A 72089-nucleotide genomic window follows, 5' to 3' on the forward strand; every position below is an offset into this window, starting at 1 on the left:
GATGAATGCGTGCACTGACTTGTAGCTCAAATTGTACGATGTCATTAAAAGGGAGCTAAGTTTAATTCCGGTCTCTATCAAATTGCGCTCTACTGTCTCCTTCCACTCATTACATACAAAAAGGTTTTGTATGAATGATCCTAAGCAGATAATACGAAATAATGACTTTGGCTACCAATGTACCTTACACTGGCTGTTTAAGTCTTATGTTAACCAATAGAGTATTACTTTGAGACTATGCGTAAATTTATCACGAGATTTTATTAATTTGTTCTTAAATTTAATAACGATTGTATCTATTTAAATCAAGACACGTTCATATATAAAGCATATCAAGATGCTCAGAAATTATTTAGAAAGCGATTCCAAGAAGCTGCAATTATTAACAATAGATGTTATAAAAGATTTATCCGTCAAATCATAAAACAAAATAACTGTTCAAAACAACATTAATAATTCAACAGTACTAGTAAAAGAACGTTGTTCACAAAAATAAGTCAGGTAAGACTAGCACAATTGCTAATTTATTTCTTCAACTTTACTTAATTCGGTGAAGTAATAGATAATAAAAACTGCCACATATATACAAAAAAGAATGGTTTTCAAATATTATAACATTATTTAAGTATAAATATAATTATGCCTTACATTCTAAGATGTTTCTGAACTGTTCAGAGTTTTTAAAATATGAATACAGTATAAATAGGTAATCAATGAGATAATTCTTTCATCATTTTTTTACTTGAGCATTGCTGTACATTTTAATCATTGACGTATTAATTTTTTTGTAGTGCACTTTTAATATCGCCATCAAACGATTATTAAACTTTTATTTTCCTTTGTTGTCGGAGAAATAAAAAGAGCTATAGACAAAACTAAATCCAGAATTTGATTTTAAAAAATTTACAATTTGTTATATAACCCGTTTTTAATTCCTTGTTGCATATTAAAACCTGAATTTCACTTATAGTGTTACATTAACATTTTTGTGATCTTGAGAACTGCGTACATCCCTATAAAACGTACTGGTTAAAAAAATATTCTCTTTAGTGTATAGCATTTTAAACCTAAATGCAGGAAATTTACTTCGACGGACACCACAAACAATAGAAACGTTTAAAAATATTGTTTCGGAACTTTCAAATCTTCCGTGTTATGTTACAATCCAAACAACACAAGGCGATATATATAATTTATTAAATATCATGTAATTGTTGGAAATAATAAAAATACAAAAAAAACTTATCAAGAACAAGGTAACTCCAAATTTTTGTCTTAAATTGTTATTTCATTTTTACAATTTATGTCGAATAATGCCGTTATAATCCTGAACTCTAGGCAGCGAACGTAATATATTTATTGCAGCGTTTCTATTATGATCATTATTATTATTATTTTAGACGTAGGATGTCCTGTGCTGAACATGCGCCTTCCACATAGATTTCTAATAAGAACGTATGAAAGCGGCCTGCATCGAGCGTCCTGCGACTACCTTTACTCGATCGTTTATCAACTTTGTGAGTCCTGTGCTACGCCTGTCGTACCGTAATGACCACTTCAGAGTTTTAATGCTCCAGTCTCATCTACAATATTAACAATAATACATATGAACTCCTAAAAAGACTGGTTAAAATTTTGAGTCATTGAACCCCGAGATGGAACTCAACGGAAGATTACTAACCATTAGGTTATAGTGTAATAGTAAGTTGCACTATGAACACTTTTCTCAGGTACAAGAATAAATCTACCTTTTGAACGCAGTTTTTGTATAGTTGTCCGTAGCGTATCTTTACTGGTTTCTAAGGGAAACCACTGTCTCCCTTATCAGTCGCGGCCTAACATAGTCTTTCTGCAAATGCAAAATAAGCAGGGATGAATTCATTCTGTGAACAATTTATTGCCTGCTACTTGAAGTTTAAGCCCCGGACCTTCAAGTAAAAGATTCGGAATAGACGTACTCCTTTTGGAATATAAAGGATTGGTGACCTTGTGACAAGTTACTAAAGTTTTAGGATAGGGAAAGAGAGGAAGATTTAGGTATTTGAGAAAGCTCTCTTATCATTATGTATACCGTATGCTGGCAAAGACATGTTCTAGAAATAAACGAAAATGATATATTTACATTTCGTTGTATCACTCGAAAACGGGATTACGATCCAAAACCAAAAATGCAGCTGCTCCGAGTTTTCGCAGTGAGAATTATAATTTAACATCAGAGCTCCGAAACAAAAACAGGTAAAAATCCTAGTAAACCATATGGGTTTGAAAGTAATTATAAAGCTTAGGAATGAACTGCGTTACTATATTAAAATTATTTGTGAAAGTTATCACGTTTTAAATCCACGCAGCTTTAAGCATTATAAGAAGACTTCAATTTGATTCTAGCTTCTGTCATATTACTTACCCGGATCTTTTGTTATTATACTTATGTCTTAATTAAATGATAAATAAATTAAAATAGACAGAAAATTTAATTAATCGTCAATGATTATCTCACATAACAGTAGAGTATTGTAAAATTTACGTTTATCCAAAGGCTGACCCAGCCATTTATATTGATAGAGCTGCAATTAGTTCTCAAGGGGTCTAACCACACACACTATATTTATTTATAGGAGTTTACTTGACGGATTTCTATTAGGATGGGATTAAACCATTCTATTAATAAAGAAAAGGTAATCTGGTAGACTAAATTTGTTAAGATTATGTACTATATAAGTTGGAGTATCTAAATGCTTAAATCTCTTTACCTCTTTTGTCTACGCCTACTTAATGATAAAAATACTTAAGTAATTCTTTTCACTGATGTTCCAGAGTCTACAACAACATAGGATTTAATTGGTATTTTTATTTATATAAAGCTTTTTTAAATATATAGTTAGTTTATTTTCCAAAGGAAATGTTGGTACTGGTTACATTATAGTATAAAAAGTATTATTTAGATACTAGATATAATTCTTTTTCGCTTGTTTTAATTTCTTTTCACGAACAGGTGTGTAAGAGAATTCCATAACCTTCATATCGAAATAAGCAATGGTAGTCTAGCGGTAGAGGACTGAGACTTGCGTTCGTAGAAAATCGCGGGTTCGCGATCTTATTTAATTCACATTGTGAGAGTCGTATATACACTGATGTGATGTCTGAATGAATAATAGGTGTAAGATTTTGTGGGCGAGCGTAGCCGACGGGCGAACTTAGTGTGCCGAATTAGTGCAGCGGGCACATACACGCACCGGTGACGCGGGCGCAGACCTTTTGTTTCTTTTGCGCCTTTGTTCTATTGCCCGCTTTCACTCGGTCGCAGAGCACATTGCGCCCCAGAGTCCTACGACGAATGCACGTCCTTTTTGCTCGCACTCAAGCGCTAATAAAAATTTGTTCGTGTGTTATATAAATTGATAAAGTGTTACAAACGTCTTTTAATAAGTCGCCAACTCCTTACTGGTGACCCGGAAACGAACGCAGCAAGTATTAAGATGGAATCCAGAAGCGGTAGTCGAGAGCGCAATGCAGACCGAGCGGATCAGCAATATGCCGCAGAGGAGAAGTCAACATAGTGCTGACCGGAGGCAATCGTAACCGCAACCGCAACCGCAACCGCAACCGCAACCGCAACCGCAACCGCAACCGCAACCGCAACCGCAACCGCAACCGCAACCGAAACCGAAACCGCAACCGCAACCGAAACCGCAACCGCAACCGCAACCACAACCGCAACCGCAACCACAACCGCAACCGCAACCGCAACCGCAACCGCAACCACAACTGCAACCGCAATCGCAACCGCAACCACAACCGCAACCACAGCCGCAGCCGCCAGCGCAACTACGCACACCTATCTACAAGATTCAGAGTCTGGCCAATCCAACAGACGTTAGTGTTAGCTCATATGATGAAGCGTACATGGACATGTATGGTGCTGCGGACCGGCCGCAGTACGGCGAAACACTACGACTACGAAGAGAGTCCACCGTTACCATAAATCGACTGAAACCAGTATATATAACCAGAGATGACAACACGACACCACAAACCAGAACCGAGCAGACTCCGACTTTAGCCAATTCCGTTCGTGAAAATATCAACCCCACTTTGACAGAAGAAACCGTTCCAGTAAGGAAAACCAGATCGGGACGTACTGTCCGCTTTCCAGACCACTATCGACCTCAGTGACCTTCGGTCTCAGCGGGGGAGTACTGTGGGAGTCGTATATACACTGATGTGATGTCTGAATGAATAATAGGTGTAAGATTTTGTGGGCGAGTGTAGCCGACGGGCGAACTTAGTGTGCCGAATTAGTGCAGCGGGCACATGCACGCACCGGTGACGCGGGCGCAGACCTTTTGTTTCTTTTGTTTCTTTTGCGCCTTTGTTCTATTGCCCGCTTTCACTCGGTCGCAGAGCACATTGCGCCCCAGAGTCCTACGACGAATGCACGTCCTTTTTGCTCGCACTCAAGCGCTAATAAAAATTTGTTCGTGTGTTAAATAAATTGATAAAGTGTTACAAACGTCTTTTAATAAGACGCTAACTCTTTAACATTATGTGTATTAATTGCATAGCATTGCCACTGTTCATAAACAAATTTCCAAAGGATGGGTAGCAGGATCCTCTGAGTAATATACTATTATACCACTTTGCGATTGCCAACCCGCCTGCCAAGAGTAGTGATTATATAGTAAATCCATAGTCATATTTGGGGAAGGTCTATGGTTACGTCCATGCTTTTATAGGCTAAAACGACTTGTTGAAATAACCTAATTATTATTTATTATCACTTAGTTATATCTATTTTGTTTCTGGTAAGGCATATACTCTGATTATAAGTACAATTTTGAATTGATAAATGATAAAATATATCACCTATCCATACTTTGCTTAAATACTTGGCCTATAACGAATATCGGCTTAGTAGTGTGTACCTCATATTAATTAATGCAGCTTCGTTTCTGCATTAATTAATACGTCAGATGTTTTAAGAGATAAAAATGTTAGAAACTAATATAACTAACAATTAAATAAAATCACTACATTGTAAAACATATGAGTATTTTGATTCATACGTTTTATTAATTAAATCAACTTATTAAACTGTTTCTCGTATATAAGTATGTATATATACATTAAATGCTTACCTAAAATTTAAAATTAGTATTATATTAATATGAACCAAAAATATTATAGTTTTAATACATTATTAACGTAACAAAATGTTCCTTCATATTAAACTTATTTAATTTAAAGTAAAATTGATTAAGATATGATGAATAATTTAATAAAGGTATGAAATAAGAACGGAGAACTTTAGAATATTCCTTATCGTCATCATTTTTTCAGCTGTTGAATCTCTAGTACTGGCCATAGGCCATATGATTGTAGTATCTCATTCTTCGTCGCTTCCTCATGAATGAGGGTCATGCCTAAACGAGTTAGTTTTTGCTATTATCTTTTTCCATATAGCATAATTCATATGATTTCCAAAACAATCAGTTGGAAATGACCTGTATATTATTTAAACTATAATAAAAACGGATAAGTCATGAGTTTTTATATAAATCACTGAAAATAATCCTATGGTCGTTTTAGATATTCACGCTGGTCTTCTTGCAATATTCCTGCGTTTAACTAATAGACTCGGTCAGATCATTGATAGTTTATTTAGTGCAAGTCGAACCCACGACAGGAGTTGAGACACAAGGCTACCGCCGTTGAAACTACGTTTGCGAAGGCGTTCCCGTAGTTTTAATAAACGACGACGAAGAATACCGTGGGATTTTATCCGGCACAACCCTATCGTAGCCTCCGCATTGGAGAGGTAACCAATGCAGGAGTTAACTTCGAGAGAAAAAAATCGAATCCACAACGAATGCACCACAAATTGCAACATCAGAGCTACCCTTTCGTTAAGATATAAGACTATTTTATTATAATTATTATTGAAAACTGATAGCTAATACTTTGTCATTTTAGCCCATAAAGCCCACTTCAAGGCCTCCTTATAAAATATCTATTGGATTTTACACCGTAACCGCCGCACTTGTCAGGCATATTGGCGATCACAGTGTCGCATTATGGTACACACAGATTGCTGCTGCCCATCCCCTAGAAAGTTGTTTGGGAGAAGTAGAAATTCTGTATAATACATATTAACATAATAAGAATTAGTTAAATATATAATACTACATCTAAGGTTTATTAAAAAATAAGGCAGGATTATACCAATAATCATATAAATAACATTTTGGATTATGTAAACCGAAGTACAGATCGAACATTAAATACATAAATAATAAAAATATTCACTCTTTAACTTAAAGGATGAATGCGTCACTGGCGTATCTTTTTTACTTTCGGATTACTTTTGTAAAATAGGTCTAAGTCCATGTAATGCATTACATTGTTGAACTATACTTCAGATAACATGCCATTGAGGTTCAAATCAATAGTAGAACAAATGAATTAACTACCGTTATCTCAAAAATGAACATACAAATTCTGAAATATTAAAATTTGACACTTTTTAATGACTGCCAGTAAATTTAATCGTTTTTATGTTTTTGATCAGAATCACCATAAAATTCATGCGTTTATCCTAATGTCAACAAACGGAATTGAAATAACTTGTGAAGGATTTGGAGATGGATTTCTTTTGCAAAAGGCTGTCTATGTTATATACACTGAGCCGAAATCATACCAGAAAATTCATAACTTGCAAGGATCTATTACATACATAAAGGATCTATTACAAACAAGCTGCTACATTGACCCTATTTGGCTGTTTCAACAGCACTTTTTTGATAATAATGTACCATATAAATGATTGTACTTGGCATCAACAATTGGATGTAAATTTAAAGATGCGTTTACCATTTACGAATAATTATTAAAAATGTTTACGTCATTTTTTCGCTATATGAAAATTGCTGTCCTATTTGTTGTTGTATTTATAATATATGCACTTCCTATCTTTGTCCAAGAAAATATCAAGTCACTGATTAAAGAAGAATCAATAAAATAACTCAAGAAGTTACTGGTTAATTACTTAAAAGTTATTCACGATGTTGCATAGATTTTTTGTCAATTTCTTGTTTAATAAACATCATAAATCTAATACATGATAGTTGAAAAAAATAAATTGGATAATGAATCGTCATACGATTTTCATCAAAAAAAGAATTAAAGATCGCACGATAGATCTTTTTGTAAGTCGTAAAATCGTAAACTTTACTAGAAATAAGTAACATGATGAAATGCTCCCAAGAACAAAAACAGTCACGGCCTTGTAGTGAATTCTGATAAAGGCTATAAATTTTGTTCCAGTAATCTTTATGTCGATTTTGAGCAGAGCTTGAAATTATATTTCAAAGCCCATGTTTTATTATCGAAAGTTAAAATAAGAAACACGTTTCCCAACTTTCGTTAATAAACAGTTTTTGTTTGTTTATTTATTTACATAGTTTATTAAAGAAAACGTATAACCGAATCGAGGTCACTCCAATTTTGGATTGCTTCTGTGGCACGCTGTGGTCGAGCTCTAGCTTTCGGGTGAAGTTTTGACGCCGTGTCAGCGTGTCAGTAATTGAATCTTGTGGGTCCCGTGCCCTCGAAGTCGTTTTTGTTCAACGATTGCTTTTGGAAACTGCTCGCTTTGACTTTATTCGAGAAATGAATATGGTTACAGACAAATTTTCCTTGTCATTTGAATATGTTGAAGACGTTGCTCCCAAGGGTAGCAAACGGCAACCTTTTCTTGATTCGAATTCACAACATTGAGATTTTCTTTATAATAATATTTGGCCATAAAAAAATAAACGAATTTTAACTATACGACAATGACAATATTTTATTTTCATTAATAATCGGACCCCAGTTAACATCTTACTCTTTTGTTTCAGAGTTAATTCATCGGTGAACACATGTTCGCACTGTCGACAAAGGCGGCCTGGTGGCTGGCAATATTTTTAGCCGTTTTTGCTACAGGTATTATACTATTTAACAACTTTGATGGCCTTAATAATAATGCCAATATAACATTCTAAATTTACTGAACGATTCTTTGGTGAAAATATTCTGATTTCTAGTTTATACTAACTTGTTGGCAATTAAACGATAATAATAACTGTATCGGCGTTACCATGGACTTTAAATAAATAGTAACCTACCTTGCCCATGAGTGACAAAATTTTTAATAACTTGATGTGATTAAAACAAAATATTATTTCAATAGGTGAAATGCCAATCCAGGCTGCAAACGAGCCGGAGTTTCTGCAGGAGTTGGAGAATCATACCGTGACACAGGGGCGTGACGTCCATTTCACCTGCGTCGTTAATCACCTCTCCAATTATAGGGTATAATTCAATCATTATTAAAAAAACTATTCGATCTACTTGTCCGATTTTAATCAACGGAATATTAATATAACGAGTGTTTATCCAAGTCGAATTTAACATAAATGTAATTCCCTTTCCTTTACTGATTTATACACTAGTTATTACGAAACGTTATTTAATATTAATTTTTTTTAAATATAAATTTCAAATAAAAAATCAGACTTTACGAATTTATTTAACATCTCATTTTTATCAACACCGACGCGTTAAAAAGAGAAGTCTTAATGCCTAGAGGCATACTTTACCTATAGAACCCTAGGGGACAGACAAATTGTTGGAAAGTGAAAAAAATTTTAGTAAAAATATATTGTTATAAATAAAAACTGTATTTAAAAAAGAACGCAACTCTATTTATTTTTAATGTTAAATATCTATTGTGCTACCTTTTAAGTTAACGAGCTCGAACGCAGTAAATTTTGTTCAAACTCTTGTAAATCCTTATATTTCTTTTAATGCAATATTTACAGATAATCTTGGATATTTATATTTAAAAATCAGTAATTTTACAGAGTTGAAATGATTTTCTATTTATTTCAGCGTAATAATAATAATAGCATAGAGAAGTAAATAGTTAATAATGACTCACTTAAAGCGCCGGACATTTTTGCCTATGTAAATGTATGTATCTCTGCCGACGCCCCGACATTACGACAGCAATGATTTTTCATGGTAACCCGTCTTGTAAGATAAGTGAAAATGTACAAAATTGCGAATAAACGTTATACCTCCATTTGAATATTGCTCATTAGATTTATTTTAAATGAATGATAACAAAGTTATCTGGATCTATTGCGAAATCATACTCGACTTTCATTTACTTAGACTTAAACTTGTCTGAATACTCTTTAAATACTAAAGATCAGAAGGGTGCAGGTCACGTCTTGGATACACACGTTTTCGTCCTATTCTTATAAAAGTTATCGAGTAAATCGTACTGCTGAGTAATCTATACACAATAAGTCACGCGACGGCTCCTTTTTTTTCTTTCAAAATTAATCTATTTACAAAAATATAAAACCTTGGTTTAGTACAAATACCAATATATCTTAATTATATCGGTTGATTTAAATTTAGCAATACTCTTTGAGGTTTTCTTTCATATATCGATTCTTATACCATGCATGCACATAGTAACATTTTTATTTTAGTATGAAGTTAAAAAAGTTCTGTCTTTTGCAAAAGTTAAGCTATGAAGGTACCTCAGCGTTCACATATAAGCATACGTGTTTTCGTTATACTCTATTTCACGCTGTAGCGTTAAAGAGAATTTTACATGCAAATAAATGTATAACAAAAAACCCTCGCGTAAAGTATCTAACATCAAAATAGGTAGCTATACATTAAAAAATATTTATAACTAAATAACGTTTAATTTCCATGACAGACGTCTGCGTTTGAAAATAGAAGTGGAACGTTCGATCCGTAACTAGTTTCTGCATATTTTTGTTATTCAATTAAAAAAAAATAGTGTCATAGCACAGATAGTTACTCCGTTTAAGTTAATGTTGTTTTTATCTATCAGTCGTTAAACCATAAACAGATGTAGTCTGTAGACATGTGTTTAATAAAGCAGAAGATCAACACCTGTCTTATCAAAGCAAATGAAATCTCTTTGAACTTTCTTCACCACATTGACATCGTAAGTAGTTCAGAAAGGTGGGAACTGGGATTATGAATTAGACGTGTAATATGCTGGAGTTTTTAGTTCTGGATATCTTCAGGAATTTTATTTGTGTTTAAATACTTAATTATTTCTTTGTTCTTCATTCAATATAATTGTAAAAAATAATTTGAAACAAAAAATAAGTACAACTGATCCTCGAATAAAAGTTAGGCATATCGCGCGTAAAAATGGATATCGTTTGTATATAATTACAAGGCAATGCTATTCAAAGCGAGGAAGTACAAGTTAATTAGTCAGATTCTACAAAACAGCTCTGCGTTTTCCGGGAACATTTCGCTCATTGCGTAATTAGAAGCGGTAGCGTGGTGGCATTTACACTTTACATAATATTGAAATTCCCCAATGACTGCTATCTCATTTACATCGCTATCAAATGTTTTTTTTTCCGTAATTATAATAAAATACTTGTATGTGTATTAGAATATGTTTCAAACAAAGTTTAAACTTTGAAAAATTTTCTAATAAGTAAGCAAAAAATTACGCCATCTAATTATTATCATTCGTATAAAATGGCCTTTGACTAGTTTCGATTGATTTGTAATAATAGCCTCTTTTTTATTCATGTACTAATAATACTAACTAATGTGCGAACTTCGCGTTGTGAAATCAATACACTTCCCATTTAAAGCTCGAGAAAGCAAATTACTTCTTAAAGTATGGAAATGAGAGCGAGTTCGAATATTAGTTACACGGTACGCTCGGCCGAGCAAGCTATCTGAACAGTATGAATTGTTTCGCGCAAACACGTACAATTTTAACGAGCGCCCCGGGCTCCGAGTCCGAAGCCTGCTTCATATAACTCAAGCCTAAAAGAATGATGGACCAAAAATTCTGATAACTAACGTCGCTAATTCATCACCAGGCCCTTTGTTTGAATAATAAATTCGCTTTAATCGGCCTTTATAAATTTACGCCTTTAAAATAATTAGAACAGGACGAAACAATTTCATTCCGAAGCTCACAATTTCCTTTGTTGTATTTTCTCCTAAGGAATCGTTTGAAATTTAGTTTTTATATGCTTACTTTGATAAATAGTTCTGTTATTAATTAAACTGTTATTAATTAATTAAATTAGTAGAGTTACATCTTTCTTTAAAAAAAAGTTCAAGCTATAGAAGCCCAGAATCGACGCTGAGTTTCTAAATTTCTAAAAATTACATTTCACCTGTTCCACAATGGTTACTTAGTCTCAGAATTTTGTATTGAATAAGCCCAGAACCCTCCTTGTTGGTACTAAACTTTTTTTTAAACTGAATCTTTTAAACTCTTCTAAATATTTTTCATCCCCCATTTGAATTTATTTTCCTCTTCAAAACAAGTTTTACGTTCGATTATAATAATCGATGAAGAGAATTTCTACTCATTACGTTTGAAGAATCGTCAGTAAAGTCGATCACCTATATCTAGTAGATCATGATGTAATCGATTAAAAGAAGATAGCGCATACTTTAACTAACTAGGAAGAATATATTACATTTAACACGCAAAACAATATTGTTTAATCCAGTTGTTCGTGGACTAAGTATAAACTGCACTAATAATTTTCTGTGGTTGAAAATGTTGACAATGAGTAAAGCAGAAATAGCCACATCTTTCATTCCAGAAATTGCAGCAAAAGAGACAATTTATTTTTGCAGAGTCGCTAGATAATCTCTCCGTGAATTCAACAGATTTCTTGTTGGAATTTCTCTTAAGATATAGGTATATAATTTATTTTACTTTATTTTAATAGCTGAAGTTAAATAAATTTTATCGGAGTCGTTAACATAAAATTTTCCTGAACACCAAAATGTCACACGCAGTATTTAATAGATTTAAAGTGGCCAATATTTTAGTAAGCTAAAAAGAACATGTTTGACAATGCAAACCAGATTATTTAGTGTACTAAGTATACACTTCCCAATAATTTTACGTGGTTGAAAATGTTGTAAGCGAAGTGTAGGATGTCCAACGACAACGTGGGTAAACCTTGTTAAGACATTGGATAGAAACCGCTTCCAACAAGTTCAAAATACAAATGGAGGCATGTGATCAACATGGGATGTCCTATGAATGAAATGATGATGACGATGAACTTAAAAACGTCGTCAACGGATCCTCATTTTTGAGGTGTTGACGCCTGTAGCTTAGATCTAAAGATTAGATTAGATTATCCGAGTCATTAAATAAACGAACAAATAATAAAAAATTATAAATAAAGGAAACAAATAAATATAGGCTGAGAAATATGTACAAAAGATGATAATAACGTGAAGAATGAAAGATTTTGTGGGGCATGAGAAAAAGAGAGAAAGAATTTGGGAGGAAAGAAAGGAGAAAGAACAATAAAAAAAAATCTAAAATTATTTACACCCGCATTTTGACATTCCCGCCCCAAACAAAACAAGGGAATGAATAAAAAAATATAGAATAAAAAGTATAATTCATCAGTTTCTACTTTTTCATGTTTTTCATATTAATTTACTTAAAACTGGTATTATAACCTGTATGCCTTCGATTCAATTACCCGTATTAATGAGATAGCACACTAAAAATTAAATGTTCAATTGTAATAACAATAAAAACATGTTTTGGAGGTTTCACAACCTATCACTTATTACTTTTTAATTGGTAAAGGACAACTATACGGAACCGTAGAACTATTCCCTTAAAGTATTAATTAGAACAATTACCTGTCAATACGTATATAGAAAAACTGTACTGAAAATATTTATTACATTCTTTTTAATTGTTTTGAGTTTTGTGGTTCTTGGAATAAAAAGAATAATACTAGTTTTAAAAACTAATAACTTTACGTCTTGGGTACGATGGTTACGATACATGAAGCTTTAATTCATTTTAACAAACTTTTCGTAGTTATATTTATAGTTTAAAAATTATATCAATGTAAGTTTTATTTAGGCCAAAATAACGCAATTACTGAAGACGAAGGTCTTTGACTAATGCGTGTTGCCAGTCATAACATACAGATCGGAGACGTGGTGGAGCGATTGGGCTCCAAAAATAGTTCAATGTCATCCAGAAAGCAATGGCAGCTATGCTCAGAGTTTCACTGGGAGATCTAATCATAATAGTGGATATCCGCAGAAGAGCCAAGATTACTCACGTAGTTCGAAGAATTGATTGTCTGAAGTAGCAATCGAAATGACACATTGCTCATGCTACCAGTTACGTGCAAAAAGTTCTCAAATGATCACAAACTAGTAGACATGGCGTAGGTAGGTCCCCAGGTATGTGGATCGACGACTTAGTTAAGTTGCATTAATTCGTTGGATGTAGGCAGCACGAATTCAGTCATTGAACCTTGTAGTTGCCGTCAATCGGCTGAAAAAAAAAGAAGTTTTATTAATACAATTAATTCTTAAGTAAAGCAGTCGCTATACGGAAAAAAATTATATCGCATTTCCTCACCCATTGTAACTTTCACGATTTCGTCTTCGTTTATCTGCAGATTGCAAACACCTTAACTCAAACGCTTAAGTCCGACGGAGGTTTAATAACCGCTCTGTTATCGCAATATTACAGATTGCAAAAATACAGCAAAGTTTAAAGTAATTTTTTGTACTTTTCATTTTTTATTTATCATAACAGAGACTATCTTATAATTTTTTGCCTTTCTTTAAGAAAAATAAATAATTACTTATTATTTTAATACAACAAAAGTGAAGGTGCTGCATTTTGATACAAGAGTTTTTGGACCTTTGAACGCTCTTTTAAAAAAACATGCAATGTTGAATTTGTAAACAACAGACTATATTTAAAACAAAAAACCAACGAATGTAATCTGAATACACAACGTTAATAATGGGTTGCAGCGCTTCAGCGCTGTAGTGTCTAGAGAATGTTAGCTCACGTGCAGGAGCTCGTCGGAAATAATTCTCACAAACAATGAAATTGTTAGTAATTTATTTTCCAACCGCAACAAAGCGAGATGTCACGTGAAAAATTGCGCGAAAGCGTCCGGGATGAGACTTCGCACATTCCTCGGTTGAAACTCTACAATTTCACGTGTCGCATCCCCACTTTTACGTACATTTGCCACAATTACAACGTTTAAGTCACGTTTAGCTTCGTTGCTAAAATAAAAGAATTATTCCTTGATGTTAAAGTTGCACAAGCGCACGCTTTGTGATACATTTTTGTTACTTAGCACTTTAATCCTATTTCATAAATGATTTACGAACCTATTCTTGGGCAATCTTTGAAAGAGGCGTTCTTTAGAAGTGGTCCTTTTATCGGATGAATTTTTTATCTTCTTTTTATTGACTTTCACAGTACATTCAAGAAAAGAGTTAAGTTACAATGTAGTAGCGGCATTTACTACCTTATCGCAAAAGGTAGTGAAGGTAACCAAGAGATTTTTTCTTTGTTTACATGGTAAAAACAAATTGTAAATAAATATTTTTTACTACCCAATGTTCCTAATTTTTTTAAACCGACATTATTTACGGTATGTGATGGTGACGAACAAAAGTTAAAAATATTTATATATTATAAAATTAATAATATATGTATATTATTATTAATAGCTTTGTTAAACTTTTAGTTTGTGGACCAGATAAGTTATAGATATTCGTGAGTATTCATAATATTTTACATTACCTTATTGAGATTATTACTCTAGCTAAAGTATTTGTATTTTTGTGTTTTTATTCATGATTTTTAGTTAGTAGACATTACAAATTGGCAAAAAAAAATTGAATGTGTACTTGAACTTCTTTAATTATTTTTATTAAAGAAAATAAAAAAAAAAACTTAATACAGAGTTTCACAAAGTTAAATATGCTACGCCGTAAACACGTCTATGGTGCTTAGTCAAGCTAAGTTTGTACTTTGAATTCATTCTATTTTCAACTTTAGAATATTTTTACGTATTTTTATGTATAGTTATATATACGTATTCACACTACATTTATGCATTAAATGTAAATAAAGTTGTGCAGACAGCCGTTTTAGGTTTTCTGCAGCTTCATCTAAATTGAGCTCACGAAAACTGGGATCCGTGGCCTAAAAAATTACTGTGGACTATCGAATCCCAGTAACTTCGATGATGTTCGCACCATGAGGGACTATACCCGTGTAGAGGTATAGTGTAGTGAATGGAGTGTAACTTAGGTTTGCGAAGTGAGGGCTACTTGGTGATCGGGGTAGACACGGGCCTCTCCTAGCCCTAGCTTGAACTCGGACGAGGTGGACGCGGTTGCCGATGTCATGAGTACAGGAGTATTCATACAATTTTCAACTTTACATTATTTATACATAGTATGTAGACATCTTTTAGTAGACCAAGGAATCAATAAAGATCGCGAGAATTTGTTTAATGCGCGCAGGGCAGGATCAGTCATAGTTGCTACCTTTGGGGAAGACCTATGCCTTGCAGTGGGCATCTATTGGCTAAGAACAAGATTGAAAAGTGATGCAATACCCTCTAGTTGTTCAATAATAGATTATTTCGGCTATACTAACAACTTTGACCAATTGTAAATAAAATTGAAAAAGGAATAAAATTACTTTATTTCGCTTTAATATGGTTCAACATTTTTCATAGCTGTCCTCGGAACGACTCGAATGCAACATTGCAAATTCGATACCGTCGTCGTAGTATTACTATATTAGATATGTTTTCCATTTATTAGTATATTTACAATTAGTTAAAAACACTATATCTGTGGAGAACGCTACTAATAATTATCACTTATGTACTTTAAGAGAAGCACACAATACGAGGCCAGTTTTATAAAAACTAGAACCAATTTAACCTCACCATAATACCATTCTTTAACGTGAAATAAGGTTAGAACGATTAAAAAAACGTTTTAGAACATAAAACAGTTAACTCAGTAGAAACTTGTATTAAAAATACAAAAATGTACAGGCATAATTTTTTTTATGACAAATAACGTCATTCCAAAGTTTTTATAAGGCCGACTCAACAAAAGTTCACAAATATTAAATTTTTTGACTCACTTGTCTCGACGACGTGTGTAACGCTTAACAAACGATAAAACTTTTTAACGAGTGTTTGAGAGGTAAAGTGTGATAGTAAGGCAGTCTGCCTTTGCACATACTATAAGTAAAGTTATTCGTCTTTAGAGAAGAAACTTTAGTAATTTACCATTTACGATTGTGTTCTGTTAAATGTATACGAGAAACAGACTAAAGTTCGTTCTACAGTAGTTATATGTTTCAAATAAGCGTTTTTAAATAACTCTACGTGTTCAAGCATTCTGATATACTAACATACAAAATATTTCAAACTGCAATAGTATTTTCACCTCAAAAACCTTCTGAATACTATACATATCCGGGCTTTGAAAATTGTATCTCGTTGAGCAGGTTTCTAACTTTCATCAATAATTATTTCAGCTGGAGAAGGTCTTTGCAGGATACAAGCCTCCACCAAAAATTTAGGAAGCGGTATGCATGTAGTGTATACCGACTTTCACTAGATCGTATTTCCAACGTGTGGCTGGAAGTCCTACGGCGCACTTGCCGATTCGTGGTCTCCCTTCCAGAACCTCCACGCCCCAGCGGCTATCAGATCTGTGAGCTATGTGGCTTGCCACTACCCAATCCGCTGGGCTACGTCAGTTCCATTCGATATATATAACAAGGAGTCACACGATTCCAGATCAGGTTTTTCATTTTATTTTATTCCCTAATAAAGGGAATGACAAGTTTTACCGACGCAATGTCTAGAATGTGGGAGAAATTCTAGATAACGCGTTGGTAAAACTTGTCTTGATCATAGAATGTACTTTCGCGTCGAGGTCGTCTAGCCAGAAACAATCCCATGTATACAGAGATAATTGCGCAGGATATCATGTACGCTTCCAAATTCAATTTGCAGATTTTGTTAAATTACATCGTTTGACTTTCGTGGCTATTACTGAATCAATTTTGTCACTTGTAGTATCTATCATTTGCTCCGTAACAGCAATCAAAGGATGACTATTTCTTTCTTATATTTTTTTTCTTTCTTATATTTCGGATGTAAGCGACTGCATTTATTATAGCAGGGTACTGCTACAGTTTCTTTAGAAGGCGCCTTTTACAGAAAAGGTTGATTATTGAAGTAGATTAACGATTCAAGTTTGAAACCGTGATATAATATAACCGTGAAATATTTCTGTGTATATATTTTTACGATACAGATAGTACTATGTTAAATAAATATTAAACGTTTATTTCAATAACATAATTTTTTTTTTGAAAAATAGGTTCAAAATAAAATTAAATTTTATTTTCATTAACCTTCATGTATGTTTTTTTAAGAATTTTATACGTATATTTTTATAGGTGGCCTGGATAAAATCAGACTCCAAAGCTATACTGGCAATACACACCAACATGGTAGCCTTAAACCCTCGACTGTCTGTAACTTACAATAACCACAACACATGGAAGTTGCATGTTAGTAACGTTCAAGCAAACGATTCCGGTACGTACATGTGCCAAGTAAATACGGACCCTATGAAAAGCCAGGTAAGATGGAAATTTGTTCTATTTGACCTTTCTTTGATCTATTTTAACACCGATGTATTCTCGAATGGTTACCGTTAACTTATAACATCAGTATAATCCAGCATTTTGTCCATGCATGTATGACTATGTATTTGCCCATGCGTCTATGTGTGTGCCATAATATAATATTACACAGTACAGAATAATGTACAAAATTTACAAGAATTGTATATGACAACGCGGAAGACTTTCAGAGCGTTTTTATGCCCACTTATATAGTGTGTCTACAGTAGCACCTTTAAGCCATATATTTTAAGAGATAGTCATAAATAAATGCACAATTATTCTTAATGTATTATATCTTTGGTGAAATCAATAATACAGCAAACTTATTAATAATTTATATTTTCAAACAGATGGGTCACTTGTCCGTAGTGATCCCGCCAGATATAGTCGATACAGTGACTGAAGGTAGCTCAGCGCGAGAAGGCGGTAGCATCAGACTCACCTGCAGTGCGACCGGTGTTCCTCCGCCAACGGTTTTGTGGAGGCGGGAACATAGCCGACCCATTGTATTCAGACAAGAAGGCGGCCGGGAGAAAAAAGGTTTGTTAAAAATATAACTAAAATGTAAAATGTCTTTAATGTTAATAAGTTTTTAATTTGTTTTTCTTTTATCTCATATGAAGTGTCAGGTTGACGAGTATAATTTTTTTTTGTTTTAAATATGTTCAGAAAATACTGTGGCAGCATCACCATCGTAATTTTTTTTTGAGGCTCAAAGTTGATTGCAGATTAGATCTATGCTATATTAAATGAATAGGTTACCTTGTTAAGGTTGTCGGAAAATGTTGGATGCAGACCGTTTCCAGCCGGTCTATTAGGAAATTTATGTGAAAGCCTATTACAAGCTGTAAATGTCCCACTACTAAAATAATGGTGGTGAAATTATTTTTTATTCACTTTTGTTAAGTTATATAAATTACTTCAGTCTAGTACTGATGAGCATACGACTAGCTCATAAATCCTAATAATTGTCACTCATGTCCTAGATATAATTCGATCAAGCTTAGCTTAACCTAATTATTTCTGCGTGACTATCTAGATTAAGTGCATCTATGATTACATATCTCGAGTGATAGTCTAAATTGAGATCTTGGGGCTCTTTACTTAACTAACGTCTATCTTAAAATTCAGAGCGCTTCGCTACCCTAGCAAAGCACTTGTCAACTTCAAAGAGAATGGAATAAAATGAATATCGCAATTACTCGAGCCTAGATACGCCATTTAGTCTTTAAGCTAACCTACCTTAAAGATACTAGACGTCTTTAACGTTGTACAAAGGAACTAGGTGAAGATCAATTATCAACAAAAAAAATTGTCAAGAACAAAAAAATGATAATAGATTAACATGCATTCACTAAATTACAATGTAAAAAATTCAAATTCGATTTCAATTCTCGGTGTAATAAGAGGCGATAACAATACTTGTGATTGTGACCAAGAATAACAATCTCGTCTGAGTTTGTTATGAATTCTCAGACCAGGGAGCGTTGGAACCCTTATTGCATTATTTTTTTTTGGTTCAAAGATGTCATTTTAGCTATACCTCTATTGATTTTAGTTTCGAACCAAACTGGGCTCTTGTAGAATACTTCTCACGGCGTACATAAGCGGTGACTGAAGATGGTCGTTAACGGATAACAATACGGCTAAATTATTGCATAAATGCTAAAAAGATGTTAATTTATAACTAATAATGTTTCCACAGTTGGGAAACTTGTTTTCTTTTACAGTGAGAGAAAACGAGTCATAATTTAGTACACGTAGCTGATACGGATTGATGCAAGTCATATATCTTCCGTGTTTTTGTTTCAAAGTTACATAACGATATTTTCCATCACCGTTAGTGAGCAGTTTCACTGCTGTTATATCTTGTATGCAAATACTTGTAACATACACGAAGTATAGGCCATCGCTATTCTAGAAACATTTAATAATCTGGTAAATTGTAACTATTTTCAACTTTGTATAATATATGTTTGTAGTTTTGTTTACATAAGCGGAAGGAATCTATACACATCCGAATGAGGCTTCGGTTAGGGGATTGTTAGACGTTATATGAGCCGTTTAGATCATGTTACGATGTATCTATGTGCGAGTATTCCGATAACGGCTCTTGTGTGTACATTTTGGAATCATTAATAAAATTTCTGCAAGCACACATAGAATTGAAGTTATGCTTACAATAAAGTCTTCCTAGCTTATGAAGCATCGAGATTCAGTTTTTCAGTTGCTAATTAATTAAAATTCGCTAGTAATTTAAGACGAAGTAGAAAAATGTCTTTGCGCTAATTCGAGTTTCATCACTGTTTTTAAAGCACATATGCAAATGAGGTCTTGTACTGTAAAATGACTGTTTTGAAACTGAAACAATTAATTAAAAAACAGAATGGCAAAATTACTTCTTATCTAAGACAATACGAAACGGAATTTTAAGAATACATTTCACAAGAACGGTACAAAAGAGCGTTGTTGCCACTGATATATTTTGCACCGATCTTCCTATATTCCACGACTAAATGGAAGATCGTACCGCGGATGCAGGGGCGGTAGTGTTGATGGTAGAACTTCGAGGGGTTTTAGTCAGTGTAAGTCCGAGTCCTCTCCTTGTTTCACAAGGGTGAATATTCGAAGATATTTTATTCACGTTAAAAATTGTATATAAATATGGATATGCTGATTTGAAATCCCACAAAATAAAATTTATACTATTTTAGAAATTTTTAAACGACTTTTAATTTACTTTTTTACAGTTTACATGCGTTCAATACAATTTTTATTCCTCTAAAAGTAATAAAAACACTTCAAGACCTTTTTTAAATTCTAACGAGGACATGTTTATCGCAGGTATCTAAAATCTGATAATAAATGTTTCACTAAATGTTAAATTCAATTGTTCAGGAGATTCAGCTTTATTTATATTCATCCCTTTATTTAGGTGCTAAAATAAATGTAATAGAGTGTATTAAATTGAAATAGCTAACCAATATCATGGAATATAAAGCAGTAAATATTTCAATACTGAAAGGCTTTTGTTCTCTTTATCGATACCATGCCGCTATATTATTTTCGACATATATTATATAATAATTAAAATTATGTCATTAAGTGTAATTTTAATTATTAAAATAATTTATTATTAATCATTATTAGTGTAAATCTACTACATATTATTGCACCAATAATATTTTAAATTTTTAGTTAAAGTTAAATATAACCTAAAAATTGTTAAACATTGTATTGCACTAATATTGACATCCTGCAATTGAATTAATGAAGACGATGATTGTATGCGTTTCTGTTTGTTCAAATAATTACATTGATTCTAAGAGTATGTATGTCTATGCGTATGTTGTATATAACTTTTTCGATTACTTATGTAATTCAAAATTCGATGAAAACTTCTCAATAATTTTGATGGAACGGGAAGAACAATACCATAGGTATTTATAAGTAAAAAGTGCTACTGCGTTTTCATAAAACATGAGAAACTTTCGTTGAACTCTCACAGCTAGAAGCTACGAAACTAGTTCTAATTACATCGATGATTTTTCAAAAGTTGCGATAGACGTTGAAGTGGAAGCAAACTTTTATTTTTTCCAAAGAGGTTATGATGCCTTATAAATGTTGTTTCATTAATGTCATTAATGGCGTAAATTCATTCAGCGAGGCTTTCTATTTTTTGTCTCGTGTCCCTGTCCGTTGCGAGTTAAACAAAAAGATAAGACTAGGATTTTACTAGTTAAAGTCCCACGGTCATCTTTGACAGCTCTTATTAAAACTACAAAAATGCTTTTGCATTATATCGTAGACTGTAATAGTATTAATTGCGTTGGCAAAGGGCTTCAATGTCTTAGGATGGAGATGGAGGTACTCATCCATAAAGATATATAATACTCATTGCATAAAGATGCGAGCAGAATTGGCTCAAAACGAATATACTTGCAAAACCTGGAATCAGCAACCAAAATCTTGTTGTGAGGCTTGGTGAAGAACGTGGTATGTCTTCCCTCGATGTCCAAGTCTCTCGCTGTAGATGAAGAGCTTTAATGTTTTTGAAAGAAAGGTTAACTTTAAAATGACGTCCAAATACGATTTCGCCGATGATTTTAATTTTTAAAACCAAGAATGAAAATTAACCAAAACAAGGCTAAACAAAAAAAATGATTTATTTCTATAACGAATTTTAAATTAAACAGAATTTTTTTTAGTCTAGAGTCTAAACAGTTTCTTTCCTGAGTTAAAAATATTCCCTATTTTGACAAAATTATAAAAATGAAACTGCGCGGTTTGATTGAAAGTAGTACACAAACAGCAATCGTTGGAACTACCGAAAAGTTTGTATTTTTCCTGTAACTTTTAACGATAGCTAACTGCAATTAATATGAAGTTACCAAAAAGTTTAAGCTTTCATTGTTTGGAAACACAACTAAAACAATAGTTTTCGTTTAAATCAAATGCGTCATAGCGCAAATGTTTGCCCGCAAAATGAATCAAATCAGTATAACTGAATATAAAGAGTGTTATACGATCACATAAAAGTTTCTTACCGCTTACTTTCTGCGTGTAATTATTTAAAAATTATGTTATTGTTTCGTAATACCATATATTAAATCGATGTTATTTCTATACACACTGTATAAATATTATTATTTTCGTATTAGTATTGTATCATATTTTCACAAATTTCTCTGCATTACAGAAATACTTCAACTGGTGAATTATTCGTGACATTATTCATTTCAGTAGATCTTTTAATCTTGTATTTAATTACTATTAATGAGTATTACAACACACACAAGTTTTCATGATTATGCCTCTGAGAAAATGTAAAACAAATAAAAACCATACAAAGTACCCAAGCTAAGAAAGAATTAACAATATCAATAAATTCGCGATTTACTTTATTTTAACGGCATGTCAGTGGCAAATAAAAAATGAAAACTTACGCGGTAGGTAGTGTAAGTTGATAAGGTAGTAACAGCTATTGAGGCTGCTCTTATTGTTAACCCTTTATAGAGTTTCCCTTTTCCCCTGGGTGCCGAAAGACGGCATTATACTGAAGAGACTTTTTTCCAATTCAATCTACTTTGCATTGTCCCCGTCCCCGAGCCTCACATGAAGCATTACACCTAGACCCGTCGCCACCCATATCCCCCTTGCACTTGCTTCCAAGCATTTAGGTACTTCTCTTTCCAATGAATTTTATTTACGCAAGAGAAAGCAAGCTTTAATACATATATCGCTGGAGACAATAAGGCGTCCCGCTACGCGATATAAAAGCTTTGAGTTACTCTCTCGTTTCTTTTAGTTGGATTCCTTTTGAAATGAATCGAATAATTTGTGGATTTTATGCTCATAGCAAGATTCTTATTCGCAAACACTTTGACATAAGTGTGAGAATAACGAACGGATTTCGCCCCAATTTCATAAAATTCTTTCGCTTTGTCATTACAACGGAGCATGGATTCTTAACATTTATTAAATTTTAATTTTACTGCGCATTTAGTACCTCTGTACTGGAGGAAAAATACTTATTTTGATGTCATAGAAGTGCCACTCTCCTCTTGGTAACTTAAATCGACTTGCTTAAACAAGTTTCTGTCGGACTGCTTCACATAGTCCCGTTCGTAAAGCTGCGACAAAAAAGAATGCTCGCTCGCCTCCACTGAATTTTTATAAATTTTTTGTTTGCCTGCTTAAGATGTTACATAAAGTTCTAGTTTTGAGCAAGGAGTTTAGCAAGAAAGTCCTTGTAAAGATTTTAAGACTAAAATGCGTGGTAGAGAAAAGTTCGTAATGATATTTGTGGTTTTGTTATCATGTCATTTTATTCGGAACCGTATTTGCTATCGCCGCACGATCTCATTGTGAACTTTGCCGATTGCCGTCACCCGTCGAATGTTACAAATTGTATAGGAAACTCGTTATCTTGTCAATACACATAACAACGTTGTTGAAACAATAGCACGCTAACCAAACAATCGACTAATAATTTCACTCGGCAAACTGCCACATACCAAATGGAAATTTCGCGTTCCGTTAGTAGCTTTGCCATTGGCCTTCTTAGTGTTTGTACACCTGTTAAACTATTTTTTAAACGCTAATCGTTAATATTTAAAACTGTTTTCAAGAATGGACAACATTTACTAAGATTTAATAAAAAATAAATTTATAATTATTGATCAACAAAAATATTGAGATGAAACTGGTTATAAAGCTAATTTTTTTGGTGCTATCTAGTTTGTGCTAACAATTATATTTTATAAACGTACTGATACACCTTAATATGAGTATCAACAGGAATCGTCGTCGTATGACGACCACTAATGAACTATAGAGGCCTATCCTCTCCATAGATTTCTATTAGAACCGTTTGGATGTAGCCTACATCCAGAGCCTTCCGACGACCTTAATAAGTTTTTAACAACCTCAGTTTGCTCAGTAAAGCATAATAAAAGAAGTCACTGAAGCTGAACATATTGCAATAAATTTTAAGTTACCAATTTATTAATGAAAAATATGCGTAGAATTCATTTTTGAATTAGCTCATGTTAAACAATAAAAATGGATTTATTTAACAAGAAATATAAAAACGGGAGCACACTAAAAAGTTATGTTGCTTAATGCTATAAAATATTTGAGTAGGGCCAAGTGCGTAATGGAAGATTTGTCCGTATAAACGTAATATCACTTCATAATAGTAGTACGTAGATAATTTATCGGGTATCCACGAAGGGCGATCATTGCGTGGCGTATTACCAATTTTATAAGTTAGGTATCCGTGCGAATGTCACCGCAGTAACCATAACGTTTTAGTGCTCGTTTACCCCTCGTTGGAACACTTCGTATTTTTAATAAAAAACGCAATATAGTTTTCCTCGAGCGGAAAGCGAGCGGAGAAAGCCTTGGAATTTTCAATTTTAAAAATTAAATTTCTTTAAACAATTGAACCTAACGAAGTTGGAATCTCAAACCTTTTAGCTGTAACTTTTTTAAAAGACAAAACTTTTCATAAAATATAAAACATAAATTTATTATAATGATACTTTTTAATGAACGTCATCATAGTTTGTGTAAATTTTTTAAAGTAATGTTATGGTCGAAAAGGACCTAGTTTAAAATAGGTCGTCATTTAGCGGAAACGTAACTAGCACGTGTGGGTGGGTTTTATTCATTACTACGTGATCATTAGCGTGATTAATAATAATTTGGAAGTAAATTTTTCTTATTTCATGGCACGAATAACTGCGAATAACATTTTTTGTAGAAAATATATCTCTAGGATTACTCTACGTACAAGAACTTCCGCTTTAGGGAGAAATAGCAATCGATGAAGTATCCATTGAATTTATAACTAAAAATTGCTTTAGATGATTTTATGTTTAATTTATTATCACATATTCATAACTTGCTATCAAAAAATAAAACGAAAACGATGTAAAATATACCATGTGTTTACATACGATATTGTTGTTCTAAATAAAAATAAATTGCGACCGTAACGATGATGGATCAAAAAGAAATGACTGAATAACAAATTCAATTGTGTAAACATATGTTTATGGGAAATTAATTTAAATTTAGAATATTAAACCAAATTCTGAAATATTTTACTTCATACTTGTTTAAGTTGACAAATTTAAAAGTCAGATTTTCTTGTAATAAACCATTTATATTCCTTTCAATGAAATTTATTAGAATTAGACATCTTATGAAGATATAGTAGTAAAGTAATTTGAGATAGAAATACAAACGCATTAAACTTTCATAACACTTAAAAATATTTCTGAGCTAAATCGGAATTGCATTCCCTCGTGAAGCGCGAAGGCTGTCAGAAATACGTGATAGAGTGGAGAGCAATCACATACTGCGCAACTCTGAGTGATACGACACTGTAAGACGTGTATTGCCATGTGTAAACACAGAACATGTTATACACCGCACCTTTTATTGTAGCATGTTGTATATATGATGTTATAATAGTCATTAAACGCTTTATATGACTACAAAATTTATAAGAATACATCTCGAAATGAAACTTTATCTGTTACAGCTTTAAGTAAATAATTCTTTAAATACGTCCAATTCGATCGTTTGAAAAAAATCTCCGTTATAATTTTATATTACTTACGTTTTTGTTTTCGTTATTTGTACGCGTTTATTTGTATTCGTTTTTTGCCACAAATTTGTTAAAAGCTATGGTTAACGTAGTATTTACTTTCTTTTAAAGAAGAATCATGATCGAAGATGTAAGAAATAAATATTTAATACAGATTTCGTATAAATGGTTACTAATCAATCGCCGATAATTATTTATTTACCTTATCTAAAGTATTTAAAATTATATTTATAAAGTTGTATAAAAATATCCAAAACATCTCTTCATCCAAAATACTGCCTTAAGACGAGACAATTTGCGCGTTTGAAACGTGGTCGCTTACGATTTTCCTTGTAAGTAGGCTCATGATCACCTAGAAGTGAATGGAAAGAGCTACGCTCAATCAAATATATCATAAATAAATAGATCCGCAGAAGAATCAAGATCACGAACGTAGCTGAATTGCTCATCTGAAGTGGCAGTGGAAGGGGTACAACACTGGAGTACCGTATGTAGTATGTAGTAAGAAAAGGACCAATATTTAGCCACTTCCGCACATGCAGTCGTAGTCGTGCAACAAAGTGCACCGCCCGCCAGCCCGCTGTTAAATGCGCATGCGGCAAACAATGCGAATTACACAACAACCACCGTTTAATCACTTAACACGTGTTTCACCCCTCCACACGGCATCTTCGGGAGTTATGCTACACCGATTAGTGCCAAACACAGTCACAGAGTACACGATTGTTGGTCTACTAAATATTGGTTCTTTTCTTACTTTGGAATGACTTCCGCAAAATAACGCCTGATTCTATTAAATAGTATGAAATGACCACCAGTAGACGTGGCATGGGTAGGTCTTCCACTAGATGAACCGACGTACATAGTTAAGGTTGCGGGTACTCGCTGGAGTGCATGACAGGTCATCGTTGTGATCTTGTTACTTATGCCTTGCAGAAAGCACCTATCTCCTAGCATACTTAAAATTTAAGATGTACTCAAAATAGTTAATTAATTAAGGTACATATTAAAAACAACGGAAGACAGTTTCTAGATCTTATGCAGAAGAAGGGTTCGTTAGAAATGCTCAAATTGTAAACCTGTTTATTATAAGCCATGTATGCACGGGAGGTAATATTTTCAGTTTTTTATAGAAGCCTTTCTTAACTTATTTGTTTTATTACCAAGCAGTGTAATATGGAGTCATAGAAAGTTTTTTTTTTCTTTAAAGTTTTCAATTAATTTAGATATAAAAAATAAGTAAAAAATTCAGTAACACCGTGTAATCCATCTCGCCTCTCTTAGAGAAAAGTTTCTGGTAAAAGAAACTATGAAAAATCGATAATAACAAGGTCTCTATAGATAATAACATACTTTTACTTTTACGTTTATTCTTTCTGTTTTGTAGTGAATTGTGTACGATTTTAAAAAAATAAAAATCCTTTTGCTGTAGAAGGATTTTTACATCTAAAGTATGATAATGAATTGCTCTAGCACCGTGTTAAGGCTATTATAAAAGTGACCACAAAAAACTCGTCAGAGTTTGCTAAGGGATTTTCTCAAATTAGTACGTTTTTGGAGCCATCGCAGCTTTAAGTTGCAGTGTGCTGATATCGGAGAGGTCGATATGATCGTAGTTTCTATCAAACTGGTACCTTCAGGATTTTTTTCGTGACTTATACAAATAGTGAAAACATGATCTGGAGTAAATAATATTAAAAATAATAAATAAATATACAAAAAAAAAATGTCGATGTTCCTATAATTAATTGTAGATTATATTTATTATTGACATATTTTGTGCGATGTAGTTCATTAAAATTCAACGTAAGTAAGCACATTATTTTGGTCAAGCGATGATAAGCCAAAAAACCGAGACTTGCGATAGTCGATCGTGGCTTCGATTCCCCAGAAAAATCGCAAATAATTCGCACTTTATGCATTAATTATACGGGATTACCACTGTTAAAAACGAGTTTCTAGGCGATGGTCAGCGGCGTCTTCTTTGTACAATAATACGACAATGTAGTGGCCAACCCGCCTGCCAACTGTGCCTATTATTGTATATTCCCCCACAGACATTTTTGGGCAGGCCTATGCCTTGTGTATAAACCTAAAATACATTGCCAAAAAAAAACAAATTAAACACTTTATACAATACGTTATACTTTCTGTTTAAACTTAAAGAACAAATATAACATAATTAACAGACAGTACAAACTAAACTATGGCAATGGAATAATAACATAAGTAGACGAATAAAATTATAAAATTAACCTACAAATAAATATTCGTGAAGAAATACAATTTCGCATTAAGTTGAACAACGTTACAAAAATTTAAAACAACTAAGCTAATTGTTCGTAAAAATGAATTCTTTAATTAGAATGTGGTTTCGCAAACCGCAAAAATTTAAATTGTAAATAATATTCGACCATTACTGGAACTCGTCCGTTGCAAGTAGAGCAGGGAGAGACCGTGCTACGCGTTTCTCGGGGAAACAGGATGTTTCAAAATTACCGCAATAACGGTAATTGCAATTTGCTCCTGAAAATACCGACAGTTTTAATTCACTTCTCTGTTAATTATGTCTAGGTTTCCCGGCAAAGAATTTATCAATACTCTTTATGAAAGCTACACTAAAAGGGAAAAGTTCCAATCATTCATTAATATTTGAAATAGACTTTAAGAAGACCGCCATTTATGTAGGCCGCTTGCTATCGGTCATATTGGAAATATATTGTTTAATGAAACTAAGATTAAATTAAAAATAATTGCTTAATGCAATGCCAAAACTCAAGAACGGATCGACCGATTCTGTATTTTTCTTAAAATTCCCTTTTCCCGTCTTGCTTTCAGGACAGGGACATACACCTTTCTACTTTCACCTACCCTCTCTGGTCCTTAACAATTTCTCTCTTTATTCTCTCTTTCATCCTTCATATTTTTATATCATTCAGCATTCATTCAACATATAGCATTAACCCACATTATATTTACGCATCGCCTCCCATTCCTTACCGCAATTCCTGTTACACGGTTTTGTTATGCCTAATTACGTCACCCACCACCCTGCAACAAAACCGCAAGAAAGTGTGGGCGCTCTCCTCCTCTTTCAAAAGGGAAACGACGTTGCCGCAAGCAATGCTCCTACCCATTTCCACTTCGCTTGCCACTCTAAGCCCTCCATATATGGGACAGCAAGTAATTGCGTGTACCACGGTCTGTCCACCGCTGGGTCACAGATGCTCGAGGGACTCCCTTTGAGTTTAACCCTGAATAGGTACTCTAAGAATCCTCCATATAATTTTTGCTTGTATGTTAAGTTTAAGAGAAGATTCTTATGGAAAAGTAAATGGAAAAATTTCTAGAACACTATCAAATACTTTGGTAGAAATACTATTTCTCTTTTCCCGTACAAATGACAGAGTAAATTAAAAATCCACAACTGTTACACATATGAAGCTCAACAAAACTAACTAGGACTAAAACTAATAAGGGCGTTTTAAATCGATAACTAACAAATGTCATGTATTATAAAGTATTAAAACGAAAATACAATCATATTCTTTGTAGTCTCGCAGAGCGTGAAACATAAAACTTATTTTTGGACGTAATCGTTGTTTATGATTAAAATATTAAAACGATAAATAAGGTGATCACTCCAAAAAACGATTTTATTGTTTTAGGTCAACAACTTTTGATTGCACAAAGTCTATCAGAGAGACTCATTCGTAGATGTATTATATTAAACTTATTAATGCACAAATTATCTTTAATGTATATGTGCAAAAAAACATGTTTTTTATAGTAGAATTCTATGTCTTCTATTATGTCTTTTTCAACCCTTATACAGCCATAGGCCTCCCCCAAAAATCTCAATGTAAGATATACAATAATCGTCACGCTCGGCAGCCTCACAGTGTGGTTATTATGGTACAAAGAGGTCGCTGTGGCCCATCCTCCGGAAACCTGTTTGTAAGCGGTGGCAATCTCATAGTGTTAATGCAAAAAGTGTGAATTATATAAGATTGAACCGGGAATTGAATCCTCGACCTACAATCGCAAGTGTTAGTCCTCTACCGTTAGTTAAAAGCTTTAAAAAATATTTTGTTGTAATTTTGAAGATAACGTGCCTAGTGTAACTGACGTTTCGAGCATTTTACATTTACGTTGGATGGGAATCATCGAATCTTTTATAAGTAGATTATATATAGGTAATTCTTCTAGTGCCGTTAGTCTGTCTGATTGGAAGAAGTTTAGGTAGATATGACCAAAGCACACACCACCTGTAAACAATAGATGTTAAAGGGGCTAAAGAATCTACTGAATAAACTTGATTTGAAATATTTTTGGTACCTCTTATAATTAATTACATGGTAAAATTCTCGAGAGACGAATCGAATTTTTCATAAATTCTTAATAACCTAATGTATTACACTGTTAAAATAAAAAATCCGTACATATTCATTAAGAAAGCAACGATAAATTCTGCGCAATAATTATTAAACTAATGTAGAAGTCCACGTTTGCTTCTATTGCGCTTAACAGAAAAATATCGCTGTTTATTAAAGAGAACCGAAGCGTATAACACGTAGTGTGGTGCAGATTTCATTATATCACGCATGGTACATTACGCAAAGATCTCTATATATTATTTATTGCCAAGTACAGAATATTAATTATTGATAATTATCAGATTTAATTAATTATTAATCACGAATATACGTTATAATAGGTGATTTAAAAAAAAAGTTTAATAATATTCAACCTTCACTTAAGAACGTTTCATATTGCTGGCCACTACATTCTTTCGCGTTCGGATTTCAATTCGAACGTCGATTTGAATTCGGATTCCGTCAGTAATGTGACCGATGTCATTGCATTTGGGTTGGTTTTCAGAAACAAATACATGCTTTTCGCTAAACCCTAAACGCTTACAAATATTTACCATAATTTTTTAAGAAAATGCGTCTTGAATTGTTTAAAAGAATTTTAGGTTTGAATAGTATATCGATAATTCTCACATAAGTCTCAAGCCCATCCCTCAACTTGACCGGCTTTATAAGGTTCAACTACTACAAATAGAGAATAGTGGTTGCAGTAATAATGGGCGGCCGTATAGTTACTGCTCGCAGAGCGTTAAATTTATATTAAAAACGACAGCTATAAAACTGCAAATATGTGTACACAGTTTGTATTTGATAAAACTAACTGACCGCATCTTTCAGTTTGAAAACAGCTTTGTGTATTTATTTTATTCTTTATTTGCTGTATTCTTGAATAATACCTTCTTATAATAAATATGTACAAACTACTGGAATTTATATATTTTTTTATATATTCTTATCCACATATAATTATTTAGAGTCGCTACTTGTGTATTATATTGCCAAAAGAGCTCAATTTGTTAGAAAATAGAATCTTAATCGCACTCCCCTACAAGGGCATCGATAATTAAAAGCTCAGTGGTTTGCAAATGCGCTCTAATCTGTAAAGATCCCAAACAAGTTAGGTTTTATTTTTGTGGTTTCTTTTACAATATATATAATAGAGTGGTATATAAATTCTCTCTCTAACTCTATTATTATTTAAAGAATCCTTTACACAATAAAAGGATTTTTTATAAATAATTATGTCATAAATTTCTTAAACTGTTCAGAGACATTACATAGGAATGCAGTTTAGACCAGATAAACATTACAATACATAATTACTCAAATTTGAGACTCTAATGTATCAATAAAGAAAAATTAATAAAAGATTTGACTTTAATAAAGTTTGACAATTATGCAATGTTTTATATGGTAAGGGTTGTTTTGATCTTTGATTGAGCTATTAAGATGATTGCCGTACTTCAGAAATTCTGTACTAAAAGTTAGCAAAGTGTTTTAATTAACGTCTTAACTCGTTGCCAGCGAGGAAAATACTATGAAGTTTACGAATTAACTAAAGTATCCGCCCCCGACCTTACATTGTAGAATTTTAAAACGCCTATTTTAACGCAGTGAAATTGTACTAATTTCCATTTATATATCCCTTGAAGAAATTTTTACAGAAATTTTTGAACGAAGCACACGATAGGCGTGTATATATATTAAATAACTCTGCCAGCTTTCAAAAAGGTAGTTATTATATAGGTATATTTCGTAAATTACAATGGCAAGTAGATTTTTAAGAGCCTTTTGCTTGTCACTGTATGTGTATAATATGTCATTTATAAAATGTATTTACACCAATTTCTAACCCCTTCTATCATTTGATGACCATCCGCTCTTTATTTACTTGGTAACCAAGGAAATCCAATGGTTGTCTGGCAGAAATCACCGTTAGTAATAATCCTGCGCTTTGTACTTCATCTTTTGACGATTTTATCCGATTTCTTTTCATATCTTATGAACAATAAAAAGTAAATAAATAAATTAATATTATAATACCCTTTAAACTCTAATAATAAATCATTTTCGTATTTATAAAATACGAAGTGTATATCAGTATACAAGCATTGCACAGATAATTTTTTATAGATGTAAAAGTTTTTAAGGGGTACGTATGTCCTTGATTAGTCACCAAAGTGCTTTTGGACAGTTATTTCTAACCAACCTGTATAAATCGATTATTCTAAAATATGTTACATTAATTTGTTTTTTCTTTTGAAATGCGATAGGACAATATCTTCTACAAAAAGTCGGCACGGTCAAATAATAAAAATGATTAATTTTTATATGCAGTAACCCGAATTTTCAAAAAGCTATGTTACTAACGTTATTTTTGATGCGTAGATTTTTGAATAGGGGTATGGTACACGTTAATCAATAAATTTTTCTTAGTCATCATTGTCATTTTAGGCGTAAGACATAACATTAAAATTGGCTTTACTATAAATTTCGAACAGGACGGGAAGGAAGTGATCTGCATTCACTTTCTACCTTCTGGGTGAACGGCCTTCACTGGGCTTGCCGGTTCATATTATCTATCCCCCAATTAAGGCCCCCAGTGGCCTACTAGTATACCCGCCATTTGATCTGCCCAGACACTTCAAATTGCCAATCCGATTTAACTATATAAGTGATCCCGAATATATCACATTTTATTTTATTTAAACGGAAAAGTAGCGAATTCAGTTTGGTGGTGTTTATCTAATAGTAGATCTTCTCTATTATATTCAAAGTCCACTACCGAGACATTTTCAAATATAAATCAAAATATCTTTACTACAGCCTTCAATTATTTCAAACATTATAAAAAATTCAGTAATGTTAGTCCGTGCAAAAGCTACCACCGGTTCGTAATGCTAGCCGGATAAAAACTCAACAGTTGCACTTTTTAACATCAACTCTGCAAATGAGTCAACTAAGGAAGTTCCACACATATCGACCAGCTAAAAACTCTTGTATTCTTTAGTGCTACTGCCAATATGTTTTTAATTTTAGTTTTAAAACTAAGAAAATGAAAGCCTAAAGAATCTTATTGAACTTTCTTATATTTATATTCTCACAAAGTTTTCGTAAATAATTTTGATGACTAAATTTATTCGTAACAAAACCGTACCGTACGTTACGTAAGTATTTAAATTTGAGCTTATAAATAATATGCCAATAAATGGAGCAGAATAGTTTTTTGCTTTTGAGCTATAAATATTCTGCATAGCTCATTTTGGTAAAATGAATATACAATTAATTTTAACGGCCCAAGCCCATAATAAATTTCCGTAAGACAAAATGCTATGAAAATAAGTTAAATAATCCCAAAAAAACTCAAGAATATCCACCCCATTTACATCTATTTTCTTACCTATTCATTTGAAGCTCTAGTTTTTTCCAATAAAACTAAAGTCTCCTATCATATTCCCTTCTCTAAGGCGCTCGAATTCGTGGACACAGACGATTCCATGATGATCCTGCAGGTTTTTCCATAGCGTCAACCGTTTCATACATAACAAGATCAAAGTATTCCATAATTTTGTGCGTGAACTTTTACTCAGAAGCGCTATCCAGTATAACATAGGATACTATATATTCTTACTAGGTCGCACTAATATTAATCATTAATAAAATTTAATAATGATGTCGATATCAAATCGGTATCGATACCGCTCATTTTGCGTTGATCATTATATAATGAGATATATACGCTCAAAACGTTATTCCTAGCCAAAGTCCTATAAAGCGCTTGAACCTCGAAAAAAAAAAAATTCAACTTCGTTATAATTCATGAAAAAAACATTTAATTGAGTTAGCATTTATCACTTTATATCCGAAGATAAAAATTTTGTTCAAGTGTTTCTATAAGATTAAGACATCATAGATATAAGTTAAACACCTTATCGCACATGAAAATTATAGCTGGAATAACAAAATGTGAGTTCCATATCTCCTCGGATATGAATTGAAATAAAAAACATAAACAATGCAAATCCTCGTCAAACCTGTATTAAGCGCGGCACATAAACTTGTAAATGTAAGGTAGACGTATCATTTGATAAAAGCGAACGTATACTCACGACGTGACAGGAATGTAATAATGTACATGTAACGTTGCTGTGTGTCACTTACGGCCACACGTTTAATAATATGAGAGCGCGGAATGCGAGATGTCTGTCTCACTGATTCGCATTAACACCACTGTGACAACGTTTACGTTCTATGGATAACAATTCCGACACAAACATTCGGGGAATGAGCTCTTTATTAGAACTAATTAAACGTAATGCGAATAACCTTTCCACCGCTTGGCTTCTTTTTATAATTGACGACTATATTTATCTCTGCTGATATGAATAATGAATTAAAAGGGACTTTTCCTTGCACTTCATCTTTTTTGATGTTAAATAAAATTGCGAAGATGTGAAACCCTCCGCCCTAAGAAATAAATTAAGAAGTAAAATGTAATATCATTTCCTCTGGTCCATTAAAATTACATATTAATTAAAGATTGAGTAACATAGAAAAGTAGTCTCAAACTAAAGTGTTATTAAAATTAATAACGTAGTCAATACTAACACAAAAACTATCTGTTGTATGACTTATGTCACTTCTGCACCATCGTATAGTTATGGCGTACCAGTTAAATTCAAATCAATACCCTACAGTATACAGTATCTTAAGTTTATGTTACATAAACAAAAGGCATCAGTGATACGTTTATTCCATCGCAAAATATTTCCAGCAGTGTTGGAAATGCAAGTATAGCATTTCCTTAATATTGTCGGTTATTATGTAAATCGCTGAAAAAGCGCCGCGGTGCTATCGGTCGAATCTATGGATGCGCTTTCAAAGCGTTCATTAACATAATTTATTCGCGGCTGTCAGTGCCGGCCTTAAATTTGTGGAGGGCTGTTTTTTAGCTTGGAAAAATTGTACAAAACGGTCACGTATTTTTTAGCGTCAGTGGATCCGCGCGATCTAGTTTAATAATGTCATAACCAGAGCGCGCCGAGACCGGCGTGATAAGTTCGGATACACATCAGCCAGGAGCCGGATATTCGCCGATCGTTTATTTTGTATGCAGGTTCCGTTTCCAAAATGCATTTCGTACACTATGGAATAATATTACGAAAATAAAATTGCTCAAATTTAACATCTTTCAAGATCATAGAGGGTTCTTTTGTTATTTGATTTATTGTTCTATATTCTTTAACGTATTTATAAATTGATGATTATAAATTTACGATATTTTATATTAATCTACCATACTGACCGAACTGTCATCCAAATTGGATGGGCAGCCTTCGGGAAGCTACGAAATATCTTTTTTTCCAATGTGCCTTAATATCTGAAGATGAAGTTCTTTGACCAGTCTTGCTGGTGATGACTCAAGGATCTGAGACCTGGTAGTTTACAATTGGTTTTATATGAAGGTTTAAAAGTCATCCATAGGGTTATGGAAAAGATAGATAGATAGGCTATCAGAAATAAGATCCGTCAACAAACCGAGGTTAGTGACCTAAGTCGAAGAATTGCTCGTCCGAAGTGATAGTGGGTGGAGCATATTGCTCGTACAACCTGTCGGTTAGAGCAAATGAGCTCTCTAAGCGCCGTTTCATGGCGCGTTATTATTACAAAACCTTTATACAATTTTATGTAACAAATATACTGATGAAGTGTTAGCAGTATTGAATAAAAGCATAAACTCAAAAATACAAAATCGCAAAACATTTCTGAAAAACATTGGTGAACATGGCATCAAGTTTTAATTTAAAAGGCCTAAACAGTAGAAGTGAAGTAATTCAAAATTTACAGAATGACTTTTTTCAATTTAATCATCAATGAATACTTATACAATGTAACTGGTTATTAGTATATAAAGTTCAAGAGGTCAAATTAAAACTTATTAGCAGACAAGTAATGTATGGTACACGCTATGTTAAAATCAGTGGTTTAAGAAGTTATAAATAACGTAATCATAATACAACAAGGAATAGCATAAAAATTGGATTATAATTTATAAGACAACCTCCTAATATGTAGATTAAGAATTAATTATTGTTAACTATCTGTTCCTCGCACTATGTACGAGTAGGTTGGCTTGTAATAGAAAAATAAATTAACATAAAATATTTTAAAATGATCACATTATACAAGGTGATTGGAAATAAATGTATAAGCTTTAAATCATTTACACCTATAAAGAATCAAATGTACATGGTTCATCGTATTTTTTTAGCTTAATTTTAAAAAAAAATTTTTTTAAAAGGTTGAAATTATTTCATTGAAAATTTTTCTTCTGAGAGCTATTTTCAATTAACTGTCCCTTAATTTTTTTGTTGTAATATGCAGGGCTGTCTGGTTGCCGATTTTGTTTTTAAATGCGATTATTTCAAAAAATAAATAACGGTGCGAGACTGATCGTGCGGATTTTTCAGTCACGATGTTGCAGTGGACGAGTGAGCATTGTATATGGGATGGATAAGACCGAATCTAAATTTAATTGAAAATAACTATAGTATATGGCTTAGAATACAAAACTTCGTTTTCAGCAGTGTATGCAACTCTACTCTGATGAAATCTTCTTTAACAGATGAAATTCACATTCCTATTCTATTGCTTTTTGTTTTTTATAAAAGTATGGCACATACTACATTTTTCATGAAGCTAAAAAACATGAAACTACTACCAGACACTGTATAATTAAGGAAAAATAATATACACGCGAAATCGCCAAAACAGTAGGTACACACACTTTAATGATTTAAATCTGTTGAAGTTGACTTTAAGAGTTGAGTGGAAGCGTTTGCGTTGGTATTAAAATACAAACCGCTCAGAGAACAAATAGAATTACTTTCTGCGGCTTTTGTAGATTTATCTCAAGAAGAGTATAATACTTTTATTTGTGGTGGCGAATGGTCAGTAAAAACTAACGTGCGTTCAATTCTCCGGGGCCTATGTAATTTCCCTGACAAAATTTAATCTAAACCTCTGTGATAATAAACTAGGCCTGAAGATTATCGTCTTATTTATTTCGTACAGATAAATAGTCCGCCCTTTATGTAAATAAGTAATTAGTAGAATAAGTAATTGTGATAAACTATTTGAAACTTGTACATTTTCTAGCCTGGCTTCACATTAGGTACATATGGAGGGAAATACACAGAGAGATAGTTTATAGATGTAAAAGCTTTAAAGAGGTAATTGAGCAGGTCCTTTACTGTTTTAAAGTATGATACACCATATTCAACAGTCAATAGTTTAAGAAATAATTAATAACGTTAAAATGATATAACAAGAATAAGATTTCTCAAAACTAGGATTACTGCATATTAAAATTAATTATTTTTACTATTTCTTGCCGCAGGCTTAGTACTAGCAAAAAAAATAATTAATTTAACCTTTTTCAGTGGTCTTTTATACAGGTTGATTGGAAATAGGTATAAAAACTTAAAAGGGTGTCCAAAATACTAAATAATCTTGTGTGCCCGCCCGTGTTTATAAAGTGGTTCAAAAATCAAAAACAGAAGGATTTATTGCGAAATGAAATATTTATAGGATAATAGATGGCTGCTCCACTAGAATACGTTCGCGAGAAAGAGCTTCGAGTGCTACCTATTCAAATGTGACTTAAGAGTGTTAGAATGTCTCAGTACGTTTTATATTTCCCCTATCAAATTACGAGCACATTCTTTCTTGTTTTCTCACTAAAATAAAAATCAATAGTAGTGTTAATTATAAAAATATTAAATAATTTACATATTATATTCAATTGTTTATTTCAATAGACGATCATTTTACATTGAGCATTTAATACTTTACGTATCAATAGTAACGGGAATACTATTTTCTCTTTTCTTTGTTTAGATGGAATATAAAACTATAACTACATTCATAGCATTTTAGGTAACAATTATGAAAATATTTTCGATCTATTTAAGCTAAACATACAAATGGACTATCATCTTACAATACACATTTCATGTTTCACGAACCAAAGTAGTAACTAGTATATTCTTATGGCTACACGTTTTATATCCATGTATTAAAGTAGTGAAGGCATATTTTCCCCCCATTCGTACACAAATTGGACTTAATACATTACTTAAGGTTTTCATTTTAAATTAATGTACAAACTTTTGAAATCAATTGATCATATTACAAGAAACCTCCGTATATAAGCAGTCGTTTAATAAAGCACACGTACATTAAAAAAAGCATCAAAGATTAAAATTATTTGCTCCAGGGTTTCACAATATTGTTTTTGCGCCAGCTGCGGTTCCTCCACTCTAATATCTCGCATTTCGCTTCAACAGCGACTAATTTATACTGTCCGATTGCTTTCTCATTAAATTTAACGCACAGTTTGTTAATATTTACTTTTGCTTTACAAAGCTCTTAATTATTTTCCGGCGCGGTGGTGAGTCGGAAATGTACTAATTTAATTTGTAGAGAAAGTAAAAAGGTTTTTATTCAAAAACGTTCTATATTTATATTTAAAGCTAAAACGATCATCTCTTTTACTTTTTCATAATCATTAAAAATAAATTTATTCTCTTTACTTTCCTTTCTTCTATAAAAACGAACTTAATTAATTATTTTAAAACATAAGCTATTCTACGATTTTCATACTATTCATTAGATAAAAAGAGCAAGAAATATAGAAACAAAAGGATGCGAACAATAAAATACTTTTAAGATATTAAAACCTTAGGTGTTTCTTTATATATAACTACATATATACATGTAAATAAAAATTAATCGCTAAATGCCTCGCAACAAACGCATAACTCAACCGAGAGAATCAATTTAAGTATTTTTTTATATCGTTAAGGCACGAACAACATTAATATAAGTTAACTTTTTTTTAATTCACATAAGATCTATATAAGTAGAGAAAAATGGAAGAGTTGGAAAACAAATACTCCAAAAAAATATCTTTTTATGTAAACTACAAAGATATTGAAACACCTGTCTAGTTGTCAAACATTTCACGTCAACCGAAATAAAAAAAACGTGTTGGAATGTATTAAAACAGAAAATATCTTGAACGTTACAATGAAAATATAATCCCATTATCATTATTTTACGCAAAACTAAACTCGTTCTTGTCACGAATAAATTAATAAATAAAGTGATTGCCTTAAAGTACATTTTATTTTATGAGCAGTGGTAGCCTAGCAGCTGACTGAGACTTGCGACGGTAGGTCGCAATATCGATTCCCGGAATACATTCATAAATAATTCACACTTCGTGCATTAATTGTATAAAAATGCCATCCTTTGCGTACCATAATAGCACACTGCGATCGCCAACCCGCCTGCCAAATGTAGCGATTGTATTATATCCCCCTAGATCTTTAGGAAAGAACTATGCCTCGCAGTAGGCGTCTTTATGCTGAAACAACGACATTTTAGTTATTAATTTTTCTATAGAATTGTATTAGGATAATAACTTGTCACAGTAAGCAGAAACTGGAGGTAGATAGATCCTAGCATTGATCCATTAGGCAAGTGATTATATTTATTATTATCAGTCTATCTAGATTGTGAGCTCAGCGCTTGGAGCGTTCGGACGTGTTTCCCTGCTTTCCCGCCTCCCGTAGTGACTTGCAATTAGGTTCGCTGCCTTGCACCCCGGTGCAAGGAATTTCTGCGCACAGCGTTTGGAAGTGTGGAATTGTCTTCGGACTTTCCCACCACCCTCTCTGCTGTTGTTGCCCGTCAAATCCTGTGCCCCTGCGCACGGATTCACTACGTTCGGCGTTTGGAGCGTCGTAAGTGTCTTCGGACTTTCCTGCGTCCCGTAGTTGCCCACGTAGTGTCCGCCTTCTTGCACTTTAGTGCAAGAAAACCCTGCGAACAACGTTTGGAGTGTCGGTAGTGTCTCCATACTTTCTCGTCACCGGCAAGAGGAAGAGGTCACTTCGTGCTACTACCTCCTCCATTTACTGCAGCAGTACCTCCAAAACTGCCTACCCGTCGGCTAGCCTGGCCAAAAAAGCCGTACGCAAGCTCTCCCAATGGTTGCTCCCCAAGCAACCGTCCGCCCAACCTCAACAAGTGGCCTCCCAAGGCCCTCCCGAAACGGAACTAAACCTCCTCCGCCCGTCTTTCTACACGACAAACAAGCGTGGAAATCAGTCCAATCATGGCTTCTCGCCAACGAGATGGGCAGAGCCAAGAAGCCAAAGAATACCGAGACAAGAGCCTAAGAATACCACTCAAGGTATCATGACCAGCTTCACCTCTGTCGACGACTTCCGTCGTTTCACCCGCCACCTGCGGGAGGAAAGCATCTCCTTCCACACGTACGCACTCCCCGACGATAAGCGACTTCGAGTCGTTATCCGCGGCCTCCCGCTCGAAATAGAGATCGCCGACGTAATCGACCACCTCAAAAAAGCGGGCATCCCGTTATCAACGCGAAGCGCGTGACATTTCTGCGCTCCCCGTGCCACTTATTATGGTTACTATAGAGCTTTCCTCCGAGGGAAAGAAAATTTTTGCCCTCAAAAAGGTCTGCTCTCTTTCAGGGATCTCATTCGAGGCCCCTCACCGCAAAGGCATCGTCGGCCAATGCCACAGATGCCAGCTGTACAGCCACACAGCCCGCAACTGCTTCTCCCGCCCTCGGTGCGTCAAGTGCCTAGGGGATCACGGGACTGCAGACTGTTCTCGTCCCGCGGTCACAAAGACAACACCCGCGTGTGTCCTCTGTAAAACCGAAGACCACCCCGCCAACTACAGGGGCTGTCTTAAGGCGCCTTAAAAACGCCGCGCAGGCCGCCCCTCGACCTCCCGCCCTACCAAAGTCGATGACTAACCCGACCAACCTCTTCAGCTCCCGCGGAGAATATTTAGAAGCCCGCTTCGAAATCCCTTCTCCCTCCTCCGCCCCCCGCCACTTCAGCCTGGGCGATGCTACTCTACCCGAGAGGCAAGCCCGCCATCCTCCCTACTGTCCCATCGGTTGCTCACAAGCAACCGAAACCCTCCAAACCCCAAACCGGGTCCCCTTCGGCAGCCGAAGTAGACCCGGACTCTCGCGACCGCCGTGTAGTCCTTGCTTCGTGCTACATACTCGACACTCCACTCACTACACTATACACATCTCCGCGTGTAGGCGTCTTTATCGTAACTGAGCTACGATCCCAAGCGTAAAATTTTTAGTCCGTGGACCTCTGTTACCACAGGCTCAATTTCGATGAAGCTGTAGAAAGCTTAGACCGGCTAACAGCACAACATCAAATACATCAAATGTATCATTCCATCCATCCATCAATAATTTATAATACATCTTCTAAATTTGTTAAGATTACTAATTAGTAATTCAATAGTATTTATGAATTTTTAGTGATCATTATAGAAATTTAGATTTTTATCAGGTCATGATTTTCTGGTTCACTTTTTTCTGATAAAAATTTAATTATTGTAGTCAACGTCTTACTTATATACATTGCGTTATAACCCAAAACTAAATAATATTATCCATAAGCATAAAAAGTTACAGTTTGTTTCACCACTTTTGTTCTTAATATTTTGACAAAAGTTAAGAAAGTGCGGTTGAAAGGTTTCGTTTTGAATCCCTCAGCGCGATACAGACTTAAGTGCATTCGCTTGTATTGTCAACTCTGAATATTAACTTATTCATTTAGCACATTTATGATTCTAAAATTATTTAATATTCTTCATTTCAGTTCGTACTCAATGGTTTAACATGATAGGTAGGACAAGGTTATTTTAAAAAGAAATCCTATTTTTTAAGAATTTATGATTAACGGAAACCCTTAGGTATTCTTTTTAATTTTGAATTCAAACACCTAACGACTAAGCGTATAATTGCTATACCAGTTTCTTTAGTTGGAGCAGTACTCGCTCGATGTTTCAGCTTCTGTATGAAACTTTTTGTTACATTTTGTAAAATTTGTTATGTAACTAATTTTATAAAATGTAACACTAAACACAATTTTAATAAAATAAAAAAATTACAACCTACCTACACATCGCAAATATTCTATTAAGAGTGTTAAGTAACTTTAAGACCGGTTTTCGTAGCGATCTTTGAGGGAGATCTGAACTTTGCAAAAACTATCAACGAATATGATAATAATGAGACGATTTTTTTTAACTTGTAGTTTTTTTATCTTCTTTCGGTAATATCTATCGCTGCATGACAATCGTTATGTATGCCTTTTGTTTCTACTTTAAATATGTTCGAAAAATTCTCCGCCCACGGCCCGCGAATATTTTTCCTTAGTCACCTCTCTCTCACAGAAACTACGTAAGGTGAACATACGTATCAGGTGATGTTAACTTTTACTTTTTAATTAATCACCGCAAAGTACGTCGAAGATCGTGTCGATCTTTGAAAAAAGCCAGGCCGTATATCGGCTGACATGCTGACGATGATACAAGATGATATTTAGGTTATGGAGTTACGTACAATCCAGCAAATATATAGAAAATATGTTTTCAGTTTAAACGTATCGGTGTGGACTTCCATTAAGAATTTGTATTAACTGTGAGTTTACATCTACTACGTATTTACCACTATGTATTTACATTTTTTAAAACAAATAATGTATTATACAATGAAGTGGCCTTTGTATTTATGTAATCATTTCAGCCGTAGAACGTCAATTTCTGGCCATGGACTTTGCCCGAAGCTTTTTGTAGTCTTCCAACGATTTTAACAAGGTACTGTGTCAATTATATGACATAATATATTCAAATCAATTAAAATAAATATAAATAATGCAAGCGAAATATTATAAGCATAAAAGTTTCGCTGTTTTCTGAAAGAGTTCGTTCATAAACAAATACAGTATTTTAACCCGAAATAGTAAATTCTAGAGGAATTAAGTTACAAAAAACGTCACACACAAACAACACTCCGATTACTTAAACACAGAGCTGTTAAACGAGCGGTACAGCACACAGCAATTTTCTGCATATCTATTTTTTCCCTTTTCCACGAGTCCTCTTTTTACTACAGAACGGAATGTTTCATTTAAAAGAATGATTAACTTGGTTGTTACTAGACTCGTTAAACAGCGTCCACTCATCGCAAGAGAATTCTTTACAATTACCAACGATTGCAATTAAATGAGAAATATCGTGAAAATAATTCACGAGCTAAACAATTATTTACCATTTTATTGGCCGACGTCTTAATTAACAAAGGCATTCAGAAAAGTGTTTTTAATATCTATACCTTGTTTATAACCACAGTTGTGGTCCAATAGAAGAACTAAAACATTAAGTATGTACTGATATCGTTACGATGACAAAACTTCGTAATTCTCGTTACTAAAACTTTAGTACAAAAATGAAGTTTAGTTGAGTTTATTTTGCTGGATTCATTTTTAAACACAAAAGAAAAATGAAAATGTACTTTGAATATTAATAATGTACGTTTTTAAAAGGTTTTTTTCGATCAATTAAACTTAAACACAATTTAAGTGCATTACTTCGTGTTGATAGACCTCGAACATTGAAGGCTCCATTTGCCACATGAAATATTCCGAACTGATTTATTTTTGTCACGTGGTTTTGGGTAAAGCGAGCAAAAATGAATTTTTAAAATGTTTCGGTTAGGACCGAAATTGTATTTTATGTAGTCTAAATGAGATTTCTTTGTACTGGGATATTTAAAATGTATATACAGGGTGTCTTGTGACAGATTAATGTTTTAAACTGAAATAATAAATATAATATTGAGCACATTGTTTTAATAAAAGCATTGAACGATATAATATAAATGTCTTCCTTCGATTTGCACACACTGTTCAAAACGGAACCTTGTGTTCTTCACTATACGCTGCAGTGAACTAAGCAGATTTCTTGGCGAATACTTTCTTTCAATTCACAAGTGTTCTATAACTATTATTAAAAATTGTTTTTTGAGGTAGCATCATAAAAAAATCCTTTGGATTTAATTCGGGTGACCTCGGTGACCACGGGATATCCTAAAATCGACTTATCACTTTTTGGGAGAATTCTTATCAAGAAATCGAAATATCGACTAGGTAGACTGTTCATAACCGAAGCAATGGCTCGGTATCTCTATTCTCATCAACATAATAATGAAATTTAGGCTCGGATTGAACCTGGACGCACTATGCTCACTCGGCCACTGCAAAGTTAAGACTGAAAAATCCACACCGTAAGTGATTCAACGGCAATACCCTACGATAGCAATGTTGATTACTTTTTGAAATAATTGCATTTAAATATGCATCTACCACCAGACACCTTTAATTAAACAATACTTTAAACTGTGCAACAAAACTTTTGATTGAACCCACAAGTAAAATGTGTCTTTTATATGAAACTGTTTAAAACATCTATAATATTATGATTTTTTTCATAATAGAGATCTTATAACAATTATATAATAATAAAAGAGCGTATTTATGTAAAAATGTGTTGTAAGCAAATCTCTGATATTACTAACATTATTTCCGTGCTTTCGACAAGTTCAAAGAATCTTCTTTAATCTTTTTATGATCCGAACGTCTGGCGGATCAAGCGACAACTACTCTTTTTGTGCCGCCGGTGATTCGTTATTTACGAATATACCAACCAACTTAGAAATTTTCGTCTACTTCTTAAGATTAATTTTTAAGGGCTTATTAGTATTCTTATTTAAACATTTTACAAATCTAAACACTTTTACAATATGTGTATAACGACTAGCTTAACTGAAGATATTTTCTACAAGGAAACTGTTCCTATCCCAATCCTCGCATTTCATTGTTGCCAGTTCTTATGAGTATGTGTATAACAAAATATGTAAAATTTTATTAACTTAAAGTCGTGAACTTCGCAATATTATTCGCATTGTCACCAGATGCACGAAACCATGAACCTGTCGCACATTTAATACGAGATCTTCAAAATTATTTTCACTTCCTTTGTTCTAGTTGTGGAAAGTCACAAAGGGGAGAGTCTAGAACTATTCCACGTGCAGCGTTCCGATATGGGTGCATACTACTGCATTGCCAGCAACGGCGTGCCTCCCACCGTCAGCCGCCGATATCACGTGCAAGTGCATTGTAAGTCACTACTTGTTATTGTCCCGGCTTCTATAGACGATTCTCAATTAGTCATTAGGTTCTCGCATGTTTTATACGACTAGTGCTATTGTTATTAAATATTCTGTCTACCGTATTTTATTGCCAAATTTTCGAAACAATTACTTTTAAGACTTTCACCTTTAACCTTTCTTTTGGTGTTATTTGTTTAATTTATTCACCGGGTTTAACAAATCTTAACATCACGGACTTACACCGGGTTGTTTGCAAATATATTCTAAGTAATTTAACAGTATCTAAAAGTATACATTAAATTTAAAAGAATATGTTAGTGGATAAATAATAACAGATAGCAGAAAGGATATTTTAAATTATGTATAAATCACACGATTAATTTAAAGAAAACCAGAAAATTCTTATTTCTATAAAATCCTTACATTGTTTTTTAAATATGTAACATGCATGAAAAGTTGTTCGGTATAAATATATCATTTTGATTCTATGCTTTATGTACCTGTTTTTTAAACTGATTTTATTGGTTGAGATGCCTACTATTTGTTATTAGCAAAGTTAATTATACATTTAAACCGATGGAGTGATCGTAACATTACGCAACAGAGGCTTACCTTATAAAATTCTCAGTGTGAACTTATGAAAAAAACTCAGTAATGCATATGGTTAAAGAAAGGAAACGGTATGGCATAGATGCTTTTAATTCTCTTTCGATTTAACTCAAGATTCCACACCTTTGTAACAGTTCACAAGTTTTGAAATACTTTGGACAAGTGATGATGCAAACGAAAGATGCCGCTGTGAATAGACAATCACAGAATTGTACAGTCAGAATGTCGAAGATACAATGATCAAGATCCACAGGTCACCCGTTTTCACAATGGACGAATCATATGTTACAGATTCGTTCTTTAGCCTGTGCCAAACGCTTCAGCGAGAGAAATATCCGGAGCCCATAAAACGGGCAACTGCCACGACTATGATCATTCTGCATATTGGCAGTGATTTGGAGCACAATTAAGAAGAATACATTTAATCAAAATTTAAGAGTGACGATATTTAATAATTTTTATAAATCATTTTCAATAAGTAAATAAATGGTAACGAATAAGCGTTTAGAAGACAAGGCCGTTGTGGCCAATTCTGAAATGTAAAGCAGCAAACGCCTATGACCTCGCTAAGACCTTCAAAAAACGCTGGATTCAGGCCGGTCCCCACCAGTCTTATTGTAAATCTACGGGGTAAGTCTATGTCCAGCGAATAGACGTCCTATAATTGAAACGATGGTGATGTGAGAAGAGGATATTTTACATATGTACCGCTCCTGGCTTGTAAATAATTCGCTTAGTCTAGTTTTATAACATGTTAACATTTTTATTTGTTCCCAGTCATACCTCAAGTAAAAGTAACCAATCAACTCGTCGGTGCTCCAATAGGAAGTGATGTAGAACTTCAATGTTACATAGAAGCTTCTCCAAAAGCAATGAATTCCTGGTATAGAGAAGATGGTGACTATCATTCATATTTTGTTTACAATATTTATTATAAATGACATTTGTTAATTCCTTAAATATATTACAGCGCTCGTGAGTGATAAACTTTTTGAAAATCCCAAACTTCGTATATCGGAAACTATAGTCAACGAGTATTCTTTGTGGATGAACTTGACAATAAAGGCGCTCGCGCCTAAGGACTATGGAACTTACGTTTGCGCTTCCGTCAATGCTTTGGGGAAGATGGAAAGTCAAGTCAGTTTACATAGTAAGTAGTTTTATGTATATTTATTATTATTATTACTCTAATGTTGGTGCTGAGGGTAGATAAGCCTCCACTCAAAGTAAGTCTCCTTGTATAACCTTTTTTGTGGATTTTTTGCAGGTCAATTAATAAGTTTTATCTCAGTTCTAGGCCTCTCAGAGATCGAACTCAGGATCCATGATTGCAAGCCGCATTCGCCAACCATAGAAATAGTCTTTAAACAGTGTAGCCCAGCGGCAGATGACTAGGGCTTGCGATCGTAGGTCGCGCGTTCTATTCCTGGGATACAACTTTAAGTAATTCTCACTTTATGCATTGGTTATATAAAATAGCCACTGCTCACAAACAAGTTTCCAGAAGATAGGCAGTATCCTCTGCTTACCATAATACACACTGCGATCGAAAAATAGACTCGTCAAAAAGATTAAACTCGATTCCAACCTTTGCAATAAAATAACTGTTTTGTACGTGGTGGATATCGGGTGGTGTAATCCGATGTTGGTTTTTGTCGTGGAATACTGAAAATATTCATTATTTTAAAACCCTCAATGAGTGCAGATGTGGGGTTACGCATTTTGTTGTGTTAACAAATTTTCTGTTAAACTACACTGAAAATTCAATTCAAATTAAAACATATTCAGTGAAGTAAGCATAAATGAACACTTTGAAATCGCCAATTATTTTTAAAATTATGACAAGGTAAATGTAAGTAGTACACCGCGGGATCAAACTGATTGATCTACTAAGAAAAATCGGTTGGAATCTTACCAGCTTAATTTTTTTAAAGTTCATTAAAAAATAACAACTGTTAAGCTGTTAATAATTTTTTTAATAATATATACATTGCAATATCAACTCAATAAAATAAGTTTCACACACTAAAAACTCTTCAATGCTATAATAAGATTTATTTGATAAGACATGTAGTTTTAGCATTAAAACTAAGAAAAGAAAACTCTATGATATCTTAGTATATAAGAGCTGATTGTATTATTTTCCGACTGATGAGTGTTATACTGTGTTAAAAATAAGTAGTATTAAAATTAGGAACGAATAACTCCGCAGGGTTAGAATTAAGTATGAACGGGTTTGCCGAGGAGCCGATGGTGTCGGGCGCTGCCTGGCAGCGCGCTCGTAGCCCCTCCACGTCTAACGCACACCCTGCAACATCGCACGCTCAGCCGTTCTCCTTCGCGAGCCACCTGCCGCCTCAAATATATGCTCTTCTGATAACTACTCTACGATATATAATTTCTTTCTAGAACTTTGTTATTAACAATTTTACATAAAGTGACCTATACAGTTACACTGTTAGGTATAGCGTAATCGAAATACGAATCTTGATTAAGCGAATATATATAGCTGTAAATTGCCTATAATTATAATTATACGTGACATTATTGGCAATTATACAAAACTGATATCGATAAACTCCACCGAATAATATAACTTAACGGTGTCAATAGATGCAAAGTTCAGAAAGGATATCATAACTTTTTCTCATCAAAAAATACTTCGTTCTCATTTGCCAACGAAATATTTTACTTTGAAAAGGCAACAAATCTGCACGAAAACATTTTGGACGCAGGGTTTTAAATTAATGCCCTAGTTCAGCATAGCCACAGTCCATTCAACTTATATGTGGATCTGGATCGTTATTTGTCGAATGATGTTTTAGAAAATGCGTGCAGTCCATTGTAAATTGTCTCTTATCTTCCTAATAAATGTGAGAAATATAATTATTGGTGCTGATAAAACAACTAAGCTCCTGAATAATAAATGCTTGTTGAAAAATTAAGTTGAAATTTTTTTTCCTGAAGAAGAACTTCAAAGCATTATATACTGTAGCTCCATATACAATAAGCAACAGGAGACTTTACTCGTTAATTTTTATATATGTCTTTTGCCATCATAATGTATACATACATAAAAGGAATGACTTTAATAGAAGAGGTCCATAAAACTCTTTGATACATATATCAAAATAATGATCTCTTTGTAACCAAAAGGATTTTAGGTGATACAGTGTTTTTAATGTAATATATGTATGTAACATATTATCGTTTCTGTAATAAAATTTTATAACCGTTTGTAATTTGTTGGACAGAATATTATTATTTTTGCAGTTCTTATTTACAAATGTTAATTTGAATTTAAGTTCGAAGCATTCAGCTGCGAAAATAATCACTCTGTAGAATGCTCTTTCATTTGTCAATTGTTTCCGAGTTGTCCTTGGGTGAAAATGATAACGTGTTCACTTAGTATAAAATGAGAATTGTGTCGTTGGGGAGAAACTACCTAATTTTTCATCTACAGATGTTTATGTAGTTGAAAACTAATTTTCTTCTCTTTATAAAGGTAAAATAGTGAATGTAGTCACTAAATATATTTCTTTTAAATCATTTACCTAATGTACAACTACATTATCTGTCTTAATATAAACTCTTTAATAATATTTATGATAGTAGTCTATGAACTGAATGTTTTTGAAATTCTTGAAAAAATATGTAACTAAATATAATACTACTATCGAAGATGAAATAAATTTAAGAACTTCTTAACATCTTGTTAAACTCTAGTATATAGCAGTTGTAAGTAAATATTAAATTTCTGTTATCAATAAATTTAGGTACCAGTGATAATGTAACCTTTAAATTATGAAAAATTAACCATTTAAATGTCGACTTTGAATCTCATGCTAATAAACGAGTTATGTTGACTTTGACAATAAATGTGTAAAGTTTAACTGCTTCTACTATAAAATAATATTGAAATAAACACTCAATATAACTCACCAAAACGTTGTTTTTATTTTCATTAAAAATAATTTAAAATAGAACGATGTTGAAATGAAGTACATAATGTAATTAATGTGAACTTTTCTTTCGATATTCTACTCTCGTGTTTAACTTTGCAGCGGGGACTATTTCATTATTTCCTGACCCTTACGTCCTGTCCATCGTTCATAATTTTTAAAAGAAGCATTTTTTATATTAGCTTGTAATATAAAAATGCTTTGCCGTAATTTTATTTAGAATTTGAAGATGCACTTCAATCTTCACTACTATTAGAACTTTCCAGACCTTACTTAAAAGTGTTAATTGAAATCGTGCACTTTTTCGATACCGCAAGACTTACACTAAGGGAGTTTTAGTACAAAAGAAGGACCGCTTTAAAAAATGTAGCACGACTACGCTTGGCTTCTTCACAATAAATTTCAAATATCCTCTAAAGAATGTTACGTTGAAAAATTTAAATAATTTATAACATACGTTTTATATTTCAAAATGTATAAACCTTTTCACTTTTCCGTAATTAAATTACTTTGTGAATTGATTCATAATGTAGTGAAAATGTTAATTAATTGCTATTTGGTTATCTATGACAAATTGATCAGTATATATATTCTACTCTGTACTATTAATACATGGACTAATAATTACATGGACTATGTTAATAATTTACGTAAAATAATATTATGTATTGATATAAAATTCTGACACGAGTTGTGAAAGCAAAAATTTGAAATAATAAATCAATATAACTTTTGAACATTTGCAAAGCTACGAAAGACAAAATTTCGGAGAGCCGGTGCAGGACAATGATGAATGTTCGAGCGGGGCGCTAATGCATTTTTCGTGTTGCACTTGAATTAATGCGCCTTCACTTTTACTCCCTAAACCCGATCTAAAAGCAACGCTCTATCGATTATGTTCGAAAGTATTCTTTAGCGATTTTGATATGTTTTTATTGTGTATTTTCAATTAACTTCTCTTAGAAATGCTTATAATTTTCTTTCCTCTATATTTAACTCTTTGTGAACGTGACCCAAACAAAAACAAAAACCTTATTTTTAATTAATAGAAATATTGACAATCTAACTTCAAAAAAATATATATTTATTGCGCACAATATTTTATAAAAAAAAAAACTACATTCATCCTGAGCACAAGATAATATTTAAAAATATCATCATATGCAGTGTTTTTTTTTTTTTCACCCGTAAGATGAGCACTGCTAAATCTCTCACATAGATTTGTAATGGGACCGGTTGGAAGCGGTCTACATCCTCAATGTCTCTCGACGTCCTTTACAGGATCGCTTGTCCACCGCGCTTTCCAATGTGGTCTCCACTTCGGTACCATAAGACCCCAGCAAAATCTGGTCTGCGTGCCGCATAGCCTGCCAGCTGCGACTTTAACTTGCCAATCCATTGAAAAACGTGGGTTACTTTTGTAGTATACAGATATCCTTCGTGATTCGATCTTACAAATATAATAAAGTATTTTTCTGAACATAATTTATCCAAAGTATAATGTTGTTTCATCTTTATTGATTAAATATTTTCACATAATTTCACAGAGGCCGATCATTCATTGTTAAGTACTGTCACGTAGTTTCAAGTAACATTTGGAAGGAGGTACCCCTGAATTCAATAACTCCATTTATTTTTCAAGAAAAAAAAATAAGTGACAAAGGTATTTCTTTAATATTTTGTAACAATAAATTTCTCTTAAAACTAAACCAACATTTTACCTCCTTGTCTTTTATCATCTCCAATCATCACCATAATTTAAGAAGAAATCAACTGAACAGAAAATAAATTAATAATACATCATTATCATCAGCATTTCAGTCATAAAACGTCTACTACTGAACATAGACTTAGATATTAGATTTACAATAGAACTGGTTGGAAGTGGTCTAACAAAGATTGTCCACCTACGAAGAACGTTGACGTCCTCCGTTTTGCATGCCAGTTCATAGTCTCCAGCAACTTGGCCCCAGCGGCCACAAAAAATGAATTAGAAAGAGACTTAATCCATAAAGTAAAGTGCTGTAAACAGGCGGTAGGAGAAAGACATTTGGACCTGTGACTCACGAATATCCAAATATATTTTAGAAACAGAAATAGACCCCGCAGTAGCATTTTTAAGACGGCGCTCTTTAAAAGATAATCTATCTACATTAACTCGATTGTCCTTAATTTAGGTTGTATTTTATTATTAATTTCCCAATATATTCTTAACATAAATAAATTGTATATCTCTTAGCATTTTATACCTACTCTTTTATTTATACACAATTTATGCTATAACATATAGCTTTTATTCAATTTGAATCAATTATCCTATGTTAATGGGTTGTAAAATTAATAATATCTTAGGAGAGTATTACGAATATTACCACGACTATACTAACATGTGAACGGTTGGTAATAGAATCTATGGCAACCAAGGCTTTTACTGTAAAACCTGAATTATGAAAGATATTACTTCGTAAATTTATTTATTTCATACAGTACAAAAACATATTTAGGGCAACCCTCTATTGTTCTCGCAATTGGAATACAAGCCTCTTCCGAATGTTAGGAATTAATAATTGTTACATAACTTACAGAGTTTGAATGTTACATGTGTACAATGTAAAAGGAATTATAAAGATAGGGAATAGTAAAATAAATAAATAAAAAGTTGTTTTAAATAACAGCTGATTAATTATAACATTAACAATTTAATAAAAAATCCGGAAAAATCATTACCTTAAAAAAATAGTCTGCCATTAGGTGGTAGAGGTTTAGATGTTGTTATCTTCTCTAGGCTCCATGAAAATAGTAACTCTTTTTTGGGCAGCTTTTACGGTATTACAAAACCTTACACGGTTGAATTATAATATAATTAAACAAAAAAATACTATTAGTGTGAGAAGGATTTTTAAAACCATAATAGAGCTTGAAAATGAATTTCTCTACTACTATACTAAGGATATTGTGAAAATGATACGAAAAAAATGTCTGAGTTGAGACAGTTTCTTTTTTAATTTTAAAGAAAAACATTTTCCGACCAAACCGAAATGCTTTGAACTCTCGTAGATTAAAGTTTAACATACCATTATAGGGGAGTCAAATCTGATTCTAGTTTTTATCTTATTGGTACCTGACATTGTTTTCATGACTTACGCAACAAATCATAATTAATGAATAATAAAGTGAACAAATAAATTAATACAAAAGAATCACTACCAGTTTCTCCACAACATGCTACCAGTGGACCAGACAGTGGTGCACGCAATTATTGGTTGTACTGTATTTGGAGCGCTAAGAGTGGCTTGTGAAGTGAAAATAGGTAGAAGCATTACTTACGGCAGCATCGTTTCTCTTTCGAAAGAGGAGGAGGAAAGCCGTAACACTTTCTTGCGTTATGTAACAAAACCGAGTAATAAGAAATATAGCGAGGGATGGACGGCAATGAGTGAATTTAATGTGGGTGAATACTATGAGACTCATAGAAAAAATGAAGATAGATAGAAGATGGATGAAAGAGGGATAAAAGAGAGAAATTGAGAAGGATGAGAGAAAGAGGGTGAAAAAAGAAGGTATATGTTCCTGAGCCAAAAACAAAATGGAGGAAAAAGTACTACGAGAAGGATTACCTACTTACTGGTCTGATCAAGTAGTGTCAATAACTCATGAAAGCGGATAATAAGATGGCACGAAAACTCATCATCGATTCCGTCAAGACGTTTCAAGACGGACATGACTGACCTACACTAACGAGGAAACAATGTAAGAAGATATTGATTTCCTCCAACGTTTAGCTTTACCGTTTCAAGGTAATGGCATTATTAAAGAATTCATTAAAAGTATGCTCGTGGCAGGAATCTATCCCGACGGTGATCGTGAATCAAAAATCTCAAAGCTCTGAGGAATAGTTTTTGAATAAAAATCCCCTAAAATAATAAATAAACAAATTTCATGATTAATTTTAAAAATGTAGTATATCCTTTAAATTACAAAAGTCCTTAAAAGCGCGAAATACAAAGAAAACCTCTTGTTTAAGAAACAAAAATGTTAAGATGTGGATGAATCTCCGCATTAAGATGCTGTGGTGTTTAAGCCGCAAGATCGTCCCAAGATACCTCGATTGTACTCTACAAAATTAATTTATTAATGCGTTTTTAAGCGAAACATCTAAGTATGTAACTAATCACCGTGTAAAACAATTAGGTCATGACTCATTTAAGTATCCACAAACAAGACAAATAACTTAAGCCCACTCTCTTTCTTTAAATAAAATAACATAATTCTAACAAACTTCACAAAACCGGGTGTAATAAAAAAGGCTGTATTGTGTGGGATGTATTAAAGTAATAGTTAATAATGGAATTAGAGTATGAAAAACATGCTAAAATTGTTTTTATTAGTGAATTGTAATACATAAGTTTAACTTTTTTACAGATTAGTACTATTTGTTCGTTGGTATTTACATTTACAAAATCGAGCAATCACCAATCTTCATTTTCATTTTAGCCATAAGACTTCCACTGCTGGATATAGGCCTTCCCTATAGATTTCCAACACAACATCTTCCAACTTTACAGGGTCTTATGCTCGCCTTGTGAGCGCACGGCCTGTGCTGCCCAAGCAGGTCCATGGTTTCCACTCCAGAACCTTAAGGCTCAAGCTTGGTTACTTAAATTTAACTACGTAACTTTTTTTTAATTTTATTATGTCAATGACATAAGTTTAAATGAATTAGTAATTAACATTTGATTAAGTTAGTTACTTAAATTTATTTATACTTATTTATATGTAAGTTATTTACTTACATTTAAGTAAGTTCAACATCGTCTTCATCATTTTGATTATCATCATCATATCATCCGATATGCGCCCATTGCAAGGCTTGCGTTGTCCGCTTCCAACGACTAACCGCGACCATAACTATGTCGTGAGTCTACCTAATGAGGGGCTTCCTCCCGCGTCTACCGACTCTTGGACGGCAATCGAGACTTTTTCTGCCCCAACGGCCATCGGTTTCTTCTGCACTCAGACGAGCAACTCTTCGAGCTCCGGAACTCCGAGCATTGCCCTTCTCATTGCGCTCTTACTTCAGTTTTTAAAATTTAATTTAACTATTTTCATAGATTTAAAAGAGTTTTATACTCTAATTTAATTAAGTAAGGTACTTCAATTTAAATTAAATAATAATTTTACCAGCATGAAGCACACAGTTGAGCGACTGAGGACCGTAGCCCTCGAAAGCTAAACTCGATAGTGTCTGTCACTTAATATACATTGTGCATTTCGAGTCAAGAATACCCGAGAGGGCTGAAATATACTATGATCAGCTGCTCTTGGATTATTAAATATTTCAAACAATGACTTTAAATTACATCACAGTAGTGTCCCAAAGTTAAACCGTTTGCGCTTGAACTTCTTGATCAACTCTTTAATGAAAACGATTTTGGAAAGTTTATTGTTCTAAAATTATGGTCATTGATAGCCGTGATAATCGTTCTTGATTATAAAATTTGTTCAATACCAATATAACCAAATGGCAAAGAACAAGCTAACTATATTTTTTTCTCATATTTCTTTGCTTTACCAGGGTGACCAATTGTTTTTATTTTTATGGATACGATGCAAAGCTTTGACATCGCTTTCTTCTAATTTTTACGCAGTTTATATATCATCATCACGATTTCAGTTGTAGAACGTCCACTGTTTGGAGGATTCCTCCATAGTTTTCTAGTTAGATCGGTAGGAATCGGTGACGATTGTATCTAAATATTTTTAATAAAGACAACATCCACTTAGTAAGTTTCCTGCTCGTTTTTATACGTTTTTATACGCTCGTATTTATACGTTATTTACAAATTATTTCCTCTCGGAAATAAAAATTTAAAAGCAACAAAAAGCAGTCGTGTGCAAATATTTAGGGGCTAAGCACAAACGGCTCAATAAAAGGCGGCGTGTCCCGTTAGCAAACGAAACTGCCAGTCATTAGACTGAGCGGACGAAAACATTCGGTCCAATTATCTCGGGCGGCGGTCGGCAGGGAAAAACGCCAGCTTGGGGCGGCACCTAATGACGTTGTCAGACGGTCCCATCAATCTATTTCCGAAACCCAAAAACCTAATATTGGTCATTCACAGTATTTATACGACACTATTCTAGAGTAGTTTAAAAACACTCAAATAATAAAGTTCCAACACAATTTTGTGAAACTTGTTCTAAGGGATACCGTCAGCACAAAATAAATGTTATTATCATCATCGTCACTTTAACCACAAGACATTCGTAAATTTTTAATAGGACTGATTGGAAAGGGCTTGCGTCCAGCGTTTTGCTAACGTTATTACTGACAAGTTCGTCTATCCACCATGTTAGCGTGCGTCTTACATACCAGCGGCCATCAGTTCTGTGCGCAATTGACCCTACTTACTGCCATTTCATCTTACGAGTCCGCAGTGCTATGTAGGTTACTTAATTTATTAAATAATGTGTTAAGTAATGTCAAATTTAGGATAACTGACTTAAGGACTTTAAGCATATTGTACCGACCGAAGTCAACTGATACCAAATATTGATAATGATATTCAAAAACGAAAATTTAGAAGCTATGAAGACAACAAGACAGACTACTATTAACAGAATTCGTGATATGCTTACTTCGCCAAAGGGATACATTGATTTGTCGCAAGCTAGATTTTCGAACCGTGACAAATCGAGCCCAATTATTTCGCATCCTTGGCGCAAAGTCACTCAAGCGGCGCCTAGAATCAGAATAACAAAAACTGGAAGCAAAACGTCCTCATACTGCTGAACGATTTATTAGTCGATGTCACCATTGTGGAATTGTAGAAAACCGTCTAACCGAATGCAGAAAGCGACGTGAATAACAAGAAATCAAGACTCAAGATACCACAAGTTTGGTGCGCATTATAGAGAAGAAAACATCTGTGACCTGCTATGCTTGTAGTCAGCTCGGGCACGTGGTTACTGCATGTCTAGACAGGTGGAGCCGCTGAGATGAATGAATTTCAACGGTGCGAGCATCGTTCTTCTAGAGGCACTTTGCAGACTTTGAGATCTTCTGGTGAGCCGATAACTTTTTTATTTGATAGCGATTCATCTTGTTCACTCTTAAATGAAAATTTCAGTAAAATATTTAATGGTGCTGTGCGTAACAACCTCGTTTACCTTAGTAGTATAGGCGAAAAAGATATGAATTACACAACTCAAATTGAAAGCAACATAACACTTTCATAAACTATTGCGAAAATATTCATAAATAATGAAGTAGCACAATGATTTGTCTCTAATAAACAAAATGTTTTGTTTTCCGAGTTTAACTCGTTTCATTTGAAGTAGAATCACTGAGTTATAAGTTAGCATAAATTCAATACACAAGAATCAATAAAATCCTTTTATCTGAGCATGTTTTATGTCCCCCTAAGAAAATTTATAATGCATAACATTCTTGCCCCGCGCTTTATTCATTTCACTCTTAAGTTGGAAAAATCGTATTTTTATTTAACTTGATAACATTTCGATTTAAAATTCGTAGTTCAATTTGATTAAACAGAACTCATTTATTTGTTAGGTAACGATAAAAACTATCAGTAAGACATACCACAAATTTATCGGAAAATATTAATAAAATATTTTTAATGTGACTTACGGATCGAATTTTTTTTATTCTGAACTTAAATATTCAGCTCATCTTCGTTCGTACACGAATCGTCTAGTTTTAGAGCCATATTTCTCGGTCTATAATATGTTATCAAAACTAGTCGAATTTTAATAAATAAGTATTTTTTACTAAATTAAATATAGTTAGTAAACGTTAAAAGATTCAAAATTTAAAAAAAAATAATAGAAAATATCTCCAATGTTTTTTCATGATCTACATTAACCTAACATAAAAATATCCAGCCTTTTCTACATGAAAAAGTGAATCAAGTACAAAGAAAGCCCATCGAGGAATCCTTATACCATGAGATGCCGATATTCAACAAGCAAAAGACGGGATCTTATAAAACAGTCACGTATTTTTAGTGGCAGTAGCTGGCTCACTCCTTCACAATATCGTAAGCAGAAAGCCGGGAAAATTGGGGATAGAATGCCATATTTTCTTATTGAATTTTAACGCCTTGAGTGCGATAACAATAATTTCGAATTTAACGTTTTGAGTGAATAAAATGATTTTTTTTAAAAAGCTTTCGGAACTAACTTTTTAAAAAAGTTTTCTTATAAAGTAATACTATAATACCTTAATATGGAAAAATGCCACTTTTTAACTGGTAGCATTTAAAACTTATTAGACCTGATTATTAACCTGTCACATATTAATTAACATTTTTGTTAACGTAAAAAACACCAATATTTTAGCCTTTAACAAAATTAGAAGATGAATAGCAGGTTGCATATTTACTTAAAGTAGTTTTTAGCTTACAAATGATCGTGGCCTCTTCTATGAGTGAAACATATTTAAAAAAAATTATCAACAATTCAATTATCTACCAGCGCACAAATTTTGCATTCAAAAGTGCTTTCCATACTGGCCAAACACTTTAACGGTAAGTGAATTTTATTTTAATATTTAATCTCTGTTCTAACAATAATAAAAAACAAAAAAGTCATCTTACTTTGTCTTATAGTTGTTTATTACATGATTGGTTAATTTTTTTACATATGTTTACATAATGCTGTGTTATGATAAATTTTATGTGCTCAAAAAGCACCGCTTCTAAAAATATTTAAATTTCTAAATATTAGCTGAATGTCAAAAGTATTCATTCAAGGGGTCTAATTTTTGGACAGTTATTATTAAACATCATAATCTAGCATTGCTGTATGTTATGTCATAACATACATAAATACCAATTTTTTGAACCTAGCTTACACTTCTGCACTCGTTCAATTTGCAGATTCCGTCTATTTGAGAGAGGCACGGTGCATTGGGCGATTAGCCTAAAACCTCTTTTAAGATAACAAAGCTTAAGAGTTCTCGGTGGAGCCAGGGATGCTATAATTTATATTTTTACCAAGCTTAGATGTCAAGCTCTTAGATAACTTAGGTAAATTCTCCATGGAGTGATCAGGCTCAAGGGCACCCTCAGGGCAATCCAGCTTGGGATATCATTCCCCAAGGCTACATTCAGGGGAATACTTCTTCTTCTGATAAAAGTATTGTGACACTATTTTTACAAATTTGGATTGATCTATATTTATACCTTCAATTATAACATCAATATTACTAATACGGAATAATACGTGTTGTAATGTTGATTACACATTGAACCGTATATGTAATTATTTTCCTTTAAAACAATAACAAAATTACAGCTAAGACATCGTTTCAAATAAAAAAAGCAAATGAATAATTTAATTGAAAATTCTGATTGCGAGAAAATTGAGATCGTTACATTCTACTGATTTGAATTGCTCAAGTATTGGAAAAGAAATTCAATTTTCATCGCAGCACAGTAATATAAGAACGAAATTATTAAAATTGTGTTTAATGAAACATAAATGGTTAAACCTATGAAATTGCTAAAGTTGAGATGTATGCGATATACAAAGAAAGCTCGCCTAAGGTCGCTTTTTCGGTAACCCTGTGACGTCGAAAGTTATTAAATTCTTTGCCTATAGACTGGTGATAATATCCGTTTTTATTCAATTACATGCCAAAGAAGGCATAAGAATGGCTTACAATGAGTTTAGGGTAGAAATGTCGCTACGTAAAATGCGAAACTTGTTCAGACATTTTCTATCAAAACCCGTGCTTGTTTTAAATATAAAAAAAAACAATTCTTTTCACATTTTGTGAACCAGTGTATTCAAACGAATAATCTGTACTGAAACATGATTGAAACGTGTACGTGTTGTATTTTTCTGCGCTACAAACAAAAAAATTCTTGTAATAGTGAACAAAACAATCAATAATAGAAATTTTAAAACTCTGAAAAGTTCTGTCTAGAAAATTTCCTATCGATTTAGAAAAATTAAATAAGCATTTTTTTATTTACCAAAATAGTAAAAAGAATTAATATTGTTTCCTACTAGCTTCTAATTATTTTGGTGGTTTCCAGCAAAATGTGTCTTTTATGACGTAGACCTGAATGGAGTACTAACACTACACTACACAAAAGCATTTTTTCATTTAATGTCAGGGCTAAATCTAGTGTGCATTCCAATATGTACACAAAACATTTACAAGCTACGTTAACAAAATTTAAATGTGTACATAAAATATAATAAGTATGCAAAATATTACATGTCTATTGAATAGCATGCTGAAAATAATACGTGTAGGAAAAATTGCATCCAGTAAGGCCAGTTAGGTTAAAAACCAAACGTTAATCATATACAAATGTTATTACATTATTCTATCTACATGGAGACCGGAAAGTAATGTCATTTCTGTTTACATACATGACATAGAAAATTTGTATACTAGATGTCAAAGGGTTGTTGATAACGAAGGTGAATAAGTGATTGATTAGAAATAAAAGCTTTTTAAAAATGCAGTCGTGTGAATTTAAAGAAAGCGAAATTACTTTTCGGTCACCCTATATATTGCATTATTCTATAACCATATATACACTGTGTAATACATTTATTTACATATTAATATACATACACTCTGTCGTAGTTGTCGTCATCTTATCAGCCCATACACCCTACCCTACCACCCTACACTCTTGGCCTTTTCGGCATAGATTTCTGTTCATAACCGTCGCGTTTAGCAAGCGGATTCACAATTGCAGTGTGTATAATTATAGTGGCAGAGCAGTGGCAGCCAAGTGATGGTGAACTGAGAGTTGCGATCGTAGGTCGCGGGTTCGGTACCCGAGATACAATCTTATACAATTCTCACTATAGGCATTAATTATATGGGATTGCCACTGTTCACACACAAGTTTTTAGAATATGGACAGATATATACATAAATATTTAAGTAAATAATGTTATAAATAACATAATCAATTAGTTATAACATAAATTAAATATGAATGTAAATGTGTGGTCTTAACAAAACTTTTAATGAAATTGGATTAATGTAAAAATTTTTTTTAACTTTAATGGTTAAAACAATGTACTGTATAGCAATGAAAAATAAAAATAAGGTAAAGAAAAAGAGGCAGTTTCACATGTGCGTATTTAATTTTTTTATAGAATCATCATTGTTGTTTACAGACAAAACCGGTTTAAGCATTTATTTAAAGTATAATGTATAATATTGGATACCAGAAACATTCAAAGCAAACCGTTTTAGGTAATTTGAAAATCCGAAAATATCTAAAGTTTCGGATTCGGTAATGATACGATAATTTGATTGTCCATTGTGTATCTTCAGGGTCGGTCTCGCTCTTGATCCCATTGGAAATATATATTATTAGAGGTAAATACCCCAAAGGTATTTCTATGAATCTCTTTATGCAAAAAGCTCACTGTGTTGATACTGTTCTTTATATCCCTAAAAAGATACGAAGAAAATTTTCTACAATGTTTATATTATTATAACTTTTTAATAACTGTTGAATATTATGATGGTATTTTTTAAACAATATTGGAATTTTTAGTATATTGATCTATATTTAAAAATCAAAGTGTTTCATATGGAAATCAACAAATATTTAAGATAGTAACAGTTTAATATTTTTTATATTATATATCAATATCTTTATATCATCATTAACATTTGAACTGAAGGTCCTCTGTTGAACTTATTTAAGCCTTTTAAAATATATCCGTATGCAATATAAGTTACACTAATATATAATTAAATAAAAAACATTTATATCCCAACAGATAATATAAAACACTATATAAAAGATATTTGTTTCATATATTTCTTGAATATCGGAGTAAATAATAAGTACACAAAATAGATTTTTTTTATATTTAATATCATATGTAATATTATTGACCCGTAAATTAAAAATTAATTTAACAACAATACGATTATTCATTAGTTTGTTATCCTAACGACCTACCATTTTAGCAACCAGTTTAAAGCTCTTTATGACTTGAAAACAATTCTCTAACAGTACATTTTTATTCGTTCACGATAATTTTGCAACTGTTTTGGGAAAAAAAGTAAATAAAAATATATTTTAACAGAATTCGTATTCTACTGATTAGTTAGAAGACTGAATAATAATTAAAACCAAAAGATTAATTATTGTGTTTTTGTACTAGGCAGATGCCACAAAACCGCCTAATTTGACCTACTACTTTACTGAAAATAATTAATAATTGCGCTACTGAGCATATTTTGCTCTGTGATAATATTTTATTACAAAAACAAAATATGCGACTAGAATTATACAATCGGTAATTAATTGCCAACACGGTACTAGGTTTAAATGAAATTTAAAATTACAAAAATTAAAAAAACATAATATTAAAAAAACTATATATTTTTAATTTTTGTAATATTTTTAAATTTATATAATTATATAATCAAAGATATTTTTTCCTAAGAAATCGAAATAAGAGCATTTATTATAATTATAACGTGATGTTACCTTTTTTTTTTGCAAAATCACACCTCCGCAAAAATTTTGCGATTTATTAACCGGTTATTTTAGCTATCTATTATGTCCTTCAAACTTGTATACGCTAATACACACTGCTAATGTTTGGTGGCAGAAACAGACATCACGGCAGAACTTTTCCGTGTATCCGGATTTTATATTGAAAGACCTTTGGCCGGAAAATACTTGGTTGACTTCATTTCTGATCGTACTGACATTGGAAAAACGGTTTACTACTGTTATTATTCTCGTCTTATTACACGGGGGGCATAAAAATGTTTTAGGTAACGTTTTTTAAATAACTTCCTGCAGCTAAAGCTTCCACAGCTTCACGAGTTGACTTGTCACTCATCTAATGCTAGCATAGGGGTTGCAAAGGAAAGAAAAGTCATATCGAAGAGAGATGATATTGAGTGCCACCACAAAGTCCAGGTTCGCCTTGTAATTTTTATGCGAGTATCTCAATTGCAAAGTTTTCTGTGATCTCCGTAAACACTTGCCGAATTAAAGTAAAACATTCAAGACGAAATAGCTGCGGTTTCAGCAAGTCAAACTTGAAGGCATGTGTTTGAAAACCTCCAGTGTAGTTTTAAAGAATGTTCCCGAAGATCTGGAGGTCAAATTGGCGATGTAATTTAAAAAAATATATATTCTGTCTATTTTTTAATAAACATATGTATATGCCAAATCAATACGTGTATTTCTTTTATAATATTTTCAAATTTGAACGTTGTTTTGAGCTGTCTAATACTTTTAATATATATTAAAAATAAGAAAAACACGTTCTAAAAGAGATTAAAATAAATTATGGTATGAAAAAACAGCATTTATCAGTGATTGAAAGGAAATACTTCACGATTCATGTGTATGCTTAAAATTTCACTTTTACCAGAAAATACGTTAGTCATTTGCATGGCGATTTTTTTTTATATTCTATTAAGCGACTAGGTAATCTTTGGTCCTTTGGCTTAGTTGCAAACACGTTTGTGTAATGAAGATCCGTCCCTCGTGAGCCACCCATCACTTTTTGGAACGAAACGTTTTTACTAAAGAGGGATTAGTATACCCTCCTCGTGCTCGATTTTCCTGAGATGCTTTATCATTGGGGCTTCCTACTAACATGAGGTTAACTTGTAATCTTAGCTTTATTTGATCGTTGTAGCATCTTAATATCTCCGAGCTTAATAATGAAGCGGTTTTATATTATCTTTTTTTCCCCTTCTGGACTTATGTTGAATACTAGTAGGATCTTCAACAAATTATGTAAATATACAGTTTACATTTGATTAGTTTCTTTACATTTGGTGAAAGGTTAAAGATTAACTTTAACTTCATTTTACAATTTCAGGAAAGTTTACATGCTAAATATAATATATAAGTGAAAAATAATAAATTTTTAAGATAGGTGAGGATAGTACACACAATAGAAAAAATAAAGCCAATTAAAACTTAAACTCATACACTAAAGTTCTGATTCAGTTAATACAGTTTCGCTAACTTGTAAAGTGTAAATGAAAGAATTATTTACACATTTTGCGCCCTGTTGTGGACCTATTAGTGCAAAATAAATCGATATTTAAATAACAAGAAACCTCATTTAATTCATTTACAGTACATGAAATGAGGACCGTTGTCATAGCATCACTAGGCATGTTCCTTTAGATCTATAATCAATCATCCTGTATGTGTCGGCGTGAAAGCATTGTGAAATCGCATTATTATTTAAAATTGATTATTGCAATGTAGACATTTTATGGACACTTAATTGTGGTAAAATAATTATTAGCGGTATTCGAATATAAATAGCTTGTTAGTGAAATGAAAACTTTATTACGCTGTATATACTATAACTTATTAATAATAAATTTAATACCATTGTCGTTTCAGGTAATAAACTCCCGCTGCAAGACATAGGCCTCTCCCAAAGATATCTATGGATAGATATTCCATAATCACTACGCTTCGCAAGCGTGTCGATGCCCACATTATGGTATTATGGTACATGGAGGACGCTGCTTCCCACTCGTTGAAAACTTTTTTTGGGCAGTGGTATCCCAACATAATTAATACGCTTAGTGTGAATTAAACAAAATTGTATCCCAGGAATAGAACTCGCAGCCTGCGATCGCAATTCTCACTCGTTACCGATAAGTTTTCACTGCTCTAATTTAATGTAAAAACAATAAGTAATGTATTAAAATTCTCGGAAACTGTATTGTATTATAAGTAATTACTGAAGTAATGTAATTTCAAGTTAGTGATATCGGAGTTGCTGACAGAAGTCTTTTTAAAAATACAGTGGCTAAACCAGTACCGAATTTTTATGCTTTGTACTTTCATTGTAATTGGCTACCAGATATTTACTTATTTATTTAGAACCATTAACAGAGAATAAAATAAACTTAAGTGTAAGTGTACATACGGTGTATATGTTTACATTTTCTTTGCATTCCTTCTAAAAGATTACAACATGAATAATAATATTAAAATCCTAAAAAAAAATAAAGATGAAGTTATTAGCCGACAGAGAATTCTAAAATGAAAATGAATGAAATGAAAATTGTCGACAACCAAAATTAAAAAAAAGGAAACGGAAATGTAACAATTACTAAATATTTAAATTATTATGATAATAATAAAGGAATAAATAATAATTATTATTATGCGCATGTTGTGGTTGTCCGTTATTCAACTTTTAGTTCAAACATTTAATTGTAATATAGTTAGCTGTTACTTTATATTTGTGTCGTAAAAATGTAATAAATTTTCCAGTAATGATTACCAATTTATCTAAAACATATTTTATCCAACTTTATATTTTATGTATCAAAAATTTTTACTTAAATTATGCTTTTAAATATCATTAACCCTATTTTAAATGCCATTATCCTCAATTATTACAGCAATATTATTAGATAAAATATACAAATAAATATATTGCCCGAAAGACTAAATAAGTATATAAAGTACTAAAAAATTTTAGTTATCTGGATTATAATCATAGGAAATTCTTTAATGTAAAAATATAGAATACTGTGAAAAACGTCAAGTCAATTTGCGAGCATTTGTCTGGTCGCCTTTATTTGCCGGGTGAGCGAGCTCGAGAGGCCCCTGGCCAGGCACGGTAAATCAGCTTACATTTTTTTCAAAGGTTTTCTGTGTTTGGCGGTTCTCGCATCACTGAAACACTTCCACCGTACTTGTGAAAAACTATTTCAATACTACTTCGCCTTATGTACTACATCCTTCAAAAACTTAATTTGCTTTGATACATTCAGTCTTACACATATTCATTTGTTATGGGTGCTCATTTTTCGTCAATTTATAAAAAGGCTTGTACACTCTACATTCGATATTGCGCTAAAATTACAAATTTTATATTTCCTTTACATATAACCTTTTTGTAAACATTGTATATCATCATGTAACGAATAAATCGGAATAACTCATAAGTTATTAAAAAATCATCGCTTTTAAAATAAACGTTACGTGAAATTTAAAACTTAGACTAGAGTTGCCCGTGTCTTTGTCTGCTATTGTCCAATATTTTTTGTGCATAGAAATATGACAATAGAAGCTGATTGATATACGTCTGCATCTATATAGAATAGATATTCTAGTAAAAGCACCTACAACAATAGGTCAATGATGTAATCATCTTTACTATCATTCATAAAATAAAATATTATTATTATTATACTCTATTATTACCTTAGGTAGCTTAGCCCAGCGGAAAAGGATCGAAACTAGCAATCGTAGGTCGCGGTTTTGTTTTCCAGGATGTAGTTATATTATTCACACTTTGTGTATTAGTTATACAGATTGTCACTGCTCATGATCCAGTTTCCGAAAGATGGGCAAATGCGTCCTCTATGTACCATAATATCTTTCAGGGAGGCCTATACCTTGCAGTCTGCTTCTATGGGCTGAAACGACGGCTATTATGTGAAGTAAAGTATAATAAGATATCGGTAATTATTTTAATAATTATTACCAATAGAACCTTCTTCGATTAAGGTTTCGATTGTTTAATGAAATAGCCATTGTGAATATGAAATAAATATGAATTTTTAGTTTTAATTCAACAATACTATAAATTGAAATTGATTTCAGGCGCTTGTTAATAGACCCGATGTCTGACATGTTATAATTATTGCTTTTACTTCTGTGGAACTTTATATTTTTATTCCTTTCACCGAAGTTTATAGCTTTTTGTATATCTGATGATGTATTATAACAGAAAAGGAAAAAGTATTATGATAATAAGATACGAAATCAATTCAATTTTGGCTGTGAGGAAACGTATTATGTATTTTTTTTTACATTAATCATTCAAAAAGTGTTAACTTGATAAAAAGTTTATTTATTACTTATTCTTAAATTATTATCAGTAAATCAATTAAGATTGCCGAGTTAAATAAATGTGTATATATAATAACCTCACAGAAAATAAATATATGATATCCCTCAACAAAATTAAGCAGCTCCGTGCTCAGGCAGGATTGAAAAGCCCACTAAAGCCTTAAGGTACAGACAGGCTAGTGCTTCCTATTGGAAATCTATGGGGGAGGCCAATATCTATGTCATCTTCCACACCAGGGAAATATATAACGTAACGCTCAGAGCCGAGATTCATAACGGTGTCCTCTAGCTTATATTTTGTAAAGAGGTTTAGACTTAGCACATTCATTAATCAGCTACTCCAAATCCTGGGAAGTTGTTATTGCCACCGGAATTTAAAAACAAAAAATGGAAAAATTTTAAAAAGGAAGTAAGAAGGTTAAATAGTTTTCAATCGAAGTAAATTTACGGAAAAGGATAATACGGCTAATATAAACATAAATCTTTCTCTGCACCTATTTCTAAATGCAAAACTAATAACAGATTCGCATCACGTTCCGTTCGAGACTATCGTAGTTTTCAATCCGAACTCGAAACTAGAAGATTTGTCACGTACAGAGCGACTTTTATAAAAGAACCCTATCATTTCGTCACCTTTTGTTAGAACTTTCTCGTTTTGATGCTCCATTTAAAGGCTTAATTTGGTCTGCTGTGTTATTTTACTAAAGCTCCAATGTCCGAAAGACTACAATATTGTCGTAATGATGTTTACGTGAACATGAAATAAAAAGATATAGCTTAGTTAATAATTGCTAAGGATCGATGCGATCGCAAGATTCATCGACATGGCGAATATGGCAACCATAGCACAAATACTGGATTACAATCTGACGATGGCAATAAGGAGCAGAAATGAGGAAATGTTCACACGAAACGTAAGTTTAACAACTGAACATTATTGGTTGCCTCGTTAAAATAAATCAAGAAACTTAATAAACACTGTAACATTTATTAACAAAGGCCTGTACGCTTATGTCCGTGGAATATAGATTCTAATAATAATAAAAGAAGTTAATAATTACACCTAAGGTTTGTTCACATCTGGTTCGATCACTATTGATCATTATCTAGTAAATAAAAATCACCCAAAAATTTCTTTATTCCTATTAGTATTGGGCTTGTGAGTATCCTCACCTGCGAAGAAATAACCGCAGTTCTGACAACTGACGCAACTCTGATGCAACTAACATTACCTCACTACATTCGTTACTTCCAATACAAAACAGTTTCTGAAAATCTTTTCACATTCGACTTACAACTTTGCGTAACAACGTCTTCCCTGATCAATGCAACAACACTCTGCCTTTGTGCCGTCGATGTGTTACTTATACTAACCGTTATCATTCTAGGCATAGGCCTTTTCTAAAGTTATCTATGGGGAATATATCATAAATGCCTCGCTTGGTAGGCGGGTTTACATCGCAATTTGGTATTAAGATACGCAGCAATCGGAATTAATCTCAATATCTGGATACTTATTTGTGAGCTGAGGCAATCCTCTATAACAAATGTACAAAGTGTGAATGTATAAGATTGTATCCCGAGAAAGGAACCAGCTATATTCGATTGTAAATCTCTGCTACTACCATTGATACTCACTAACAAGGAACTTATGTTCGTCTACAATTAATAAATATTTTTTCACAATTAAATGTTCACAAAAACTCTACAATACAATAATCAAATTTCAATTATTACGCGTTTCCACAATACATTTATGCCGAGCCAACCAAGATGACTAATTATATGTGTAGAAACACAAACACAGTGACGTTAAGAAAACCATTATTTTTGAATGTAATTTTTTTAACTGCAAAGTAAAGATGCAATGTTTTCATTTTACGTAATTTAAGTAAATCCAATGAGATTCCATATCATTTAACCATCAATTTATTCTGCACTAATAGTTAGGCAGTTAGACCCAAACACATAACATTATTTTTGATTCACATTACAAGTTAACGATACTATATTCAACTCTAATTATATTCTAATGTATGCGTTTATTTTTAATTAATTATTTAATAATTTTTTTGTTTAATGTCCATTATCTTTCCAATCCTCATCTATTTTAATAATTAATTATTGATTATTATTGTGTAAGCTTTCCTAAAATTGTAAAGTAACAAAAAAACCAAAGAAAACCTTTAAAGAGGTGAATGTATAAAGTGTTAACGCTTATTTTCAAACACGCTGTATAAATTGATCACTTCCAAAATATGTCAAATTAATTTATTTTTTTCTATAGGAATGCGATATATCAAAAATTTCGAGCAGTAAAATTATGCAGTAACAGTTATGACGCGATTCTAATGTCAAAAAGGTTTTTAGGGAGTAGAAGTCTTATATTAACCCTAATTAAATTATCCGGTTACATAATATACGAAAAATTGTAACTAAAAATACTTTATAATTTGTTATAAATCAGCGATTTTCACCGATCTTTTTCAGAAACATGTGACCATATACGTGCAGTTTGATCAAAGACCTATTCTATCACAATCCATCATATGAAATTGCAGTCCGTAGCGCTTCGTTGTAGATTAGGTTTAGGTTTTAACAACTTCAACGACTCTTCACCTAAAAAGTTCAATGCTAACACTAGGCAATTCAATAGCACTTACGAAACAAGGTCTGAAAAGGTCAGAATGTCTCGTTTCAAACAAAGGTCCCTTCAGTGCAAGTTGTTCGAAGGTGACACTTTACCCGGATTAAAGTTACCGTTGAACGCCAAACTGAATGTCAATCGCAAAAGCTTTCAAGCTTTTATATTTTTCACGAATTATTAACTCCAAAACAAGACTCTGATATTCAATCTTCGTCACCTAATTGCGTCTTTAACTTGTTACGATCAAAAAATATTAAAATTGTACTAATCTCTCTGCGATAATAAAGCAATATATTTCACTTGCTAACAATTTCTACTAAGTAAGACATTGAAAGGAAGCCTTTATTACAATAAAGCAAGCTAAAAATTAAATATTAAAAGCGGAAGTCATAAAAATCCTTTCATTGTAGGAAAATGAAAATCACAAAAACGAATAAGTTGTCTCCCGTAAAAGCGTTGCCGGAGAACTTTTCCCGCCGATATTTAGAGTGTTTATATTAATCTTTAAATGAGTTTAATGTTGTGAGCATAATGCTTAGTATCTGTACAAATTCAATATATCAAACAGGAATAGATAAAACGGAGTCACTCATTCAATACGCCTTCATCGTCTGTCAAATAGACGAAGCACAATAAATGTTTATTGTCCTCAAATAAGTCAAGTGAGAAACGGTATAAAGAGAAAAGAATGGAGCGCGCGGAAGGGACCACAACAAAAGCGATCCTTCTTCGGACCACCAGCCGTGACGCCGCGTACATTAAGGTTATCGTCATCCGCCAAACTGAGCACAAAGCCCCGGCTGCAGCGGCTATATGATTCGTGGATCGGACTCACTTATTTCGTAACTTAATTATTTATGGCTATATGATTTTGTTTAATTATATTTATAATTTTATTATTTACTCTCTATTCATTAACCACGTATCGTTTACCTGTGTGTGACCCATATATAATTATAATTATTCTTTCTTTTGTGACACGATATGTTAGGAATTCAATGGCCCTTTTTACTCTATTACTTAGATTTTAAAATGGAAGTTATTTGTCTTATATTACATATCAAAGTTAATGTATAGCTATTTTCATTTCCTAGTCTATAGTTAGATTATATAGACTTTCCAAAATCGCTGTACCGCGCCTAGGGCATACGCGCGGCGAGACAAGGGGAAGTGTCTGTATCGCTCTGTTCCGTCAGTCCGCTGTCAAAGCTAGCGGCGACGGCACTTATGCTCTTTTTTACCTCAGCCCTAACCTCGGCGCTTTGTTCAAAATATCTTGCCAAAAACGTATATAACCAGAAAGACCTATTTTACGTTTCTAACATTTGTAAAATTATTAGAGCCTAAAAGCAAGTGTTCTATATAAAAAATTGTGCAATATTGTCTGGATTGTTGTGGAGCAAACATACTGATGATGCTTAATCATAATATTCCAATATCTATACAACGTTTTCTTTCACCTTTTCATCTTTTTTTAAATACAAAAAGTATATCGACCATTACAATATCAATTGTACTGAAAGTAATATTTTTTGTGCACAAACTTATCATATTCACTATTTAAATTATATTTTGAAAAAGGAATCAGTTCAAAAACCACATGCAATTTTCTTCGACAGACATATTCGTCGGTTATACGGTGTATTTTCTGCAAGTCAACATCAAAGCGCCTTTATTAAGTAAGAAAATTTTGTTTACTCGTTATATAAAAATCTATTTGATCTTAGATTAATAAAAGTACTTGAGATAACTTAAGTTTCCGAAAGCTATTACGGTATTTATTATCGCTGTCAAAACTCAAAGTGCATATATTACTACATTCATTTATAAAGGCGTCATTGTAATAAAATGATTAAATTTTGCAGAGTTACCGGCTTTTAACTCAAGGCACTGAATGCAAAACGCATAACCATTCCCAGTTTTTCGTAATTAAATAATTTATTCTAAATCGCATTGTTATGTCTATCGCTAATTATGAGCCAACGTTTTCTTATTCTTACCAAATTTCATGGTCGTTTGATCTCGGTCAATGAAACGAAGACAAATGTGTCCTCAGATAATTTGATCTCATAACCGGAGATTACTAGAGGAACTAGGTAAACAAGCTGTAAGACTGTCACTATTGAACATAAACCACTATAGATTTTGAATAGGACCGGTTGTAAGCAGCTTTCATTTACTATTTATTTTCCGATCATTTTCCTAAACAAGATTGTCTGTCTACCTACTCTGTACTTGTCGGTTCATGGTCTCCATTTTAGAACTTTCGAGCTCTAAATTCGACTAGAGGGTCTAGGATTAATATTCCTATTACTATGAGAGACTCACTATAGATACCTAAAACCTTTTATTTTTTAACTTTATTTTGAATGCAAACAACATATATTGCGAACACATTTACAGCTCTATTGGAGTGACAAGAAATAAGATTTTTTTGAATACTTCCTTAATACAAAAGATCTGGCTGCTCATAGAAGTCATATAAGTTTTATAATAAGTTTTTTTCATATGTTTAAGTCATATCGGTTTTTTTCTAAACTTAAATAGCTGTCATTGTCATTTGAAAAAAAAATATTTTCAAAATCATTTAGTTTATACAATTCTTTACGGGTCTATTATAACCGTTTTGTTTAATAGCATTGAAAGAAAATAGTTTGAATTTTTCATTGTAGTCACGAGCGAGAATAGAACTTCCTAGACAAATCGAGGTCGCGGACATTGCCTTATCTCAAACCGTTGGATTTTTCCCGGGATGAAACATTATCAGGCTCTCCTAATGCCGCTCCCACAATCGATTTTTTTTAAACTGCAT

The 72089-nt window shown here is 32.9% G+C and overlaps 1 protein-coding gene across 1 annotated transcript; it reads left to right on the plus strand.

The window, feature by feature from the left end:
- Positions 1-7901: 7901 nt before the first annotated feature.
- On the plus strand, positions 7902-48200 carry LOC137926904 (lachesin-like; the record flags this gene model as incomplete). The annotated part of the gene is made up of 8 exons (XM_068770644.1): positions 7902-7980; positions 8228-8349; positions 17375-17560; positions 17956-18145; positions 45058-45189; positions 46569-46688; positions 46762-46941; positions 48004-48200. Coding segments are annotated over 8 exons (1206 nt in total), but the record flags the coding sequence as incomplete, so codon positions are not given.
- Between the last annotated feature and the right edge of the window lie 23889 nt (positions 48201-72089).

This window comes from Battus philenor, unplaced genomic scaffold (assembly GCF_028537555.1).
Source record: "Battus philenor isolate CCGP_79_NKW_IND1 unplaced genomic scaffold, ilBatPhil1.0.hap1 SCAF_10, whole genome shotgun sequence".
In the NCBI taxonomy this organism is placed as follows: domain Eukaryota; kingdom Metazoa; phylum Arthropoda; class Insecta; order Lepidoptera; family Papilionidae; genus Battus; species Battus philenor.